We start from the raw sequence: 61627 nt of genomic DNA, 5'->3' as shown, positions 1-61627 counted from the left end.
CTGGGATGGATCTTCCCTGGGCATGAATCTTGCCATAGATATATATAGAGGGATGGATCTTTTCTGGGCATGGATCTCGTCTGAATCATTGATATTCGGGGATGGATCTTCCCCTGAGCTGGATTGGCCTTATACAGTACTGAGTGACTGACTGTCAGTATATGCATATATATATATATATATATATATATATATATATATATATATATATATATATTGTGATGGATCTTTCCTGGGCTGGATTAACCATATACAATATTGAGTGATTGAGTATTTTAGATTGTGAATACACGGAGTTTGCACTAAGGTGCATCACATACAGTATGTACATTAGCATGTAGATACAGAGATGTCATATTCCTCATATTGTTGAGAATTGATCTATTTTATTTATACTGAGAGTAATTATTGAACTTGAAAGCATGCCTACATTTCTGTATTGTTATTTCTATACTGGATTGTACCTGCCGAGCTCGTCACTACTTTCAGCCCAGAGGTTAGTATTGTTACTTATTGAGTTGGTTGTACTTATACTACACTCTACACCTCGTGTGCAGATCCAGGTACTTTCGAACACGGCGACTGTTAGATCTTAGAGTGCTATTAGTTAGGGACTATCAAGGTAGCTGCCTAGAGTCCGCTGACCTTGTCTCTCTTTCTTTCAGTTATTGTACTGTTCTATACTTTCAGACAGTGTTTTATCAGTCAGACTTTGTATTCATATTAGACGCTCATGTACTCAGTGACACCAGGTTTTGGGAGTGATTATATTTGTATTGTGAGATTTCTTTCGTTGAATTTAAATATTATGTTTTCAAATTTAGAAGATATGATGGCTTATTGAGATTGTCGGCTTGCCTAGTATTGAGATAGGCGCCATCAGGATATGTGAGATTTTGGGTCGTGATAGAAGATCTTAAATATTTTTAGACATCGTTTAAACAAAATTTTATATAAAGTCTTAAAAATATATATAAAAATTATATATTTATATATCGGTTTGGTTCAGATTTTTTTACTCAATACCAAACCAAACCTAGTCGGATATTTTTATTGATTTGGTGCGATTTTCCGATTTGGTTTGAATACCCTAACTGGAGCTAGCTACCGGAAAGGAACGTGTTAACACAGATGAATGAATGTATGAACCTTGCACAGTGGGCAAGAAAATTAAACACTGTGAAGAAGGAAATCTTATTGAAGATGCTCTGGATGAAGAAATCAAAGAACCAACTAACTTGAAAGCAATGACTACTGTTTTCAAATTAGGGATGATGTGTACTAGCAATTTAGCTTCCATCAGACCTTCCATGAGGGAAGTATTGAAAGCTCTTCTATTCTTGGCTATTAGTTACTAGTTAATTGCTGAGCCGAGGGTATATCGGAAATAATATTTCTACAAGGTAGAGGTAAGGTCTATATACACACTATTCTCCTCAGACCTCACTTCTGGGATTACACTGAATTTGTTGTTGTTGTTGTTGTTGTTGTTGTTGTTGTTTTTATTGTTTAGTTACTAGTTAATTGCCTTCCTAGGAATGGAGTAAAAGGTTTCATCTCCTTTTGCCTTTACTAGTTTTACATTATGTTGTAACATTTTCATGTTTGGGACAAGAAATTTGATGTAAAGAGAAGTGAGAGTATGCTTATTTCCCCAAAAGTGTAGATCAATCTTGGAATTATTTATGTGGAAAAGTTACATGCTGCATATGATTCAGTTTTACTATTATCTTGATGTGTTATTGCTTCTCTTTTATGACTTCTTCATTACTCCATGTCTTCCTCTATACTGCTGTAATGATGCATGTTAGTTTTGAGCCGGGAATCTATCAGAAATAGCCTCTCTATCTGCACAAAGTAGGGGTAAGGTTGCATCTCACTACCCTTTCCAGATCCCACTTATAGGATTACACCGGGTATGCTGTTGTTTTTAACTTGATGAAAATTTTGACTATGAATTCTCTAGTAATCTTGATATATGTACTTCAAATACAAGCCATGCTAGTCAATATCTAACCAAGTGTACTAATCACAAACAATTCAACACATTACAATAGCCTCTAATTTGATATTCATGTAATTTGCAAATACTAAAATATGATTTACATATCAATGTTCAAGGCTATCTAGGGAAAGAGTTGCAGGACCAGTTTTATAATAATTTTTACTCACGAACCTTTATTTTTTTCCGAAAGGAAATTCAAATCCGAATACAATTTTAACTCGAAATACCCTTTTTCATCTTCAGCTTCAAATATTTAATTATTTCAACTTCAACCAAATATCGTCCAGACGAGTTAGTCCCTTAGTTGGAAGTTTGGTAATTGTTATAGTTTTGCTTTTATGCTTCATTGATATGAAGTACTTTCCTTGACCAAATTTGGTTGGAAGAAGAGGCAGCTAATCGGAAGTTATTCTATTATACACGATTATACTCATTTATACATAGATTATACATAATATTATATATTCTTCGGTTATTTTTAGTTTAAATAGTTGGATGGCGGGCTATATGGTCAATTCTTCTTCAATTCTTCTAACTAAATTCCACATATTTAAATGAGCTGAAAATATCATTGAACGAACAACTCTATTTTTACCTCGAAGAAGTTAAAAACGAGATGGGAATATAGAAATAAAATTAGGAGTAAATACGTAATTATTTATGAAGGAATTGAATGAAGTTGAAATCTCAATTGCTTTTTAAATACGGTTTGGGAGGGCGCAGTGGCGAAGCTAAGAATTTTTCCAATGGTATTCAAATTTGAAAGAAGTGAAAAATAATCCAGACAAAGGGTGTTCATATGTATTATATACCTCTAAAACATAATATTTTACCTATGTACACATCGCAATTTTTCGACGAAGGGTTGACCACCCTTGTGACCATGTGACTTCGCCACTGGGAGGAAGGCGCGTTAATATGCGAGTCAAGAACAAATATTAGGCAAAAATGGAAAAAAAAAAAAAAGTCGAACAAATAATATACTAAAATTTTTAAATCTTATCTACGAAGAGAAATATTCACTCTATTTGAACTTCATACTGATTAGTGTGATTGGATAAGAAATTATAGAAGAAAACGAATATTTTTGTTGTAATCTTAAATATGCTATAACATTCGAGAGAGGATATGACACTTTTGAAATTTGTATTCATCAAAGATGTCTCCTTTCTTCAGGCTCGGGGGAGGGTAAGGACCACTCAACCACTCTATTCGAAGTGTCACAAAAGGTTGTTGCACCCCGGCAACAAAGCGATCAAAGATGTCTTAAGATTTGTGCGTGGCTAATAAAATTAATCATTAAGGGATTGTTTTTCTAAAGATAAGTTATGCATGTATAAATTTTGGTACTCACGAGTCCAGAAAGGTAAGAATAGAGTGGGCATTTTGGTGGATAGGGAACTTAGAGAGTCGGTGGTTGAGGTTAGACGAGTGAATGATAGATTGATGACTATTAAGTTGGTGGTTGGAGAGTGCACCCTAAACATCGTTAGCGCCTATGCGCCGCATGTGGGCCTAGATGAGGAGGTTAAAAGACGCTTCTGGGAAGGGTTAGATGAGATTGTGCGTCAGGTTCCTCCTGCTGAGAAGCTATTCATAGGAGGAGATTTCAATGGGCATATTGGGTCGACCGCAAATGGTTATGGCGAGGTGCATGGAGGCTTTGGTTTTGGGGAGAGGAACGGAGGAGGTACATCATTGTTGGACTTCGCTAAGGCTTTTGGGTTGGTGATTGCGAACTCTAGCTTTCAGAAGAGGGAGGGGCATTTGGTTACTTTTCAAAATGCGGTGGCGAAGACCCAGATTGACTATCTCCTCCTCAGGAAGTGTGACAGAGGGTTGTGCAAGGATTGCAAGGTGATTCCGGGTGAGATACTCGCGACGCAACATAGGCTCTTGGTGATGGACGTTGGTATTATGTTAAAGAGGAGGAAAATGTCTACTCGAGGAAGACCGAGAATCAGGTGGGGAGCCTTAACTAAGGATAAAGCCCAAGCGTTGGAGGGGCGGTTGTCGTCTATGGGAGCTTGGAGGGGCAGTGGTGACGCGAGCACTATGTGGTCAACGACAGCAGACTGTATTAGGGAGGTTGCGAGAGAGGTGTTAGGGGTCTCGACGGGCGTCTCTGGTGGGCACAAAGGAGACTGGTGGTGGAATGAAGTGGTCCAAGGTAAAGTGGAAGCAAAGAAGGCGGCGTACCTGAAGTTAGTGGGGAGCATAGGCGAGGAGGAGAGGCGAGTGTGCATGGATAGGTATAAGGCAGCTAGGAAGGAGGCTAAGCTGGCGGTCACAAAGGCTAAGACTGCGGCTTATGGTCGTATGTACGAGGAATTGGGGGAAAAAGGTGGGGAGAATAAGTTATTCCGGCTGGCCAAATTGAGAGAGAGGAAGGTTCGGGATTTGGACCAAGTGAGATGCATCAAGGATGAAGATGGTAGAGTATTGATGGAAGATGCCCAGATTAAGAGGAGATGGTAGACTTACTTTCGTAAACTTCTGGATGAAGAAGGGGATCGGGATATTGTGCTAGGTGAATTGGAGCATTCTGAGAGTTACCGTGACTTTGGGTACTGTAGGCGTATCGAGGTTGAGGAGGTCATGGGAGCTATGCGTAAGATGAGTAGGGGCAGAGCGACCGGGCCAGATGAGATTCCAGTGGAATTTTGGAAGTGTGTGGGGAGAGCAGGTTTGGAATGGTTGACTAGGTTGTTTAATATTATTTTTAAGGGGAAAAGGATGTCGAATGAGTGAAGATGGAGTACGGTGGTTCCATTGTATAAGAACAAAGGTGATATCCAGAGTTGTAACAATTATAGGGGTATCAAATTACTGAGTCATACCATGAAAGTGTGGGAGAGGGTGGTTGAAGCGAAGGTGAGGATGACGGTGTCTGTATCCGACAACCAGTTCGGATTCATGCCGGGTCGTTCGACTAAAGAAGCTATACACCTTGTTAGAAGGTTGATGGAACTATACAGAGAGAGGAAGAAGGATCTGCACATGGTGTTTATTGACCTAGAGAAAGCATATGACAAAGTTCCTAGAGAAATTCTCTGGAGATGCCTGGAGGCAAAATGTGTGTCGGTTCCCTACATTATGGCGATTAAGGACATGTATGATGGGGCTAAGACTCGGGTTAGGACAGTAGGAGGCGACTCTGAGAATTTTTCTGTTGTAATGGGGCTACACCAAGGTTCTGCGCTCAGCCCGTTCTTATTCGCCCTAGTGATGGACGCGTTAACACACCATATTCAAGGGGATATGCCATGGTGCATGCTATTCGCCGATGACATAGTTCTGATTTATGAGTCGCGAGCCGGTGTTAACGAGAGGCTGGAGGTTTGGAGACAGGCTCTTGAGTCTAAGGGTTTCAAGCTGAGCAGGACGAAGACGGAATACCTGGAGTGCAAGTTCAGCGCTGCGCCAGGGGAAGTGGGCGTGGATGTGAGGCTTGATTCGCAGGTCATCCCGAGTAGAGGCAGCGTCAAGTACCTTAGTTCGGTTATCTAGGGGGGAGGGGAGATCGACGAAGATGTCACACACTGTATTGGGGTAGGATGGATGAAGTGAAGGTTAGCATCTGGAGTCTTGTGTGACAAGAGAGTGCCGCCGATACTCAAAGGTAAGTTTTATAAAGCGGTGGTTAGACCGGCCATGATGTATGGGGCTGAGTGTTGTCCTGTTAAGAACTCGCATATCCAAAAGATAAAAGTAGCAGAGATGAGGATGTTGCGGTGGATGTGCGGGCACACTAAGATAGATAAGATTAGGAATGATGATATTCGGGAGAAGGTGCATGTGGCTCCCATTGATGACAAGATGCGGGAAGCGAGGCTTAGATGGTTCGGACATATTCAGAGGAGAAGCCCAGATGCTCCGGTACAGAGGTGTGAGCAGCTGGTTATAGAGGGCACGAGAAGAGGTAGAGGGCGGCCTAAGAAGTATTGGGGAGAGGTGATCAGACAGGATATGGCGAGGCTCCAGATTTTCGAGGACATGACACTTGATAGGAAGATGTGGAGGTCGAGTATTAGGGTTGTAGGTTAGGAGGTAGTTGAGTCGTGCCTTACTTCGTAACATGGTGGCACTAGCCATGTAGTTTTTTTTTTTTTTAAGATAACTAGTGGGAATGTTGTGGCTTACTATTTCTCTTTTCAGTGCAGGTCCTATTTAGTAGCTATCGCTTTTGCTTTACATCTTTCTTCTAGATTTCATGAGGTTCCTATTTTACTTATGACTGTTGTGGTGATACTAATATTTACTAATATTGTCTCCCTTTACTTTGCATCTTTCTTCTGGATTTCATGGTGTTCCTATTTATCCTATGATTGTTGTTGTGATACTAATATTGTCTCCTTTTTTGTCCCTTTTGTCTCTTTTTTTTAGCCGAGGGTCTTTCGAAAATAGCCTCTCTACTCCTTCGGGGTAGGGGTAAGGTCTGCGTACACATTACCCTCCCCAGACCCCATTAGTGAAATTTTACTGAGTTGTTGTTGTTGTTGTTGTTATGCATGTATTATTAATGTAATGTGAAAGAATTAGTAATGTTGGAATTAATAATGTAAAGATTACAATCCGAGATTTATGTTGAATGTTTAGTTTGATATAATACATGTTACTACAAAATGCCTAATTTAAAATATTTGTTTACTTTTAAATAAAATAATTATTTTTTATTATTGTGAGGGTTAGCTTGGTCATTACTATTTTAATGACCAAGGGTTTTGATGTGAGCCTAGAGAGGATGACGATGCACATGAGCCGTCAGGTTTTTCCTTTTTTTTGTGTGGATAAAATGGATGATACTGTCCATATTTAACTAACAACCTGTTTGGATGGTTGTTACACATCATTTCATAACGTATCATATCGTATTGTATTGTACTGTACTGTATCATTTGATGAATATCATATCGTGTTGTATCGTTTGCTGTTGTTTCATGATATCACACACCAGTAATATGAAGAATAAATTTGTAATATTATAAAGAAAAATTATGATACGGGGTAAGAATTATTATATAAAAAGGTAGGGTAAATGATAAAATAAAATTATTTAATAATAATAAAGGGTGAGATGAGAGAAAAAGACAAGATAACGACGCAACCACACCAAATCTGTCGTTACATAAAGTGACATATTTCGTCGTTACGTAACGACAGATTTAATGATACAATACAATAAAATTTAAGTAACAACCAAAACAAATATCGTATTTAAAGTAACAATACGATACAATACAATATGTAACAACCATCCAAACAAGCCGTAAGTGGAAGGGGTATGTAAGAGAAGTAGAAAATGGGTACAACATTAATCTATTGCCTTCATGGTTAGCAAAATCTATATATTTATATTTATCTATACTACAACACGAAGGTCTTTAGCAAAATTTAATTTGCCTTGTTACCCTTTAAAAATAGATTTCATATTGGACAAAATAATTTTTTAATTCTCTAATGTTTAGGATAATAATCATTTAGTTATTTCTTTAATATTTAGGACTTTAAAGCAACTAAATATTTATATATTTTTTATTTAAACTATGTAGTATACTATATTTGTAAAAGAAAATTAATGACACATCATAATACGTGAAAACTACGTTTTTAGGTTTAAAAGCTTAAGAAAAAACATTGCAAATCATATTAAAAAGATTTCTAAGCCATGTAGGACAAAAGAAAACAAGAATTACAAAGAGGGGAAAAGAAAAGAAGAAGAAAGAAAAGTTCGATTAAAAAAAATGATGTTCATTGCAAACTCCTATGTGGAGTTTCGAAACACTTTGCACTCCTTTCAGATCTAAGAGTAAAATATTAGTAATAGTTTTAATTAGTAAAATATTCACAGATTAACTCTTTGTGAATATAGTTTTAAGATAATAATTCACAATTACATAACACAATTTAGTATTATGTGCTTCCCATAAGCTATTAATAAATTAAAAATAATTCAACACTCTAATCTATTACTTAAAGAACATTAATGAATATAGATATTGAAGTTGTTATTCACTAAACACTAACTATTAAATAAGTTTCATAACCTACAAATATGAAAATATTATTTTCAAACAAAATAAAGTATAGGAAATAATATTTGAAGAAATAATATAAAGAATAGAGAAATGAAGACCTAACAAAAGGTAAAACACGAAGAATATTTTTATTAAAGATTCTATCAAATTCACTTTCATGATTTTTTTTTTTTTCATTTTCATGATGTAATATTAGTGTTTTCAACTTTTATAATGTAATTAATTAAGAGAGCTTTTGACAAGTCAAAATGTTGTTAATAAAATTTTGATGACCTATAAAGCTAATTACATACAATTGCACAAAAATTATGGGATGAGCCTGCATGGCGTTGGGAACATACCAAGCATACGTCCGGACGCTTCAGATGTCAGCTTTGTAAGACAAGAGCGCTCACGTAAGTCCAAGAGCATTTCACGAATGTCTCGCCCCGAGCTAATTCCTATTTTGCCTAACCCCCATTTGGCAAATGGAAGCAAAAGTATTTTGTATAAGTTAAATACAAATAGTCAAAAGTAAAATATTCATTAATTTTTTACCTTTTTTGAGCCAAAAGTCTCCCGAAAATAATATTCTCTGCTTTCTTGAAGGTAAGGGTAAGGTCTGCGTACAATCTACCCACCCCAAACCCTACTTGTGGGATTATATTGGGTTTGTTGTTGCATTAATCTCTTACCTTTTAAATCCTTATTTATTTTAAATATGTTGTAAGTCTAGATATTTAGAATTTTAAAAATAATTAAAATATTATCTTATATAAATAATATTTTTATAAATAATATAACAAGACCATAATTCTTTTTCTCTCATTATAATTCATTCGATATTATATTTGAACTATTTTAATTTTCTACTCAAATGTCATTTATTCTTCATCGACTTTTTTAAAACGACACTCTACAATCAGAAAAAATATATAGAAGAGAAAAAACGATAGATGAGGGAGAGAGAAAGACCGAGACAATGAGATAATTTGGTAATTGGCAGAAACATAATCACAATAAGTCATACTTTTTTTTATTTATCGAACTAGCTAAATAAGATAAATATTCATAATTTCCAGCAACTTATATATTTTTTTTAAAATAATGCAAACACACTATTTGATACTAATATTTATACCATTTTTTAAAAGGGGAAGTTACACGCTATACCCCTTTAAAGAACCCTTAACACACTATGCTTCAATTAAAAAATTACATGTAGTACACATCAATTAGTTATTCCACATACCTATTTAGTTAAAGGACAATAACTAATTAGTTAAAGGACAATAACTACCTAATAAATATGTTCTCTAAATTAAAGGAAGCTATATACACAAAGAAAATTTACTCAAAATCTTATTCCATCCGTTTCAAACTTGGACCAAAATTAAAGAATAAAAAAAGATTATCCATTAAACAATTTTTTTACTATGGGAACCTTTGTCGTTATAGAAGTTTATCTTCCCCTATACAATAAAAAAATACAGTAAACTAATCATTGTATACTATTAAAGAATGTTAATATTCCAGGTAAAATAATATATACTCAATAAATATAAATAAAATAATATTTGATATGAATATTGTATTTCAAATTAGAATATTGTGGTATGTTTGGTTTGAATACTATATTCCAAATTAGACTATTATGGTATATTTGATTTGAAGATTATATTCCCAATTAGAGTATTATATTCTTTATTAGAATATTATAGTATGTTGGTTTGAATACTATATTCTTCATTAATCAATTGTAATTTGGTATGTTTGGTTTGGATAATGTATGGCACACTAAAATATTTTGGTATGTTTGATTTGAATATTATATTCCAAATTAGAATAGTGTAGCATGTTTGATTTGAATATTGTAATTTTAATTAGAATAGTGTGGTGTATTGGTTTGAATAGTATATTCTAATATTTATGTAGTTTAGATATTGTATCCCAAATTAAAATATTTTACCTTATTTTAACTTTACTTTTGATTACATAGATATAAGAGAAAAATAAAAAAGATGAATCACTTCATCCAACAAATAAATGGCAAAGAGGTATTGTTTCGTACAAAACAAATGCTCCATTTTCATATTCTTCTTCCTTCTGCGCCCACTTGCCACAAGAAAAAATAGAGAGGGTTGTTTATTTGGACCAAGAAATCATTGGGGTTCAAATGTTTTGGTGAAAATGTATAATACTAATTCGTTGGGATGATGGAGTGTTATAAGTAATTATCACGTTGGAGCAAGAGATAATCTAATCCCTTAAAAGGTGGAATTTATTTAATAATATATAATGATATTTGTAAAAAGTAAATAAAATTTTATAAAGTAAGTATTGAACGTAAAACAAATATTTTAAATGTATATGGAGTTTTAAACAGGTATACCGAGTGGATTCACATTTTAAAAAGTTTACTCACGGTAAGGAGTAAAGCTGACTATTAAGTCCAAAACGGTCCCTCACTGGTCCAACTCCGGCGGCATTTGCTCTCTCCCTCCCGCCACAACCGCCGCGGCTTCTAATCTCCCGATCCTCCGTTTCACGACGGTGATTTTGTCCTCTCCGCCGCGTCCATTAATGTTTTGCGTTAATTCTTCTGTTGTTTGAGTTTTGGTGTGGTTTGCGACTGATAGTGTGCTGATTAAATTGGATATTTCTATTTTTAAATCTGGCCTATGGCTATGCTAGCTTTGAAAAGAATAGCCAGTTCCAAGCCCAGAATGGATAGGAGACAATAGACATTGTAAAAATAATCAAAAAGTAGGATGAATTCACCCAAAGGTTTGGCACAGTGATCAATAAAGTAGGAGGAGAATCACGATGTTTCATGTTCAAATTTAAGCATTGACAAAAAATACTCCTATTTATCTAACAGTTGGTAGACAGAGTTACCTGGTACCTAAACTGGTAGGAGGTAATAGGTACCTGACAGTGTTGTCAAAGGCGCTTAAAACGCGCTTAAGCCCCGAGGCGAGGCTCAAAACATGTTGAGCAAGGTATACTTTTTCTTGCCAATGAGTGTAATCCTGAAAATGCGACACTAAATAATTAATATTTTACTTTATCGTAATTGTTTTTAATTTCTTTGTCCATATATTTGTTATTCATGCTTATAATTATTGATCTTAGACTATATATAAATATTTTTACTTTATCTCCAGTTGCGCCTCTTTTCATTAAAACCCACGCTTTATTTGCGCTTAAAGCCCCAACGGACCTTAGAGCTTTTTTGTGCTTTTCGTCTTTGATAACATCGGTACCTGGTAGAATAGTCGAGGTGCACGCAAGTTGATTCGGACACCACCGTCCTAACAAATAAAGGCCTTAATAGAGCGGAATGGGTATAGAGAATTCATGTAACCCACACTGAAAATTTGAAATTGAGGCATAGTTGGTTGATTGAGTCGGTTACTTTCCTCTATCCACAAAAGCATGAAAATGCATTGAAACGGATCATGTTTCTTTTTTCTTAAGAGTGTTGTCTGGAAGTTTTCAGTTTCCTTACAGAGAAATTTCCATTTGAAAACCTCGCTCAGTTATGCATTAAAGTGAAAATATGGTTGAAATGATACTTGCAGAAAAGCGTACGCTGTCTTTGTATTTTATGTTGTAGGGTCAATTAATCAATCATGCCTTGATACCAAAGGGATCGGACAAATTAGCTTTGCATAAAACATCACCTGAAGAACTACAATGCGTCAAATTGACGTGATAACCAACTACACCACACCCCAACTAAATATGTTTCGCTTCTACAGCTCGACAAAACAACCTTCTGAGTTTTGTTTTTTTCATAGTGAAGTTTCCATTTGAAAACGTTGCTCACTTTTGCATTGTCGTGAAAATATGATTATGTTAATTGTTGGATAATTTTCTCTTGTAAAGTTTGATGAAAATATTTTTACTACCTCTTTGCTGTCTGAAGCTTTACTTATTTATGTAACTTTTTTTATCTTGCTTTTCTTTTCAGAGAGTCCATCCAGATTGACCTAGATGGACCAGGTAACAGAGTACTCCTCTCTATCTTTGTCACTTCTAATTTACTGTATGTTTCTTTGGATGATAATATTGGGGGTACGTGCAGTATGAAAAAGTTGAAAAGATTGGGGAAGGAACGTACGGTGTAGTGTACAAGGCTCGTGTTCGTGAAACTAATGAAATTATTGCTCTGAAAAAAATACGGATGGAGCAAGAAGATGAGGGAGTGCCAAGCACAGCTATTAGAGAAATTTCTCTTTTGAAGGAGATGCAGCATGCAAACATTGTGAGGTATAACATGGTCTTTATAGTTTATCTAGAACCAATATGAATTATATGATTGTGATTGCAAAGGAAGTGTAACTGCTATTTGTTTATGCTTATAAATCTATTGTATAAGCTACGGTTTGCCGGTTGATTCTTTTAACATGTGACAACACAATGTGCTCCAATCCTCTATTTAATTGTGGTTGAAACGTGAGAGTGAGAAGACTTGCAAGTTTCAGCAGGTGTGCTTCTGTGATGATTGGCAAACAGAAAAACAAAAGTTTAGATATGCTCGGGATAGCATTTTAGTGACATGTGTGTGAGTGAGCCTGGGTGTACTGTTGTAGGTGTGAGCTGTTGTCCACCCTATAAATTGCAGTTTTGTGCAATCACGACTCTAAATGGAAGGAGGATAAGAGAGGGGGGATACTATGAATAATGCTGTGGGTGATTGGGTTATGTTCATTTCTGGAGCAGCATTCTTGCTTTTGCTGACTGAATTAGGAGTTAGAGACTAGAGAGTAGATCCAAATGTGTATATAACAGTAACTTGGGTTGCAATACTGAGTTGTTCTTTCTATATGTGGGAAAAGCTATATTTGAAATTTTTATCCATATCTTCTCTAAGACCGAAAAACTATCTATTATTCGGAAATAGGTTGCAGGATGTGGTTCACAGCGAGAAGCGATTATATCTAGTCTTTGAATATCTTGACTTGGATTTGAAGAAGCACATGGATTCATGTCCTGAATTCTCCAAGGATCTCCGTATTGTAAAGGTGAGTAAGATCTATGTTCTTTTGGAGGTTGCTTTTGTTCTTATATTTAGCTGCTTCATCGATAGCATTACTTCTTTATGATTCTTGTCAAGACATTATTTAGTAGTCTTATTTAAAGAGGAAGGAGATGCACATGCACCCTTAGCACAATAGTTAAAATATATGATTATCTTTATCCGAGTTTTCAATGTGAGAAAGTATCACCACCTAACAGTAAAGTTGTCAGGTTCACAGGCTTCATGTTCATGGCCAATGAAGTAATATCTCCAATTTTGCAGACATTTTTGTATCAGATGCTCCGTGGTATTGCGCATTGTCATTCTTGTAGATTTCTTCACCGAGATCTGAAGCCTCAGAACTTGCTGATAAATCCACGCACCAATGTGTTAAAGCTTGCAGATTTTGGATTGGGTAGAGCATTTGGTATTCCTGTTAGAACTTTCACTCATGAGGTATGCACATGGTTTTCAGCTCTTTGAAACAAAATCCCCAAACCAGGCTTATTGCATGTATTACCATTGTCTCATGTTGTTCCATTTCAAACTTGACCAGAAAGTAGTTATTAGTCTATGAGCAGAAATTGTTATTGCATCTGATGCCTCTCTTTAATATCTGGTCCATCCTTTCTAAATGAGCAACTTTTTCTTCTAAAGTTTTTGTTTAACCACTTATAGCTCAAGTTGTCTGTTTGTTTGGCTGAAAAAGAAAGTGATCGAATTATCACTTCTGTCTCTCAATCATTTAAAAAGCAGATACTCAGTTCATATTTCTGGTCTAACATTTTGAGCTTTTTTTATTTTTATTTTTTTACCTTCAACTGTTGACTTCATTGTTTCAGGTGGTGACATTAGGGTACAGGGCACCAGAAATACTGCTTGGATCAAGAAACTACTCTACTCCTGTTGATGTTTGGTCAGTTGGCTGCATATTTGCTGAGATGGTGAACCAGCGGCCCCTGTTTCCGGGTGACTCCGAGATTGACGAACTTTTCAAGATTTTCAGGTTTTAATATACACAACCAGTCCTTTAATGAATGCCTTTTGTTACTTCTCAAAGTGAACATACACAACTTTATTTTATAGGGAGTATTTTTGTTATCTGCATATTCCCTGCCCTCCTCGTAGATAATTCCAATTCCTTTAGAAAGAAACCGTCATTTTTATTGAATGGTTGTTAGAAAGAAACAGTCGTGGAAGGTTCAAGTGCTCGCTGTTATGGTACAGACCAACATTAGAATGCCGGCAGAAGAAAGAGGCTTAGGAAGGGTTGGATAACCAAAATAGAAGAGCATAAATGTTAAAAAGATTATGGTTCTGAATATTAGGACTCCTAGTCCATGTACTTGTAGGACTTAAGAGTTTGATTTGTATTGTACTACATTACCTACTTCCCTTACCCTTTGTATTCAATATATATATATATATGAACAGCTCTGCAGAGATGCTTTGTGGCCTTGAAATCACTTCTCTGTTCATGGTATCAGACGTCCAGTACAATCCAACTGTCCTACCACTTTCTTTTACCTCTTTCACGCTACTATGGCTTCCCAGTCGCTTACTACCCATTCTTCAGATGTCTCACTTTCTTTTCCTACAACAACTGTTGCAACTACGCAATCAATATCGGATATTTCGTCATCTGTTACAATTCCTCCTTTGCCTCTATTACAACACTCTTTCCCCCTTCACTCTGTTGCTCCTAGTATTCGACCAGGTTCATCTATAGGACAGATTGGTCTGCCTTCTCTCCCACCTTATGCTGGAATAATAGAACCAACAATTCCATCCCCTTTTCATTCTACCGCGGCATTGGCTGCACCAAACGTCACTAACTTGGTGACTATCAAGCTTAATTCCGTTGAAGATTATCTCACTTGGCGTACTCAATTCACCTCCGTGTTGATCTCTCATGAACTCCTTGGCTTTGTAGATGGCTCTACACCTCAACCAACTCAATTTTTATGTGATGTCTCTGGTAACCAGCAAGTTAACCCACTCTATCGTTCATGGGTCAGAATTGATCAAAGTGTGCGATCGTGGCTGTTTGCAACATTGTCTCACGAGGTCCTTGTTGATGTTCACTTGTTACCTACATCACGTGATATTTGGATATCCTTACAAAGACGTTTTATGGATGCTAGTCAAGCTAAATCAATAGAACTTAAGCGACAACTTACTACCATGCGCAAATCAGATTCCATGACTATTGATGAGTATCTCCTAGAAGCCAAGAAAATAGCAGACTCCCTTGTGGCAATTAACTCTCCAGTGTCTACTCAAGATTTTATTGACCATGTTCTTCTTGGGTTAGGAAGAGAGTATGACACACTAGTTGGCATCATTACACACTATCCAGGCCAACTATCTCTTGAAGAACTTCGTACCAAACTCTTGCTTCATGAGCAACGGTTGCAACGCCTCAAAGAACTAGACCCTGTTGTCTCCCATCAAGCCTTTGCTGCCCAGAATGTATCTCCTAACTCCTCTTTTGTCTCTGGTAATCAATCAATATCTCAAGGGGGTCGTGGTAGAGGTCGGTCTTACTCATCTAAAGGAAGGGGTCGTGGAGGAAGAGGTCGAGGCTCCTTTGGTGGTCGCGGTCAATCACAACAAGTTTCTTCACCTAATAATTTTTCACGCAACGGTTTTCATGGACAGTCTTCATCAGGTATTGGTAGTAAGTCCCATGTTTCATATCATTCACAATCTGCTAGTTCAACATCACCATCTGCAGGAGTCTTAGGAGCACATCCTTCTTTTACCATTTGTCAAATTTGTGGGTCTCCCGGTCACTCTACATTACACTGTACCAATCGATTTAATCATGCTTTTGTTGCTAATGATCTTCCTAAGTCTTTTGCTACTATGTCTGTTGGTGAAATAAATGATGCTACTTGGTACTTTGACTTTGCTGCGTCCGCTCATATGACCCCATCTGAAGGTAATTTTCTGCATAAATCACCTTATAATGGCTCTGATCGTGTGTTTGTCGGAAATGGCACTTTGCTTAATATTAAAAACATTGGATATACTCAGTTACCCTCTACATCTCGTCCATTACACTTGTGCTCCATATTTCATGTTCCTCAACTTCGTCATAAATTAATTTCCGTAAAGAAGTTGTGTAAGGATAACAATTGTGCTGTCGATTTTGATTCTTCTTCTATTTTTGTTAAGGACAAAGCCTCGGGTCAAACTCTCCTGCAAGCTTCCAGTAAGGGTGATGTTTATCCGCTAGCATCTTCATCAGTGTCTTCTCATCCTCAAGCATGTATTGCTCTACGTCAGTCTGGAGATATTTGGCATCGTCGTTTCGGTCACAGTGGAGCTTATACTTTAGATCGTCTTAGGAAAAACACTTACATTAATTTGATTAATTCTTATAATAATGATTGTGTCCCTTGTCGATTAGGAAAATCTCAACGTTTACCATTTAGTTTAGTGGATCACTGTAGTTCTTTTCCATTAGATATTGTTCACTCAGATGTTTGGCAATCGCCAATTTGATCAAACTTGGGATTTAAATATTATGTTATTTTTATTGATGATTTCTCTCGTTTTACATGGTTATACCCTATGAAGAGTAAATCAGAAGTTTTTACACATTTTTGTGCTTTTCAAAAACTAGTAGAAAACGTATTTAACTCTAAAATAAAGACTTTTCTTAGGAGGTGGTGTATTTGATAACAAAGCTATGCTCTCACATTTTTCCAACTCGGGTATTCTCTTTCGCAAGTCATGTCCGGACACTCCTCAACAAAATGGGGTTGCTGAACGGAAGCATCGACACATTATTGAAATGGTGCGTACCATTCTTGTAGAGGCTACTTTACCACCTCAATTCTGGGTTGATGCTGCTTATTATGCTGTTTATACAATTAATAGATTGCCAACGCCTAATTTACAAGGACTCCCTCCTTTTGAAAGACTTTTTCATAGACCTCCAGACTATAATTTTCTTAGAGCCTTTGGTTGTGAATGCTTCCCTAACCTTTATGCTCGAGTACCTCACAAGCTCACACCCCCGTTCTGTTCACTGTATCTTTCTTGGTTATGCATCTAACTCTTAAGGATATCGTTGTCAAGATCCTAAATCAGGTCGTGTGTATGCTAGTCGTCATGTTGTATTTCATGAGTCAGTGTTCCCATACGCTACCATGTCTTGTCCTTCACATGTCTCTTCCTCATCCCACTCTTCAGATCCTCTTGTGGTTACATCACCCTTATTACCTACACAACTTTCTGTCCCGCATAACTCTTTTGTGGCTTCCTCTGACCCTCCTTCCTCAAATTCTCCTTCCTCTTCTCCTTGTTCTACCACAATCACTCCGACATCACTTACTGATCCATCCAGTGAGTCACACTCTACTGATCTTTCACCGTCTTTACCTAGCTTGTCTCACACTACTACTTCTTCTGCTTCCACATCTATCATTACATCTCATCCAATGCAAACTCGTTTTAAATCTGGAATTTCTAAACCTAAGAAGGTATTTTCATTGAGTGCTACTCTTCGTGATATTGAGCCCTCTTGTTTCTCTCAGGCTGTGAAAAATCCTAAGTGGCAACAAGCTATGGCAGATGAGTTTAATGCGCTTTTGGAAAATAAAACTTGGGTACTTGTTCCTTTTCAACCTCACATGAACTTGGTCGGTTGTAAGTGGGTTTATCGTATTAAATATAATTCATATGGGTTTATTGAGCGGTACAAAGCTCGTCTTGTAGCACAGGGCTTTCATCAGCAACCTGGTGTTGATTACCATGAGACTTTTAGTCCTGTTGTTCGAGCTACTACTTGCTGTTTCTTTTTCTTGGCCTATTCGCCAATTAGATGTTAAAAATGCCTTTTTACATGGTGTTCTTACTGAGGAAGTATTTATGAAACAACCTCCTGGTTTTATTCATCCTGAATTTCCTCACCATGTTTGCAAATTGACCAAAGCCATTTATGGTTTAAAACAGGCCCCGCGTGCATGGTTTCATCGCTTTAGTACATTTCTTCTTTCTCAAGGTTTTATTTGTAGCAAATCTGATACCTCTATGTTTGTTCGCCGTTCATCATCAGGTATTCTTATCCTACTGCTTTATGTTGATGATATTATTCTAACTGGTAGTTGTTCATGTATCCTTGATCAGTTCATTAGTCTTCTTTCCCTTCAGTTTGCCATGAAAGACTTAGGCGATCTTCATTATTTTCTTGGTGTACAAGTTGTTCGCTCATCTGGTGGTCTTCATTTATCTCAACAGAAATATATTTCAGACATGCTCCTTAAGTTTCACATGCATACTTGTAAGCCAGTTCTCACACCTCTAGCTTCTCGTACTTCTATTTCTCTTATGGATGGTGAGTTACTTTTAGATCCTAGTGAATATAGGAGCATGGTGGGTGCTCTTCAATACTTAACTTTGACTCGTCCTGATATTGCCTATGCTGTGAATGTTGTTTCTCAGTTTATGCATGAATCGCGTACTACTCATTTGCAGTGTGTGAAGCGTATTTTTAGGTACTTACAGGGTACTATTTTGCATGGACTGTTTTTGCGTGCTTCTTCATCCAATTCATTGGTGATTTCTTATTCGGATGCTGATTGGGCTGGATGCCCCGATAGCAGGCGTTCTACTACTGGGTTTGTAATTTTCTTGGGTTCCAATCTCATCTCTTGGCGTGCGAAGAAACAACCGACAGTTTCAAGATCGTCTACAGAGGCAGAGTATAGAGCTATTGCATATACTGTAGCTGAAACTTCTTGGATTCGTCATGTTCTTCGTGAACTTGGCCTTTATCTTCGTGAACCGATTCGAGTATTGTGTGACAATGTCAGCTCAACATACATGTCTCATAACCCCGTATTCCATGATCGTTCTAAACATATTGATTGTTAATCCTCTTCCCGTTATTGTCTTTTGCGTGACAATTTGTCAGTTATTTCAATACGTCCAGATTGAGGGGGCGGATTAGGACTCCTAGTCCATGTACTTGTAGGACTTAAGAGTTTGATTTGTATTGTACTACATTACCTACTTCCCTTACCCTTTGTATTCAATATATATATATATGAACAGCTCTGCAGAGATGCTTTGTGGCCTTGAAATCACTTCTTTGTACACGGAATTCCCAGTAGCATCATGTCCAATACTTGTGTGTAATCTTCATTTCTTTGTGCTGAAAGACATAATAATCAATTAATTATTAAGTTTTATAATCAACTCTCTCTATGGGATTGTTAGATTGAGAGAAGGTTTAAAGATTGAGTTTGTAGTACAGTTTATGACTCTCTCCCTCTCTCCACACACACTGTGTTTTTACATATGCATAGAGATTATATTGCAGTATACCAAAAGAATATTTGTGAGATTTCTTGAAAAATAGATACCCGATATCTTTGTTTCCTTGTGTTTTATGTTATTAAATATTTTCATTTATGTCATGATTCTCTACTATTTCTCTGTATGAAGAGTGGTGGGTACTCCAAATGAGAATACATGGCCTGGAGTGACATCTTTGCCTGAGTTTAAATCTTCCTTTCCCAAATGGACTCCAAAGGTAATCTAGAGTTTCTCAATATTTTTCCTTTTTTTTTTCACCCTAGTACTAGCCTGATTCTCCTGCCAATATTATCACATCTTAAATAAAAGCTTAATTGAAGCTCATTACATTGCAGGATTTGGCAACTGTAGTCCCGAGTCTTGATGCAGCAGGACTTGATCTCTTTGGTGTAAGTTTGCTTTCTAAATGATATATGCAAAAAGGGGCAGCCTGGTGCACAAAGCATCTCGCATTAGTGCAGGGTCCGGGGAAGAGACGCACCCCAGGGTGTAATGTAGACAGCCTACCCTAATGCAAGCATTAGTGGCTGCTTACACAGCTCGAACATGTGAACAATAGATCACACAGAGACTACTTTACCATGGATCCAAGGCTCCCCTTCTTCTAAATGATATATACATCTTGTGAATATGAAGCTTTCTTCTATTCTAAATTAAACTCCAGCCTTTCTGCTTGGTTTTCTTCTGAGAAAATCCAGTGAAATTACTATAGGCATTCACATCTAGAAAAGTTATAAGTAGTCTTTGAGTTTGCAGGTATTCATAGTCGTAAGAGATGAAGTAAATAAATGTCCTTTTGTCGAGGACCTTTGCTTCTCTTTCCTTCATGTCTCTCTTTATCTCTCTCTCTATTTTTCCTTTTTTTTTTTGAATTATATTTGGTGAACACCTATTGGGTTGAGGACCTATGTTGCTCGGACTCTCCAAATATGTCGTTGATGTGTGTCGGATCCTCCAAAAGTAGTCCATTTTTGGAGGACGCGCACGAGGCATTTTTGGTAGCACTAGTTTCCATGCAAATCAACGTTTTTCATGTAGCAGAATACATAAAAGACTTGGTGCTTTTCTCCTTTAGTATGTGGATAATGAGTAGGTGTTATGCACAGACTTCAATCTTTTGCTTGAAAAATCCACGGCCTCATTACTCTTTGTTTATTTATTACTTTCTCAGAAAATGCTCTGTTTAGACCCCAGCAAGAGAATCACTGCCAAGAGTGCCCTTGAGCATGAATATTTCAAGGATAATGCCAGTGTTCCGTGACGCTTTGCATCTTCATCCCGAATGCTATATAATGTTAATTTGGTATGTTAATTACAGGGTTTTGCTCGGAGAAGTTTGTGTGATCTTTAGCGCTTTTATCATTTATCAGTGGCAGCAGAATGGTTAAAAGAAAACAGTTATCCATTAAAAAATTGGTTGGATAATAAACTTTTTAAAAACAAGCCAAATATGAATAAGAATCATATTATTCACAAGAATATGCAGTGTATTGTTGAATTGGTGTGCAGCCTTTAAGTTTTTTGCATAGTTTGGTAGTGGAATTAAAGAACATTCATTATCTGTCTTCAGGTTGATGCAAAATGGTTTCGAAATTGGTGTATTTTCTTCTCAAATTTCCAGAGTTGAATTTGTCATAAGAACTGACGAGTGCAAAATATTGCTCACGACTTCTATCAGTAGAAATAGCGCCCACTGGCCACTCGGCTATGTTTTTGAAAAATAATTACTATTTTGGAGTTTCACTTGTGAATTTGAAACTCCAGGCAGTGGCTATTTATTTCAATTCGAGGGGCTGAAAAGTGGCTATTTTGAATTTGTTCCGATTGTGTCTCGTCTTTTTTTTTTTAATTAAAAATGTTGGAACTAAAACTAGGGATAAGTATTAGCAGTATTCTCTGCCTAGCCTCAGTTTATTTTTGGTTGTAAATAAAGATGGGAAATTGATTAAAATTGTCATTTGGTAGGATTACAAGAGTCAATTAAATTAAACAACAAGAAATTTTCTAGAATTAAGAATTCTAAACCCTTAATTAGGGGATTTGCATCTGTCTAAGTGAAGATGAACGTTTCCTCGTTAAACGCATTAAAACGTAAGTGTCGTGGATTATTCCAAAATAATAAACGTAAAAAGATTTTAAAAAGAAGAATAGAGGAATTAAAATAAAGTATATAACAGTAGATTAACCAGTGAAATATATCTCGAAATGGAATGCATATATACGATATTAATCACATATTTATGTCTCCAATTTCCAATTTAAACTCGAAATCAAGAAATATGTAGATTTTAACCCAGAGAAGCAATGCAAACCAACACTTTGACTTGTAAGTGAGTTTGAGTCTGAAATTCTACACACACACACACACACACACACACACACATATATATATATATATATATATATATATATATATATATATATATATATAGCGAGGTACGGTCACACAGGGGCGGCCCAACCCTAAAGCAAGTGAAACACTTGCTTTAGGCCCCAAATATTTAAGGGCCCCAAAATTACTAGTATTTTTCTATATATAGTAGTATATTATTTATATAATTATCATTTATTATTGATAAATTTATTTCTTTATTGTCATATTAATTTTTAATAACTCGATTTCTTCCTCTAATTAATATAACTAAAATAGTTTTCTGTCAATCTTTTTTTACTTAATTATATTTCTCTATTCATTAGTTGGTCACGTAACTATATCTAATAATCTAACTTATTATTTATTTTCCTTACATAAATTATACTCTTTCCGTCTCAATTTATATGAAAGTGTTTGACTGGACATGTATTTTATGAAATAAAGGAAGGCTTTTGAAACTTGTAATCTTAAATAAATCATAGAAATTTTTGGGCTAGAAATCATCTCATTAATGGTAAAAATATAGAAAGGGACTTACTAAAATAAAGGAGTCACTTATGTTTTCTAGGTTCTCCCATTTCAGTTGTGATGTAATCAACGTTAAATTCATTTAATTTTCTGTACTTTATAAAACTAAGTTCTCATTTTTTTTAATTCCACATCCTCACTTGTCTAATTTTTTTAAAAATGATGTTCATTAAATTATATATATATATATATATATATATATATATATATATATATATATATATATATTAAGGCCTCTTATTAAGATTTTATTTTAGGCCTCCGATGAAGTTGGGCCGCCCCTGGTTTGTGATATGTATTTTGTATTATTCTCGAGCTGTGTTGACCTATTATAAATATATACATATTTTACCTATTGTAGATATACATATATGTTGCTAGAAAAAATGTATTTACATAAACATATAAGAACTCTTGTATTGAAACCACGAGCTTTGCATTAATAAGTACTGACGGATTTTATACTACAGAATGGCTGACATTTTTTCAGTGCCATGGTACATTATTTCATGATAAGAAGATCCTATATATGATCATTTCTTTGGAGCAATATAATATATATGGATTTTGGATATATCAGCTGCTTGAATCTGATGCTGCTTTCGACATCAAACATATAGGGAACCTTCTCTTGCCATCTAGTTTAAAAATGGAAAAAGGAAAAATTAGAAGCTATAAACATGGATGGTAAACGTATATATAGAGAGATCCAAGATTTTAAGACAAATTATCACTAAATTCATTACTCGGTCGTGAAAATATATAAATGCAAATATATAGGAAATGCTATCTCCGGTCTATATTATTTTTCGTTAATAAGAAACATTTATCACCATTTTTTTTTTCAGATTCACCTGACTGTTCTAATACTATTCTAATATTTATCTAAACTACTCTTTATCTCTCTTTAAAGATCTTACTTAATTAACATTCCACTACTTTTCTTGTAGTTACCGCTATTAAACGTCTTTCTTAATTAAGGGTGCGCAAAATATTTAAAGACAAGAGAGATATACCTGAAAGTAAGATTCAAGCTTAGTCTTTAGAGTAGCGTGCTCTTGCTTCACTCCTTGGAATGTGTTCTTGCACCTGCAATTTGGTCCATTAATAATAATACTAGAATATACAGTCAGACCTATCTATGACAGCATAACTATATAACAACACTTAACTATAAAAATCAAGCTTTTTCCGGAACCAATTTTCATGTTATGTTATAATATATGTTCTCTATAACATCCAAAAATATTCGGAACAAACAAGGCTGTTATAGAGAGGTTTGACTGTATGAACAACTTCAACTTGAATGAAAATCGCCGATTTTGAAATATTCATTGTCTTGGTCTATGTTGCTGCTCAGACTTTTCAAAATGTTGTTGCGTGTCGAACCCTCCAAAAAAATAGTGTATTTTTGGAGGATCTGACACAGACACAATAACAATATTGGAGAGTTCCAACGACATAAATCTTAATGAAAAAACTAGAAGTAGAAGGAGGAGGAGGCAAAGAAATTTTACCCTTCTATATTTTTGGCAATACAGTATTCCTGAAACTGACAACATTGTCTTTTTACTCTTTTGGCACCAATGCTGCAACAAAAGTTCTAATGTTATATATTATACTTCATTTGGAAAAAAGAAATACACATATACTAATTAAAGGTATTGTTAGTTTTATAGATCGAGATGTTTAAGCTTAGGAGAATGAACAAATGGGGTTCTATTTTCGGAGATTACACGCAATAAGCAATACTGTTTATCTGTTGTAACTATGTTTTTTTGAGTCGAGGACATGTCAAAAACAACATTTTAATAACAATTTTGAGAAAGTGAAATTTCTCAATGATAAAATATGTAGTAGATATGCATGAAAATGAAGCATACATAATCTTAGAAAAAGTCGTGATACGAACTCCCAATTGATTAGATTCTCCACTTATACAATTATATATTTTGTCTAGGAATCGAGGAAAAGAATTAGTACTTTTGTTTTGTTGCTTAAGATAAGGATATTCTAAATGATTCAAAGTGGAAAAGCAACTATATATTCTGCGAAAAAAGAAAGAAGAATAGTCAGCTCAGTTGCCTTTTTGGTAAAGTTAAGTTACTATTTTTGTTATAAAACACTTAGCAGGCGTTTGAACATAAAAATTGTAATTTTTGAAAAAAAGAAGAAGTAATATTTGGAGTTAAGTTGAAAAATGGTATTTGAAATTTGAAATTATGTTTGGACATATATTTCACTTGAAAAATGCTATAGTTTTGTGAGTGGGGAAATGTTTTTTGAAAATTTTGAAAAAGTGATTTTTGAAAAATTCATTTTCGAATTTTTTTAAAAAACTTGTAAAATTTCATGGACAAACACATTTTGAATTTTTTTTTTTTTTGATTTTTTATATGAACAAACGGGTCCTTAAAATGTTGGGGAAATGAAGCTTATAAATTTGAGGTGAAGAAAAAAAGGAGAAGAAAAATGAGATTTGAGAAACATGCAATATGATAAGAAAGTCTAAATGGAATATGAGAAATAGAAATTGGATCTTCAACTAATGGAAGCAGAATTTTTAACAAGAGGATTCAAAAAATAAAAAAAATGTAAATATACAAAAAATTTAAGGGAATTCAATACCTAATATATATACATAAAAAAAAAAATTAACCTTATATATATAATATAATTTTTAACCAAAGAAATCGTCTCATTCCGCCCACCTAGCTCTACTCCCGCTTCAACCCTACCCAATAAATGTTTGATCATTATTCACACACTTTTGTAGTTTGACTATTTTCAAATAGAGGTCCAAATGTGGACCCAAATAGATTCATTAAACTTTTCTATCTTTTTGTTATATTCTGCAAAAAGAAAAGTAAGCTCAAAGTCTAAAATCACGTAAGTGCAAAAATAATTATTATTTTAATTTATATTATTTAGTTTGCATCGACACGAAGTTTTGAAAAAAATAATTTTTTGAAAACTTGTGATCTTAAACATATCATAATACTATAGGAAGTGTAACATCATTTTTTTCGGATTTAGAAAATATATTAGTGTTTTTGAAACAGACTAAAAAATAAAAATAGCACGGGCTAACCGGTTTTTAAACCGGTAATAAAAAATAGCCAATATTTGCAAAATTATAGAAAAATAGCCGTTATTTTAGCTGAAACACGGAAAGTTACAGCAAAATATGCTGGATTTTGGAGCTCCTGAATATAAACTTCTAGCATATTATCTTTAACATGTAAAAGTGACTAAATTTCGATTACTTTAAAAATAATAATAATTTTTTAATTACCAGTTATAAATCTGGCTATTTCTGAAATTTTTCCATGAAAAGGTGTCACGTAAAGTGAAATAGAAATACTGTATGTGTTCTTGTGAGCTTGAACACATACCTTGAGCTACTACCCTTGAATTGGTACATCATATTATCCAGTCTTGTAAAATCATAAGGTCCATTTTCCCTGCTTGGAACAAATGAAAGAACTAAATATTAATTTGGCCAATGACTAATTATAGTATTATACATGTACATTTGTACATATTTTCCAACATGAAATATTGTTAATCATTTAAAAAAACTCGTTTTCTAGGTTACTAATATCTATGTTGTTCGGACTTTCTGAAAATGTCGTCGAGTGCATGCCGGATCCTTCAAAAATAATGTATTTTTGAAAGATCCGCATGAGTACGACATTATTTTGAAGAGTTCGCGCAATATAAACCGACATTCCTATACCTATATGCCAACTCTATACATATGGAGGCCTATGCGTGATTTTCAGGACCTGATTTAGCATTTATCTACGTATTTTAATTTTTGTGATATATAAAAAGAATGCTGCATTTCAAAGTAGAATTTCATTATTTTATGATAATCATATATAAAATTATATTTTGAAACTTCTTACAGTGCAAGTTCAATATTGCGAATCAATCTGGCTGAATCGGTGTAAAATAGATTGACAACTTCTTCAACAAAGTTAGGGTTTGCATCATCTTGCAATTCCTCAAGATGAATAAATTGGTCATCAACGTATCCCTGCATAAGTTGTACGAGTTAATCAAAGTTATACACCTTTATAATAAATAAAATAATTTTAAGTTTTATTCACTAACAATGTAAAATATCTTTAATTATACATTCAATACAATTAGTTGGTTGACTACAAATAGTTTTTTAGCCGCTATTCTTGGCGTGTGTATTGGGTAATTTGCTCACTGTGCAATAGCTCACAAACTACAGAGAAAATATAAACCATACTAGACAAGTCCGGTGCGACGAGCTATGACTGAGAAGACTGCTGGTAAGAGAAACCACTCACCCACCCTACTCAGCCAATCCCTCCGAGCGTATATAGTTTTTGATTTGTACGTGATAAAACGCAAACTCACTGAACATTTTTTGTGCACCCATGCACAATAGATAATTATTTATTACCATGTCGTTGGGATTTCGGGGAAGAATCATTGCATATTCTTTCGATATAGTCCGTTAGAATAAAAGTTAAAGCGGGTATTTATGCTTGTCGTGTTCTTTATATGGACATCCAAGATGAGAGGTCCATTCCTTTAACTCGTACTAATGAGAGTTTGACTCCACAAGAAATTGATCAAAAGGCTACTGAATGAGCCTATTTCTTGTGTGTACCCAATTAAGGTATTATTGAGAATCAAATAGTCCATTCAATTAAATAAAACATATATGAAAGAACCATAAAATTCATGTTAAGTTACTTACGACAGCATGACATTATTTTTAGTATGTCTAATAAGATAACTCAAAGAAGTAGAGTAAATTAATAACTTAATGTAACGGGGTTAAATACATTGTTAATGTATATAAGTTAAATTATTCTGAGAAATTTAAGCAACCAAATAAATAATAATATGACCTGATCGAAGAGGCTTCTCCTCAAGTAAGCAGCTTGGCGTTGCTTTTGGTTCTCCATTTTTTGGTTTACGAGAAAAGGAATGGGAACTGAATGTAAAGACTATATATCTCTTTGTAGAATACAAAGGGGCTATACCATACTCAATCTAAAGGCTGCCGTTGTATGTATATATAGGGAAAGAAAGCAAGAAAATTCAAAGAGGAAAAAGATTGATATAAAGTGGTCCATATTTTAATAATTCGACATAATCATATAGTGTCCTAACCAAATGCGATAAAAGGTGGTCAGTTGAATATCACCCGTCCGAAAGTTTGCCTAAGGGACAATATATCACATCCTTGAGGAGCGGTACTTTCTCAAATTCTACGTGATCGCAAAATACTTAATTTGTAGATCGAGTTGTTCTTTAAGCAATATAATGAGAGGAAATTTTTCTTTCTTTAAGATCACTAGTAACTTCAGACATGTCACAAGTCACAACTATCAATTATCATCTTTAACCATTTTGAAATCAAACTAACAGTTTCGAGTTTTCAAGAAAATTAAAGTCTGAATACTTCTAATATTTAATCAGTATTACATATGTGGTTATTAAGGTAGTTCAATTTCTTTATTTGCTTCTATTGTCTGTTGTTTACTTTATGGTTGCTATTGTTTCTCTATCGTGTCTTTTTTTTTTTTAATGTTCTTGAGCTGAGCGTCTTTCGGAAACAACCTCTCTACCTTCATAAGTAGGGAGGGGTAAGGTCTGTGTACAAACTACTCTCCCCAGACCCCACACTGGATTGTCATGTTATTGTAATAATTTTAACATCAAAAGTAATTAGTCGTATCACCAAAAAGAAAAAAGACAAAAGGAAAAAGAAATAAAAAAACTATAACAATTTTAATGTCTTTTGAACATTTGAACAACATTTTGGCTATATTTTTAGAACTTTCATAGAACCATTTCTAATAAACTCCCCATGGGTCGTTTGGTTGGTAAACAAATTATCCCAAAGTTAATTATTCTGAGATTATAATCTCACCCTGTTATAGGGATTACAATAGCTACAATCCCGGGATAACTAATCCGAAGTTTAATTATACCTCAATTTTATCCCAACTAAATATGAAATAAACTCATTTCAAATTTAATTACGGATTAATTATCCCTTATTTCTCGGACCAAATGAGTATTTAGGCCGTCATTAAACTAGCTAGTCATGGTCCATGATTTACCCTACAATTATCCATTAATTACCTGATGTCTTCAACATTTAGATCTTGCAGTTCAATCCCTAAAAGAACCACACCCGAGTTTTGCACCAACCCAATAAGTATATGACACATGTTTTCGTATACAACAACAACAACCCCAACCCAGTATAATCTCATTAGTGGGGTATGTGGAGGATAGTGTGTACGCAGACCTTACCCCTACCCTGGGGTAGAGAGGCTGTTTTCGTATACAACCTTATCACTAAATCATGGTTAATGAATATACATTTTCATCTTAATGTTTGACTTAATCATGGTCAATTAGTATAATTTGGCGTACATATCGATTGCAGTTTAGTTTATATACCAGTTTATTTATAATTTAAAAAATAGAATTCAAAAATTGAATTGTAATATTTCACTATCCAACCTCTTAAACACATTGTATTTAAAAAATAGGAATTAGAAACAGACAAATTCTGCAGCTAATTAACAACAAATTCCGCCACTAATCTTATTTAGTGACGAATCAACTATAAATTATTAAAAAATTCTATTAGCTAGGAGCAATTTAATGATAGATTAGCGACAAAATTCATAGCAAATTTCAGCTTTTTTTTTAGTAGTGTTCATGATTGTATGGGGTAAAATTGGTTTATAACAAATGGTCGAATGGTAATATGATACGTGGAACCGAAGATAGGCAAAAGGCAAGTCAGGTAACAACCAATACCAAATACAACGAATGTAATCAGCATCGGATAAATCCCGAAGGGAGCGTAGCCAACGGGAGAAGATCAAGGGATCAACATCAGATATCATTCAATGAGGGAATATTCATTAACATTAAATGAGCGACCATTGCAAAGAATATTTACATTCATGGCCTGCCATTACATGTTCATTAATGACTCTTTTACTATCATTTAAGAGGAGCTTGATCCTATGATCTTGTTTCTCTATATAAAGATATAAATAGAAGGCTCTGCAGCCATTGCAGAGGGACGAGACTTTATGCATAGAAAAGCTTTATTTTGTTACTTTTTCTCTCAATTTAACAACTTTATTTGTACTTTACTGTTACTTTCACTTTTGCTCTTGGAGACACTTTGTTCGGAGCCAGACTTGTCATCTTTTTCAAGTTCAATTGCTAATCTTAATATTAATCTTATCTCTTTTTTATTTTTTGGATCAAATTGATTCTCTTGTCTATTAACCACGTAACAAATTTACTATACCATTTTACGGTAAACAGTTTGACGCTCACCATGGGACATAGACAATTGCGTAATTGCTTTGATTAATTCGTTTATTACTAACTTGTTTTGATTCTTTCCTTAGTAAAAACTAGATATGGAAGCTAATGATGTCAACATCACGCACAACGTTGAGGAACACGAAGATTTTCCCCAACATGATGACTCAATCAGTGATACCCGTAATGAAAGTGACTAAACAACCCCGGTTCGTGAAGGACAGTACCCTCGGCATGTACGAGAACTAACTTTTGATGATGTGGAGGAGGAACATGTCGTGGAAATGGTAAAAATTTTAAGAGAACAGCAGAAGGCAATCATGAGTCACTTCTCAAGGCAAGATCGGGTAATGATGGAGTTAAAATAAGCATTGTCATACGCCTCCAATAATGCAAACGGGAGGGGTCCGATTCCTCCCAGTGTTCCTACAAATCAAACGGCTCATAAAGTCGATAATAACACCCCCAAGGGGTGAAGTCGGTTTCGATGGTGCCGGAGGGACGGGTAGCAAATCTAGGAATAACAACGGGAATGATCCCTTCAATACTGAGCACTTGAGGCCTAAGAGGGAAATGAGCGCACGAATGAATCAAAATGTGAATGAGTTTCACGCTCGAATAGATCAGATTCCAGGCGCACCACCAGTTCTGAAAGACCCAGATACGAAAAAATACATGCAGTTGCCGTTTAAGCCGAGCGCAGTACCATAGTTAATTCTGAAGAGTTTCAAGATGCTGAACATACCAAAATATGATGGGACTTCGGATCCGCAGAAGCACATGACAATCTACACCATAACTGTGAAAGGGAATGATTTGGCTCAACATGATATCAAGTCGATCTTACTAAAGATGTTTGGTAAAACCCTCACAAAAGGGGCCCTAACATGGTGTTCTCTTCTACCCAAGCATTCAATTGACTCTTTTGAGATGCTCGCATGCTTATTCATTAAGGCCCATGCCGGAGCAAGGAAGGTTCAAGCAAAAAATGAGGACATATTCAGAATTGCGCAGGGCGAGTCTGAACTACTGCGAGAATGCGTGATCCGATTCTAGAAAGAGAGGATGTTGCTACTGCGGTACCAGATGAGTGGGTAGCAGAGGCATTCACAAAGGGTCTTAACCCATGGAGCTCCGACGCCTCTCGAAAGCTGAAGGAAAGCCTGCTTGAGTTTCAAGCAACCACATATGCATATGTCCATAATCGTTACGAGACAAAATAAGGATAGACGATGATCAACTCAGGTTTCCGATAACAACCAAGGGACGGGATCAAGACAAAAACCAAGACAAGTTTAAATGTGACTTTGATGTAGATCGGCGGTCCTCTAGAGGTCATTTTATGTCGTATGAAAGAGCCGAAGATCGTAGCGGCAAAGGGTTTGGGTCATCAGATAAGTTTTCTCCCGATAGAAGAGTTGATCGTGGCCAGAGCAGCAGGTCATTACAGGAGAAGAAGATGCCAGGGCCCGAAACTCCAAATACCCCAGGTTATCAGATTACAACTTTAACATCATCTTAGTAGAGTTGGTATCGCCAATGATGAATATCAAAGTAGCACGATTCCTTAAGCCAATTCGATCAAATATTAGCTAGAGGGATCCCAGTTTATGGTGTGCATATCATAAGACTCACAGCCATAGAACTGGGGACTACCGACGTCTTTGTGAAGAGGTGGCGATATTGTTGAAAAATGGCCATCTTAGGGAATATTTAAGTGATAGAGCCAAGAACAACTACGGCCGAAGCAGGAAAATGCATAGACTTCGATGGTAGCAGAAGTCTCCCTTCGATTGACTATCAACATGATTTTCGGAGGAAGTGAAGTCAACGGTGTAACCTTCCCAGCGACCAAGAAAATAAAGATATCAATGACTCACAACAAGAGACTCTGGGAAGTCGCAGAAGGTGATACCACCTTTGCGTAGGAAGACACTGACAGACTTATCCTACCACACAATGACGCTTTGGTTATCTCTCTCAATGTTTTAAATTTAAAAATTAAACGTGTTTTGGTCGACCCAAGAAGCTCAGCCAACGTCATCCTATAGAGAGTGATGTAGCAAGCAAAGCTGACTGGAAGCATCATTCCGACGACAAAACTCTTGGCTAGATTCAACTTGACAAGTGTGACAACCTGATGAGAGATTTTTTTTCCCGCAAACACCGAAGGATTGATCAAAACCACTATATTCGAAGTGGTAGATGGTGATATGGTTTACAATGTAATCCTCGGAAGGACGTGGATACATGAGTAGAAGGTTGTACCCTCAATGTATCACTAGTTGTTGAAATTCTCAGCCCCGAGAGGAATCAAGCAGATAAGAGGAGACCAACCAACGACAAGAGAGATGAACACAATAACAATTTCTATCAATAAGGGGAATGCGCCTAGAAAAATAGCAACTACAGGAACTGATGCCTTCTCCTTCCCGAATGAAGATGATAAAGGCGAGGAGTTGTTGGAATCTCTCCAGATGCAAAGATATTTTCAGGTACCTGAGGAGACTGATGCGACCAATTCGATTGCGAAAGAACTCGAGCAAGTGGACCTATTCGAAGAATTTTGGAAAGGAAGTTTGACTTGGGAACAAGACTCAATCCCAAACTCAGGTTGAAATTTATAAATTTTCTTAAAGCTAACGCAAATTGCTTTGCGTGATCGCACTCGGATATGACAGGTATCCCATTAGAGGTGGTCATTCACAAACTGAGTCTAGACCCAAACGTCCCACCGGTATGGCAGAAGAAATGTCTGATAGTCGAGGTTAGGAACATGTTTGTCAAAGAATAGGTAACCCGACAACTTAATATCGGTTCCATCCGAGAGGTAAAATATCCAAAATGGTTAGCCAATGTAGTTTTAGTTTCAAAAAAGAATAACAAGTTTAGAATGTACGTAGATTATAAGGATTTAAATAAGGCGTGCCTTAAAGACTCGTTCCCATTGCAAAACATCCATCAAATGATTGATGTTATAATAGGACACGAGTTAATGAGTGTACTTGATTCTTACTCCATGTACAATCAAATTAAGATGAACTCGGAGGATCAGGAAAAAACTTCTTTCATGACGAACTTTGGCACATATTGCTACAACATGTTTCCATTTGGACTTAAGAACAACGGAGCCACTTATCAGAGGCTCACTCACAAAATGTTTGAAAATCAGATAGGCAAATCAATGGAGGTATACATTGATGACATGTTATTCAAGTCTTTGAATGCAAGATATCATTTGAAACATCTCCAAGAGACTTTCGACATCATGAGGAAGCATAACATGAAACTCAACCCGAAAAAATATGCGTTCAGGGTAGGCTTCGGTAATTTCTTGGGGTTCCTGGTCTCGCAAAGAGGGATCGAGGTAAATCTTGATAAAATCAAAGCTATCGAAGACATTCCAGACCAACTAACGAGTGTGAACGAAGTACAGAGGCTAACCGGGAGGTTGGCGGCTTTAAGCAGGTTCCTCACAAGATCTTCAGAAAATTTCCACCACTTCTTTTCACTTTTGAAAAAGAAAAACAATTTTGCACGGAATTCGAAATGACAACATGCACTTAAAGACCTAAAAAGATACATGTTCATTCCCATGTTACTATCAAAATTGGGGGAGGGGAAATAAGTGTTGATATATCTATTGGTCTATGAGGTAGCGGTAAGTGCCGTTTTGGTTCGAGAGGAAGAAAATATGCGATTTCCTGTTTATTATGTTAGTAAGATATTGTCGGGAGCGGAATCCCGTTACCTACACCTCAAAAAGTTGGCCTTAGCTCTCGTAGTTGCCTCTTGAAAGCTTAGGCCTTATTTTCAGTGCCACCCAATAGCCATTGTGATGACTTTTCCGCTAAGAAATGTCCTTCACAAGTCTGAATTGTCAAGTCGTTTGGCTAAATGGGCGGTCAAAATTAGTGAATTTGACATTGAGAATAAACCCATGACTGCGATCAAGTTTCAAGTTTTGGACTTTGTGGCCGATTTTAGTCTAGGATTAATGCCCTTGGTTGCTAAGGAACCGGTACTGGTGTCGTAAATGACATCAGAAGTTTGGAACTTATTTACGGATGGAGCTTCCAATGTTAAAGGGTCCAGTATCAGGGTAGTCCTAGTCACACCCTCAGGGGAAACCTTGAGATAGTCCATTAAAACTGTTCTGCTAACTAACAATGAAGCCGAGTATGAGGCTTTGGTTGCAGGACTTGAACTAGCCCGGGGACTAGGATCCGAGGTCATTGAGATAAAGTGTGATTCCCAGTTGGTAAACCAAGTATATGGGATTTTCGACAGAAAGGAAGAGCACAACAACAACAATAACAAGCCTAGTAATTTTCCATAAGTGGGGTCTGGAGATGGTAAGATGTACGCAGCCTTAGCTCTACCCTAGAACAAAGGAAGAGCGCATGCTACAATATTATAACAAGGTTCGGGCATTGCTTGCATGATTTAGGGAATGATAAATCCTACACATTCCAAGGGAAGAAAATATGGAAGCAGGTGCATTGGCTAATTTGGGATCATCCACTGAGATAGAAGGATCAGACTTTGGTACTGTCGTTCAACTCCTACATTCGGTACTGGATGTGGACAGTTACTGTGAAGTCAATTCAACCAGCTTAGTTTAGGACTGGAGGAATGAGTATGTCGAGTACCTTAGGCATGGTAAATTACCCGAAGACCCGAAGGTGTCCCGGGCACTACGAAACAAAAGCAGGTCGTTACTGCCTCGTAGATGGGTAGTCATACAGAAGATCATACCAAGGACCACTGTCCTGATGTATAGAGGCCCCGGAGGCGGACTACGTGATGAGGGAAGTCCATGAAGAAGTTTGCGGAAACCATTTAGGTGCAGATTCATTAGTTTTAAAGTTGATCGGGGTTGGTTACTATTGGTCTCAGATGGAACATGACGCAAAGACGTTCGTTCAGAAGTGTGACAAATGTCAATCCTATGCGCGGTTCGTGCACTAACTAACAGAACTCTTACATTTGGTGTTGTCCCCATGGCCATTCATGAAATAGGGGATGGGCATAGTTGGTCCTATACCACCGGGTCCTGGAAATGTAAGATTTCTTTTAGTTTTAATTAACTACTTCACTAAATGGGTATAGCAGGTCCTTACCAAAAGATCGGTGAACTCGAAGAGATGGACTTCATATGGGATCACATAATTTGCCGATTTGGGATATCGAAGAAAATTGCTTGTGACAACGCGCTGCAATTCATAGGCTCAAAAGTCACCAAAATTTTGGAAGGATTGAAAATAAATAGAATTACATCTTTATCGTATCATCAAAGTGCTAACGGACATGCGAAATCAACCAACAAGGTAATCGTTCAAAACCTGAAAAAGAAGTTAGAAGATGCTACGGGGTAAATTGGCCCGATGAGCTATAAGGAGTACTATCGGCATACCGGACAATAGTGAAGTCGAGCACGGGAGAAACACTATTCTATATCATATATAATGTGGAAGCTCTGATACCCGTAGAAGTGAGGGAGCTGACTTTACGATTTTTTCAAACAAATGAAGAAGCAAACAATGAAACATTTCTGGTGAGGATGGACTTGCTCGAAGAACATAGGGACTTGGCATACATGACGATGGTGGATCAGAAATAAAGGATGGAATTATATTATAATCACAGGGCCAATCTCCACTACTTCAAGGTAGGAGACTTGGTTTAGACAAAAATGACTCAGAGCACTTAGAAAGTCAATGTTGGGAAGCTGGGACCAACATGGGAAGGTCCTTACCGGGTTTTGGCTATCACCGGTAAATGGTCATACGAGTTGAAAAATCAAGATGGAGTCAAGTTGCCCAGTAATTAGAATGTGACTCACCTCAAAAGATATTATTGATGATGGATCCTACCAATACTGAAAGTATGTGCTGCACTATTTTCCTCTAAATCCAGTTTTTGTCCCAATTCGATTTTTCTGGAAAGGATTTTTACGAGGCATCAACGAAAAAAATACTACAAAGGGAGCGTCATCGGAAAAGGAAAAACTTTTAGATATCAAGGCATTAAGACTCTCACATTGATGGGAAACAACTATATGGATAGTTAAGAATTATTTGGTACGATGGCAAGTTTTGCTTTCCGTCACTGAAAAAAGATTACTTAACCATTCACAAGTTATTTCCATCGATAAAGTAAGACTTCCAGTGTTTGAATCTGAATGCTTCACATTCGAACACTGCGGGGGATGTCTGATATGACACCAAGAGTGCCACAAAAATCGGGGACAATTAGAACTAGGATCAATGTTTCATCAGGACTAAGGATTGCACGATCATCCTCGTAGAAATAAGTTGTACAAGTTAGCCAGATGTATTGGAAGTTTATTTACTTTATAAAGTGAAGATTATGTACTTTATAAAATATGGAAGAAATAATATAATCTCCTTTTATTTTTATTTTATTTCTTGTCCAAATGATGAGTTAATTTTATCGTTTGAAAGTTAACTAAAACTTTAAATGCTTGTGATAGAATGAACAAGAGACGTCCTCTTCAAGAGAACTGTAAATATAAGGGCCCTCACTTATGAAACCCTCATAGTAAAGGGTAGATTCCGGAAGAGTTTATGCCTGAAATCAAAAGCTATCGGATGAAAATATACCTGAAGCTTTAATCAGCTAAACACAAAAGGAATATTTTTGCACAACACTTTAGCAAGAAATTCTTTACTTATTTATCAAGTGCCAAACTCGGAGAACGATTTGGCACAATTACAAAAAAAAAAAAGTTATACTTCATTGCCTCTAGAACTCGAAGGGATATATGGATCCACATTTCCCTCGGTAGAGGAAGGCGGGTTCACTACCGGTTCAGGACCTTCATCTTCTCCAGTCTCCCCTCTATTCCCCAAGTACTCGGAACAAGTACTCGAAGAGTCAGCCACAGCGGGCCGAACATGAAGATTTTGACGAGCAGATAACTCTAGTTCCTGGGCCTGGGCAATACAATCGTCTATGTTGGTGATTCCCACTTTGGCCTCCTACAAGGTCTTCCTCTTTATATGGTATATGGAAAATGTCTTTTCAAAGACAAGTGAATCCTCTTGGTCTTGGTGTTTTGCTTGAAGTTGATCGATTTTGGCCTAGAGCTCTTCTCTTTCAGCTTTTATAGCACGAAGGTGTGCGTCGAGCTCAACATTCGTAGTTGAGTGAAGTCGGTTCTGGTCCATGGACCGCTTAAGCCTCTCTTCCATTCGGGCCCTCCTCTTTTCGGCAGCATTGGCCACCTCAGTTTTAGAGCTTAAGTCCGCCTTCAAATTATTGATCTGCTCTTCGAAGGTAGACTCGTGCTTGGCAGCAGCAAGCACAGCGTTATTGAGTTCATCCCATTTAGCTTTATCCTCTTGAAGATTTTCATGTAATTGGGTAGCTTCTTGGTTATGGGCTACAACCAAGACTCAAGCTCTCCCATATTAGCAGCCTTTGCCTCCAACACCGAGAGGCGCACAATATGTTGGTTCCTTTCGGCCAAACGTTAATCCCTCTCAAAAGCAAGTCCTTGCTTATTGAGGATAAACCTTTGCAAGATTTCAAAATCAAGAAAGTTAGCTTGTAAAAAAAAGAATATTGAAGTTAGGATTTTCATTGCAGCATGTAAGTTGAAAACAAAATACGAGGAAACTAGTACGGTACCTGCATCGCGCTATGGATGGCATTGTTTATCAAGCACTCTCCAGAAAGAGAGCGCATTTTCTTTCGATCTTTCTTCAAAGCCAACGGCTTCAGATAATTCGTAAGCTCCATAACTTTAGACAAAAGATGGCACTCTATCGAAATCGAAAGAGTGGCACTACTCCTCCCTCAAGGATCTGAGAAAGGGGTTGAATTATGATGCCCCAAATTCCCGTGGTCGGAAGACCGAGGAGGAGAAGCACCGCCTTTTTGTTCAGATGGTTCCGGTGGAGAAAATGTAGTTGTTGTTGGTGGCGAAGGAGCAGCAGGTATCGATGGGCGTGAACCCATCGGTTGGAAGGTGAAGAAACAGTGGTGGCAGAAGAAGTGTTGATTATTATTGGCTTAGTGGTCGGAGGTAGAAGAGGCCCAAGGTCTGAACTCCTTGGATCAGAGGCAACAAGGGGGGCCAGGAAACGAGAATCAGTGTTCTCAATCAGGCCCATCTCACCCCAAAGGGCCATCATCCGACGTCGGGTTTTGAAGCTCTCCTGGCTGAGCATCTAGTTGAGTGGATGAAGGTATTTTTCTACTTTGAAGGGAAGCCCATTCATCACCGGCTTCTCCTTCATCAGCGAGGACTACTGTGACCGGCTCAGATGGCATTTTCTTTACTTTCTTCTCTTGAGTCCCAGCTGAGGAGGGGCATTTTTCTCTTTTAATTTCTTGCCCTTGACCTGGGGATTCTGAGAAGAGGCACCCTCACCGGAATCATATCCGCGAGCTCTGTTTCGAGTAAGGGCACTTTGCAGCACCCTCTTGGCCTCCTCGGGGTTAGCTAAGGCGTCGACCTTGGGGTAAGTGACAGAGCCTCTTGGAAGTCCTGTATCAGGCCAAAACATAGAGGTAGCAAGTTGTTCATGAAGGTTTATTATGCTCGAGAAAGGATATAAGAAGGGGTATTTTGACTTACCATGGTGCTTGGCCTTCCACCCGGGCCATTTTCTTCCATCGGCGGAATTCTGGTGTCGTGATTTCTAGAATTTTCTGAACCCATTGGTCCAGGACTTGAACCCGTGGTGGTTATCATCAGGTAGCTGAAATAAAATAAACAAAAAAATTAGTAATAAACGGAAAACAATATTTTCACATAGGAAGGAAATGAATGATCAAAAACTTACGAACGCAATTCCACGACTCGAGAAAAGATGTAGTTATGACCGGGATGATGTCCCTGGTAGCAATGACGAGAAAAGATACACTGGTGAGGAGAGCGTGGTAACCATGCTTGCTTAAGTTTATTACTCCCCCACGGAAACTTTTGGGAGAGTAAAGGTTCATTATGTGTACAAGGGTTAGGGTTTCCCCGATCTTCAAGCACAGTTGATGAAAGCAGGCCACCGTCCGCCATATAGAAGGTCCTACTTGTGCTAATGAGACCTGATACTGGTGGCAAAACTCCAAAATTATTGGGTCGAGCCCTTCACTCAACCCCAAGATAAATGGACCCAAGGTAAAGAGATATATATAGACATACTGTAACGACTCGACCGGTCGTTTTGAGTATTATAGCCTTGTTTCTCAATTTACTACTCAATTTATGCCTTACAATTGATTTATGACTTAACGGGTTAGTTGGTTCGGGTCTGGAAGGATTTCAGAGTGAAATGAGACATTTAGTCTCATAATTAAAAATCTAAGTTAGAAAAGTTGACCGGATGTGGACTTGTGTGTAAACGACGTCGAATTTGAATTTTGATGATCCCGATAGCTCCGTATGGTGATTTTGGACTTAGGAGCGTGTGCGGAAATTTTTTGGAGGTCCGTAGTGGAATTAGGCTTAAAATGGCAAAAGCTCGGAACCACTCTATTTTTATACTGCCCAGGGGTTTCCGCTTCTACAGGAATTTGTGTGCATCTGCGGACACGCTTCTGCGAGGAGCTGTCCGCTTCTGCGAGCTGCCTCACCAAGCGCCCTTGCGCTTCTGCGATCAAATGCCCGTAGGTGCAGGGCCGCTTCTGCAATCGAAGCCCCAGCCACACCTGGATGCATCTGCGATGGAAGGCTCGCTTCTATGATGGAAATTCCGCATGTGTGATTATATCAGATGGCAGAAACCTTTAGATTTTCTTCTAAGTCCAAATTCGATCTGTTAACCCTCCGAAACTCACCAGAGGCCCATGGGACCTCAACTAAATATACCATCAAGTCCTAAAACACCATACGAACTTAGTCGAACCCTAAAATTACCTCAAACAACGCTAAAACCACGAATCATACCCCAATTCAAGCCTAATGAACTTTGAAATTTCAAGTTTCCACAAACAACACCAAAACTTATCAAATCACGTCTGATTGACCTCAGATTTTGTACACAAGTCACAAATGATATAACAAACCTATTAAAATTTTCAGACTCGGATTTCGACCCCGATATCAAAAAGTCAACCCCGGTCAAATTTCCCATAAATTCGACTTTCCCCATTTTAAGCCTAATTCCACTACGGACCTCCAAAAAAATTTTCGCACACGCTTCTAAGTCCAAAATCACCATATGGAGCTATCGGGGCCATCAAAATTCAAATCCGAGGTCATTTACACACAAGTCCACATCCGATCAACTTTTCTAACTTAAATTTTTAATTATGAGACTAAATGTCTCATTTCACTCTGAAATTCTTCCAGACTCAAACGAACTAACCTGTTAAGTCATAAATCAATTGTAAGGCATAAATTGAGCAGTAAATTAGGAACGGAGTTGTAATACTCAAAATGATCGGTCGGGTCATTACATTCTCCCCCACTTAAACATACGTCCGTTCTCAAACGTGCTAAGAATTGTTTCCAAGTCATCAAATCACTATTCCATCCTACCACGCACGTACCAGGGGCGACCTCACGTCACCCTATTCTATATAGGCCTGGCCACACAACATAACTAAAAGTCATTAATTTAACCTTAGCCCAAAAACTTTGGAGCCAAATTTCTAACATCCAGAATTCCTTTCAAGACCCAAATCTCACATCTACACACTGTATAAGCCTGAACAAATTGTATCCAGCCATAACCATAATCCCAGATATAATCGCATAATATACTGCACAACTCGCACACTCGTAACACCATTTCTGATCACAGTAACTACTCAAACCAACTAAATACTAGTATAAAACCCCCCATTCAACAGAACCTCATTCCAAAACCTTCGTACACTTCCAAAGATGAAAGAAACAATCAAAAACTCATAACCACTCATCAGATAAACTAGCCATGGAGCTCTCTCGCCCCAACTAGAACCACAATCCTCTCCTAAGCTGACTTTCAATATTATCCTCCCGAATATACCATAATTAAGCCTGATAGTACCCATTCTAGGTCCAAATAACCTTATTTTATTAAACACAACTATCCCACAGACACGCCACATCAATATAACTCAAGCCACAACTGCGCAGCCCGTGTACCCAAATATGGGAGATGTCTCAAGGAAGAGAACCGTATTGCAAGTTCAACAAGCACCACCACAACCACAATGTTACAACCAACTCAAATTTCGTGAAGAGGATAACCGTTGTAGAGGAATGAAATTAATAGATCAGATAAATTATTATAGAAATAGAATTCCCACACACGGCACGGACAACTCACGTGCCAATAATATAAATCGCCTGGCATGGTCACATGCCTCCAGTCCCACCATATCATACATGAGCAATTAAACAAGTACACGTGCATATGATAATGAAATAAGATTCTCATGCTCCTGGACTGGTATAAATAACACGCCATAGTGTAAGCATGTGCAAAGTCTGCTATCCCACTTCAAATCGGCAATTTAATGCGGAAGTAGTAACTACCCCGTTTATTCAGGGAATTAGCCTCTTAACCTTACGTGTAGCCCATATAGTTCTCAACAAAGGTAAGAATACAAGAAACGTTATAACTTTACGCTTAACAGTCAACTCTAGGCATATCATAGCCTAAGCATTCTTTCGAGTATAAATACCTGCCATAATACCCGCACATTGGCTCAAACCTCACATATATGCATACTTATAGCGCATAGCTATCACAAATAATTAACGCGACTAGTGCCTCCACTGAGTTAAATAAAATACTCACCTCGAATAGTCCGCAAATCGAAACAATATACTATTGAGAACTCCGAGTCTCCAAATCCATAGAACACACGAATCACCATATCTGATCCCAACTCCACTGCCGAATGTCTAACACATCTCTCATACACGATCATCCCACGAGGAATACTTCTATAATTCTCCCGTGCCATATAGTAAAATTTGAATATCAGCAGTCGATCAACCAGGAGAGTGCCGTAATACCAATGAAGTATCCATGAATCAAGACACATTGCCCCTTCTGAAATGTATACTCTCATCAGGCCATACCGATTAGTAATATCATTTACCTAGTCATTTGAAACCGTCCATGTTGCCTACAAATTTATGTCCTTCCCTTCAAAACTGAACTGTGACCTTGCACATGCAAATCTCAATCCCACACAATACATCGCGTCTACCATGGCATCATGTGAAGAGTACCAGAATCTCATAATCACTCTGAGTCACAAGTAGAATACATACTCGATCAATTAGAAACCTTCCATTTGATCTCCTCCAGGAGAAAATCACAATACGCAACATATCCCTCATGCTGGAAGGAAATATACTCCTCGAACCGTGGTAAAAACATTAAGAACTCTTCGAAACCCATTTGCACACAACCAAGCTATTAAAACTTAATCCCTCTAACTCAACCCAGCCACGCAGGTCGCCAAATCCAAGAGTATTTCCACAAAGCACCTGGAGAAAACCCCCACATCATAAGCACCCAAAAGAACCGATCATATCTATTACCATACTGATCCAACCTACTACCAAGTTGTCTTATTTCTTCGAGTCCCTTCCGAATTTGTTTTCAGATTGATACTTCTCCTTGCTAAATCGCCACGATCTATAGCCACAACTCACCCCACAAACCTTAGCATAGATCCACAACACCCTACGACCCTTAAGCAGTTGTATTCTTCTTAAGCACCTCCATATATACCACAATTGTAACACTCACTCTCAAAATACCTTATGTGAATTTAAAATTGTTCCTCTTACCTTCCTTATACTAAAATGTAGAATCCATAGTCATACAGAATTTTAGTAAGTCGAGGCACCATCAAATGCAAATCTCAAATTTTATCTATACACAAGTCTGGAGAAATTCTCAATTGCTATATATAAATCTTGAACCCATTAGAACCTTCTAGAGAGTCATCCACTCTGCTCAAATCTAAATTGCACTGCCTGAACGAGCCGAAAAACACGTGCTCCCTTAGCTTTACCACACTTAAAGAAGTAACCGTGCCTTAACGTCACCAATCAAATTCATACTTCATGCGTGCTACATCCAAGAATAACAACTCGATCATCCCATGATTTTCATATACTCATAAAGTGTAGTATAACCTATATTCAGGAATTTCTTTACTCGAGTCATCCTCGATCTCAACCTCTGCAAGTCATAACTAATCCACAAGTATGCCTCGTACCAAAACTAAAATTTAACACATAACCATGAAATCAAATTGTCAATAGCACGCTCCCCCACTTAGCTTTAAGCTGCAATTATATAAATTAGAACCCGCAAGGATTTCTCCTTCTCAATTACCAAGATCTCGCACTGTTAACCTGCCAGACTTCTCGAAGTCTTTTGTTAAACTTTTCATGAACATTCCGAATCACCAGCCACAGTCACACACTCGACCTCTTACCGGGTAGCAAGTAATATTCCTCGCAAAATCTTTATCAACATTACGCCACTGCTAACTACTCATGGGAGATAACCCACATGTGGAATTCCTTACCGACATCTTCCAACGACGCTGCACTGGGTGCAACGACTACTTAATCAGTAAATTCTCCTGAGCTCATACTCGCCCACCATTTGTATAAGTTTGCACTTTCCCTATTGACACCAGCTGAAAGTTCAATAATACCTTCCGAACTCCAATCATATTGCTCCTGAAACGATAATCAGATATTTACATCCCTCTTCATTTTAAACAAACTCCTTTCTACCATATTCAATCTTTCTTCGTACAGTAACCATCACTCCAAATAAAGTCTGCAGGCCTAATCACATTTTATCACGATTCCAAACAGTTCTACACTTTCTCAAGGCTCACGACTACCCTACCATTGAATTCATATGCTAATCTGCCACTCTTACTTCGGTTAAATAATCTCCTTTAAGAAACTTCTCAACCTCTACTTCTCCTACTTGACCTGCTAGTACTTCAACCACCGCGAAACACTTCCCGTCATGTCTTCCCTCATACTTTTCTGCCCAACTGTTGCATCAAATCGAAATGCATCTCTATCGCCTGAACCAATAAAATGTTACCGACTCTAAGTCTCTTCGAAGATCATCTTTCTCGAGCCATCAACATCAGAAATACCCATTTACAACCACAATTACTACATAATCACTTACTCTTTTTGAGTCCAAACTCATTGACAAATGAGAATTTAATTTGTCCCAAAATTTAATAACGTGAAAGATCCTTCAAAATATTCACACTCGAGACCGTACGTCACATCAAAAGAAAATCAAACACCCAATGGCCTTCCTTTACATTTCAAGGAAACACTTCTCGTCATATTCAAATCGTCTTAACATACCCCTCAGTTACGTCATACACATCACAAAGCCATTCCACCGCTCATCGAGCCACAAATTCCACTTGTAGAGACATTACCGGACATATGAGTCCAAATGTATAGGTTACGACTGAAGCTACTGAGCCTAAGCTACGGTCTAAACCTGGCCTCAAGTCCTCCAGACTGGCCCATCACGAAAACACAGAATACACATCTTGAACCTCGTTCATAGATTCACAAGTCGGAGATACACAACTGATACCGAGCGCTCATATGCGTATACAAAATGCGTGGAAGGAATTCAAAGAGTTATGTTTCAAGCTGAATCATTTCTGCATGATAGAATACAAGAAAGTGAAATTTTCCTAAGGGGCGGCAGCCTCTCAAAGATAAGTACAGACGTCTCCGTACCGATCTGCAAGACTCTACTAAACCTGCTCATGACTCGTGAGACCTATGCTACCTAGAGCTCTGATACCAACTTGCCACGACCCAAACTCTCACCTGTCGCGATGGCGCCTATCTCAATACTGGGCAAGCCCACAATCTCAATAAACTCCCATATATTTTAAGTTTGAAAACATAATATTTTCAAGCTCGGGTTGGGCGATTTTGAAAGGGGGTTTCACGGGAAATCTTGAGGTAAGTCACTTGTGATCATTTCTACTTCATAATATTGAATTATCATCAAATAATCCAACTAGATTACATGTTTTTGAGGTGTAAATCGGGGATTTGAACTTAGGGATTTGACAATAAGATTGGAAAATTTGGAGGTCGAGTTGAGGTCGGATTTTGGTATGGTTAGACTCGTGGTCGAATGGTCTTTTATATTTTGTATCTTTCGCCGGATTCTGAGACGTGGGCCCCACGGGCGATTTTTGAACTAATTTTTGGATTTTTATGGAAAATTAGTATTTTCTTATGGAATTAATTCTAATAAATTTTATTGACTGGATCGAATTATTTGTGACTAGATACGAGGCGTTTGGAGGCCAATTCACGAGGCAAAGGCTTAGCGGAATAAAAATTTCATGGTTTGAGGTAAGTAACAGTTTTTAAATCTGGTCCTGAGGGTTTTGAAACCCTGAATTTTGTGTCATGTGATTATTTTGGAGGTGACACACATGCTAGATGACGGGCGTGTGGGCATGCACCGAGGGAATTGCGACTTGGTCCATCCCGTAAAACTGTAAAGTTGAATAACTTGTTGTTAGCTATATGCTCTCTATGTGTTGTGGAAATTTGACTGTAAGTCATGTTATAAACCATGTTTAGGATATATGTTGGTATTGTTGGGACCCACAAAGGTTGTGTACATGTTGAATTAGCTGCTAAATTGTTGCTTTGTACTCAGTCACAGTTTACTTGTTTATTTTATCTCAGTCTCTATTGTTCATTATTGATGCATCATATTATTGTTATTTGGGCTGAGTATCATGACTATTGAGAGCCCGAGAGACTGGAGAGATTTATGACTTAGTGAGGCCGAGGGCCTGATTGTGAGATATTATTATAGCACGTGAGTTGTCTGTGCAGCACGTGAGTTGTCCGTGCAGATCCAGATATTATTATACTATAGCACGTAAATTGTCCGTGCAATACGTAAGTTGTCCGTGCGGATCCAGATATTATTATACTATTACACGTGAGTTGTCCGTGCGGATTCAGATATTGATACTATAGCATGTGAGTTGTCCGTACAACACGTGAGTTGTCCGTGCGAATTATAGCACTTGGGCTGTAGGAGCCCCTCTAGAGTCTGTACACCCCTAGTGAGCGTGGGTACCCATTGAGTGTGAGTGTTGAGGGCAGAGAGCCGAGTGGTTGAGCTGTTGTGACGAGTTGAGTGACTGTTGCCCTGAAAGGCTGTACTTGTTTTTCATTTTTTGTTGCACTTAGTTGCTATCTATCAATGTTGTGAAATTTTTTGAGAGATTTTATATCCGCATTACATGAACTTGAACTGTATAAAATTAATTTGACTTAAACTGCTGGATTTGAAAGCATGTCTATTCTTTGCTGGAATTACTGAAAGTGAACTATAACTGTGTAGCTCGTCACTATCTTCAGTTCTTTATTTATTATTGTTACTTACTGAGTTGGTTGTACTCATACTACACCCTGCACTTCATGTGCAGATTCAGGTGTTCCCGGTTGTAGCGGGTGCTGATTTCTTTCGCATAGTTGATTTTTCGGAGATTCAGAGGTAGCTGCCGTGTTTCGTAGACCTTGCCTCTCCTTCCCTATCTCCTTATTTACTGTATTTGGTCTTAAGCTATTATAGACCATATTTTCTAGACTTGTATTCATATTAGATGCTCAAGTACTCAGTGACATCGGGTTTTGGGAGTGTTTATATATGTATTTATGAGTTTTTCTTCCGCTAAATTTAGATATTATATTTTCAAACTTAAAATATATGGGAGTTTATTGAGATTGTCGGCTTGTCTAGTATTGATATAGGCGCCATCGCGACGGGTGAGAGTTTGGGTCGTGACACATACGTTAACCCGTCCTTGGAGAAGGTAGCTCACTCTATCATATCCGGGGAAAGGGTTTCAAGATTAGGGAAGTTGCACTCCTCCTTCACAACGAGGATACTAGAAGGGCAAATGGAGGAGGGATACCTACTAACTGGCCAAGTCCGTGAAGACGCAAAAGGAGGCTTCTCTTGAAAACCATTTGCAATACTAAGATGATGTGGTATGGTGGTGATAACAGTGGGAGGATCAGAATCAACTTCAACCTCCTTGTCCTTATTTTTCTTTGGGCCTCCATCAGAAAGAAGACCGATGTTTCCAAAGAAAGTAGTGGAAGAAGCTATGGTAACAAAAGGTTAGTGAAACTTTCGTTGAGAAAGTTGAAGAAGATGGAAAGATTTCTAAGAAAATGCAGGGAAGAAGGAAGACTTATGAAAATTTTGGAAGTAAAGAAGTAAAAATAATGAGTTTAAGGGAAGTTATAGACCACAAAAATTGTGGTAATGATTATCTCAAAAACTGGCAAAATATTTGCTGAATTATGAGACAACACGTGTTCGGGGTATTAAATGCGAAAAGACATGCGTCCTTTCAAGCGTCAAAGACTGTTCAGGAACTTTTCCGCCAAGAAAAGAGTCTTCACCAACTTTCCGGTGACACTAAGATATGTCACCGGAAAGTAGGAAAACTATCTGTATGGGGTAAAATTTATTTATAACAGATGGTCGAATGGTAACATGACACGTGGAACCAAAGATAGGTAAACGAAAAGTCATGTAACAACCAATACCAAATACAACGAATGTAATCAACACCGAATAAATTCCGAAGGGAGCGTTGCCAATAGGAGAAGATCAAGGTTTGGCATCGGATATCATTCAATGAGGGAATATTCATTAACATTAAATGAGCGACCGTTGCAAAGAATATTTGCACTCATGGCCTGCTGTTACATGTTCATCAATGACTCTTTTATTATCATTTAAGAGGAGCTTGATCCTAGAATCTTGTTTCCCTAGGAAAAGATATAAATAATAGGCTCTATAGCCATTATAAAGGGACGAGACTTTATGCGTACAAAAGCTTTATTTTGATACTTTTGCTGTCAATTTAACAACTTTATTTGTACTTTATCGTTACTTTCACTTTTGTTTTCGGAGACACTGCGTTTGAAGCCAGGCTTGTTATCTTTTTCAACTTCAATTGCTAATCTTAATATTAATCTTATCTCTTTATCATTTTTTTAGATCAAATCAATTCTTTTGTCTATTAATCATGTAACAAATTTCATTATACTATTTTACGGGTAAACAATTATAATATTCTAATTTGTTTGGTTCTAATTTCTTCGAAAATGGAAAGCAAGTGTCCTGAGTAGAGTCTCAAGTATTATTATGAAGTTAAATCATTTCCATAATCGTGAAACTACATAGATCTGTTAGGTCGTTAGAGATCGATCAACATTATTAGTTACAACTTTCGTCCAAGCTATATATTTGCGTTGAAATTAAAAATTCACTTAACATGTATAAATAATTTATCACCGAATCCAATAAGCTAATCCTGTACTAGAATCTAAAATCTGTAATCTTAAAATCCTAAATCTGCTTATGTAGATTGTGCTTAATATATATATCCGCATGGTGTTTAATAAATAAAAAAAATAGAATTACATGTGTTTGCGCTTTGCATAGACTTCTATTACTTAACTATGATAAATTGATATGTTTTGATGTAAATACCGAACGTGGATTAAATATTTACCATTGAAAGCTTAGTTCTCTTATTTTTCAAATTTTCATTTTTCAGTACATTAATTAGCTCCTTTATATACAATAGAAGTAAGTTGACGAATCTTTTGCCAGTAAAAGTGTTATATATTCTAGTCCTGAATTCTTTATATTCGAAGTCCTTTGTTTGCTCTGAACTAAGGGCCAACCTCTCATTTTGACTTTAGTATATCCCAAGAATAAAGTTCCTATAGTAGGCTTTCATTATAGTGGTATACCTATACAAACTTAGCGACAGTCATATATAATTGTGGCAAAATGAATTAAAATACAATTATTGTTTCATATTAACAGCTACAAATGGGTTAGATAATTAACATTTTAAAATGTGTCAAATATGGATAAGATTCATATTATCCACTTAAAAATAGATAACCAATGGGTTTAATTTTTACATTTGCTAAGACTCAAATTGGGTATTTTTTAAAGTTGGAAGACTAGTAATTCTCCCAAAAGTGATTATATTCAAGAATTCATAGATAATATGGATATCCATATTATCTCCCGGTTAACACAATATTTTCTATCTGTATTAAATATGGGCCGGATCAAATATTTTATCTATTTTTCACCCACCCATATCTGGCTCGACTCGCCCGCTTGCCACCCCTAGTCCTATATATATGTCTCATTATCTGTTTCAAAGAATGTCAACTATAGCGGCAGAGCTACAGTATATATAGCTATGGATTCGGGCTAATTCAGTAACTTATGCTTAGATTTTATATTTGTATAAAGAAATTTATTTAAAAAGTATAAACAATTAATTGTGGCCCAGTAATTAAAATGAACTATGGGTCCAATAACAAATTCAGACCCCCATAAACTTTAAATACAAACTACGTCTTTTATAACTTAATGTCCAAAGTAAGAAGAAAAATAAACAAGAAATACCCTTTATCTCTTCCACTAAATTCAAGGAGAGGGTAAAAAAGCGTTCTAGAATAACCAATTGACCTCTAACTATCCCCTTCTATGACAATTATTAAAGGTACGTGGTCACAATATTTACCTTTATGAAAGTGGGTGGATGTATTAATTAAAAGGTATCAGAATATGATGGGAGGCTCATTTTCTCTTTCATTGGCAATTGGCGAAAATGGTCTTCTTTCCAATCACTATCTTGTATATGCTGATAAGGAATACACCTCGGGGATATGATCATCTTATACGAATATCTTCAACTATGGAAGGTCCACCTTTCTTAGTTTTTTTGACCACCATGTGTCCCATATATGCTTTGGGGGTCGACTAATCCGGCACCTCTTTTAGATATTTTTTGCCACATGGCGTCCCATATTTTCTTTGGTGGTCGACCTATCTGGATTAACACAATAAAAATTATATTTTTGAGGTTAAAGTGCTTCCTACCAAAGACGACTCCATGAATATAATCATCTTATGCATATAACTTTAACTATGAAAAGTCCACCTTTCTTTTGCCACTTGGCGTCTCGTATTTGCTTCGAGGTTGACTAATCCGGATTAGGGCAGAAAATTATATTTTAGGGGTTAAAGTGCTCCCTACCAAAGACAGCTCCAAAGTATGGTCATCTTATTCGAATATTTTCAACTATAAAAAGTCTACCTCTCTCAGTTACTTTTTACCACCGGTCGGCGTCCCATATTCGCTTGGGGGGTCGACCAATCCGGATTAGCGTCGAAGAATTCTACTTTGGGGTTAAAATGCTCCCTACCAAAGTCGACTTCATTTTCAGGGCACAAACTCGAGACATCTAATTAAGAATGAATAGGTACTTAATTAAAACTCCACCACAATTTTTGGTGATACCACCTCTCTTAGTGTTACTCAGCCATTAATATCTTTCTTTTTTTAAAATATAAACAATTCCACATCAACAAAAAGTATATATCTTAAAGCCTCGTTATTCATATAATGAATTTTTAGGTTAAATTGGCATAAGTTTTAGGTACTACTAGTGTATATATGAACAAATTATGGCACGAGCTGGGTTTTCCATACCAATTGGGTTGATGAATCCTTGTAAACAAATAGTCCAAATGAAAGGAGACTTGTGCATTGTTAGTCTTTTCTATTGGACTCGATGGATTGTTATATGGGTCATTCTATCCTTGAATATGTGAGTAGTGTGTCTGTTGTAAAGTCTAAAATCGTTTTTCAAAATGATTTCTTAAAACTCAGAAATTTTAAAATTGTTTTCTTGTCCTCAATTAACGTTGGTATCCAAGCGGGAGAATGTTGGAATTTGGATTTACGTTAATTGGTTATAGCCTGAAAGGATAATGACGAGGCCTAAGTGGTGGATAAATAAAAGGTTTAATATTAAATATTATGTGTGTGAATAAGTGAGATCCAATAACAATTGGTCTCTGATGGGTAAGCATTTTTTATAAATAGAGGCCACCCCCTTTCCCTAGCTATTAGAAAACCCTAGCGTATTCTGCCTCTTGAATACGTGATAACGGTAAACGTCCCAACAGTCAAGTTCTCCGGGCGGTGAGAGCGCGTACACTACTAGAAATTCGGTAAAAACCGACCAAAGTCGACCGACCAACTTTGGTCGGTAAAAAAACCGACCAAAAAATTTCAAAAAAAAAAAAATTAATTTTTTTTTACGAAACCGACCAACTTTGGTCGGTTTCTTTGGCGCAAAAATGCGGGAAACTATTTTTGAGTCCCGCGAATTTTATGTTTCAAGAAACCGACCAACTTTGGTCGGTTTTTCAATTAATATAAATAAAAATTAATATTAAAAAAACCGACCAAAATTGATCGGTTAATTCGGCGGGTCATTTAAAAAAATCGATCAACTTTGGTAGGGAATTTTACTTTTTAATAAAACCGACCAACTTTGGTCGGTTATTTTCGTGCGAAAATACAATTAAAGAGTATAAATCAAATAAAAGACAGTCTTAAAACAAAATGTACCAATGATCTAGTGGTAGAATAGTATCCTGTCACAGTACAGACCCCAGTTCGATTCCCAGATGGTGAATCTTTTTTTTACATAATTAAAATACCGACCAACTTTGGTCGGGTTTTTTTGCAATATTTTTTTTTTTGAATTTAATTAACCGACCAAAGTTGGTCGGTAATTTCCGATCACACGTAAATGGTCGCGTTTTGGTAGGTTTTTGGCCATTACCGACTAACGTTGGTCGTTTTTTTTGGTCGATTTTTACCGAATTTCTAGTAGTGGTAGTTAATGGATCGTGAAAATTGGTTTGAGGTTTAATCGTTGTTTGCTGTCACTGCTGAATCTATGGAGTTTAATGGTACGCTTTCTTAGACTCTAACTTTAGTTGCATAATTGTGTCTTAATCTCTTCTATGGTTGTGAATTAATTATCTTACATATATAGGATCGAGTTACAAGAATTTCTTTCGTTGGAAATATTTATATATGCCCTGATTTTCCTCAGAGTTACTAGGAACTTGGAGGTTGCTGGTAGACTTGTAGACGCGGATCTTGAGATTGATGAGTGGCTTCCAGATAAGGATTTTGAAATTGATGAGTGACTTTGTATAAACTCAATATTGTCTATGGTGGCGGTTATGGTAATGATGGTGGTGAAGAGAGCAATGGTGGTAAAGAGGAAGAAAATTTTGTGGCGAAAAAATAATAGAGGGGAGGAATAAAATGGGTTAGGGGCACTGAAGTGATATGATACGTGGCATTCACCTCATCAAATGTCAGTGTTACATAGAATTGGATGTCTACCTGAACCAAATTTAACGATAGAAGGGTATATTTAGGAAAATAGAGTGGGGTTGGGGATTTGGGGGGGGGGGGAGGAAGGGAGAGAGAGAGGGAGAATAAATATGGGGTTTTCCCTAATAACATATTTGATCTTAATTGATTTTCCCACCTAATTAGCTCCCTTTTATAGTTGAAATGGGCTTAGTTAGGAATTAGGTGAAGATATAATCAACACCGTTAATCTCCTCCTTTCATGATGCAATCTCCACCGCTCAATCATTGGCACGTGACTAACTTGAAACTTTCACGTGAGCTCTTCTACTAGCCACAAATTTATTGATGTAATTGAATTATGTACCTAATTATTAATTTTTTGCCACGAGTTGAAATTTACTATACCTATAATAACTTTTTAGCCACAATAAAATATTTGAAATAAAATAAGGTAGATAAATGAATATTTTTGTTTCAAGTTATAAAAAGTTGTGGCAGTATAGGTTAAATTAGCCACAAATTTCTTGCTATAATAGAATTTCGTAGCTAATCATTAATTTTTGCCACGAGTTGAAACTTCATATAGCAACAGTAACCTTTTAGTCAAAATAAATTTTTTAAATCAAAATGTTGCTAAATAAATAATTTTGCTTTAAGTTCTAAAAAGTCATGACAATAGTTGGCTTAACAGCTACAATTATTTGTCATGCTAAAATGATACCACAAAATTGATAAGATAAAATTTTATAACTGATCATTAGTTTTTTATTCCACAAGGTAAATCTTGCCACATTAAATATTTGAATAACATTTTGTAGTCAAATAAATATTTATCTTCTAAAATAAAAATAGTAAGATAAAAGTTAAAACTATTTGTTATGACAAAATTAATAGCCACAAATTTAAAATGACGATAAACTTACGAGTTAATTATAACTTTGGTCGTATAGTTAGGATTGTCACTGCAATAATAGTATTTTAATCATAATAAGTTATACGTACAAAATTTCATAGGTGAATATTTTTATTTCAATGACAAAAATAAGAGTTGCTCAAACAATATCAAGTTATGAAAATTCAATTTTAACTATAAAAGTTAGACTTTCTCATAATATTTGAAAATGTAGTAATTATATATAAATTGAAGTATTAATAAACTTTAAAATAACAAAAACTAAATTGCAAAAGTTAATCTTCAATAATAGATTATTTAATTTGTATCATTTGTATGTCTATTTATGGCCTCAAAACTCATCAATTTACTTTTTTATTTATCAAACTCATATTTTATTTTTATTGCAACATGTTACATTTGGACGTTAATTATATATATTTGGTGTAAAATTCAAAATATATTAACATATGTAGAGAATTTATGTCTACTTAACTATTTTTAATGTAAGTACTTTCAGAACTAATGCTCTGATTTCTTCTTTAAATACTTACTATCTTCTTCTAACTTCTACCATTAACCACTATGAGAACTTCCAAAATGAAAATCTAAAACGAATTGAGATAATTCGAATATCGAAGCTTGGATGAAATTAAGTGGAGGTTAACTAAGAGAGGTGGACTTTTCATGGTTGAACATATCCGCATAAGATGATCATATCCTTGAAGTTGTCTTTGGTAGAGAGGCAGAGAGTACTTCAACCATCAAAGTAAAATTTTTCGACGATAATCCGGATTAGTCAAGCCCTGAAGCAAATACGGGATGCCAGGTGGCAAAAAATATTTAAGAGAGGTGGACTTTTCACAGTTGAAGGTATTCACATAAGATGATCATATCTCTCGAATCATGGGCGGAGGGAGAGTGTAACCTACGGGTTCGGCCGAACTCAGTAGTTTTCGTTCAAACAATGTATTTGTCTTAAGAAATTCATTGAACATGTGAAAATTATTAATTTAGAACTCAATCACTTAAAATATTTATAATTCTGAACCCATAAGTTTTAAATTCTAGCTCCGTCTCTGTCTGGAATTACCTTTGGTAGGGAGTATTTTAATCCTAAACTAGAATTTTTTTATGCTAATCCCGATTAATTGACCCACAAAGCAAATACCAGATGCCAAGTGGCAAAAAGCTAAGAGAGGTTAACTTTTCATAGTTGAAGATATCCGCATATGTTCCTTATCAGCATATACAAGATAATGATAGGAAAGACGGCCATTTTTGTCAATGAAAAAGAAAATGAGTCTCCAATCATATTACGACACGTACCTTTTAATTAATCCATCCACCCACTTTCATAAATATGTGACCACGTACGTATCTTTAATAATTTGCCATGCAAGGGGATAGTGAGACGTCAATGGGTTCTTCTACAACGCTTTTTTACGCTTTATATTTTGTGTTCCCTAACTATCCCGTTCCGCCCCATTGCCAACGCTCTATAGGATCACTCACTACAATATTATGCATCTATAACTATAAAATTTTAACTATGAATTTATAATTATAGCTAATACCTAATAATAGCCACAAAATTTAAAATTCTGTGACTATTTATAAAATTATAAAATTTCTTTGCCATAAAAATTAAGTTGGTAAAGCTAATTCCTCTTATTAGCTATACTTGCTAACAATCATGGCAATAGCTATAAATTTATTGCTACAAATAAAATTTCATAGCTAATCATAAGTTTTTGCCACACATCAATAGTTACTATAACAATAGTAATCTTTTAGCTACAATAAATTATTTGAAACAAAATATTGTAACTAAATGAATACTTTTGCTTCATGTGAGGATACGATGACACTTATTTAGTGACATTTGAAATAAATGTCGGGAAAAAATAAATTTCTTGACATATATGAACAAATGCCATAAAAACAATGACATTGGATACAAAATATCGTAAAATAAGTGACATTTGATACAAATTATCGTAAAAATAATGACATTTGATATAAAAAGTTGTAAAAACAACGACATTTGATACAGAATGTTGAAAAAATTATGAATTATATTTTAAATGTCATATTAGTAATTGGTAACTAATAATATTTACATCTAATGTTGGAAAGTTTACTATATTTTTTAATTGTTAAATTGTACTTTGTACAAGAAAAAAAGTCATTTTTTATATTTCATTAGTGATAGTAAATGTCGATAAAAAGCTTGTTTAAAATATTTACATAACAATAACGATAGAATAGTGTAAAAAACGATAACAAAAATAATAATTTTGATTTTGATCTTAAATCATAATAAAGTAAAATTTAGTGACATTTAGAACTAAAAATGAAAAATTTATCGCATTTGTAACTTAAATTTGATAGATGGATATTAAGAAAATTTTAATACTATTACTGAAAAACAAATTAGGAACTCTTAATAAAGGCCTTACTCTAATTCTTTTCTCTCATAACCCTAACCGCCTCTCACATTTCCTCAACCCTTTCTCACGATTGATTTGGGATTCCTTGGAAACATCCAGATTTCCATTTGCAAAGGCCAAGAAAATATGAAATTGGGGAAGGACATCAACAAGGTATTCTGAATTTTAGGGTTATTATCAACTCGTTAGCTATCTTTTTTCTCAAGAGGGGAGTATTATTTATCTTTTTGTTTGTTTATGTTTTAACGAGTTACAAGTTCAACAAGTTTGGATTTATAGATCAGTGACCTAGGTTGTAGTACTGGATACACAACTTGGGTGACGATCTGTTTCAAGGAAGGCTCTAGCTAGCCGATCAATCAAGAACCCCTTTCGATGTTGTTCCAGTGTCATGACGGAAAGACGGTTATTATGGAAGATTTGATTTTGAGTAATATTCTCCAACACGGCATGTGCAAGATAAAAAATGCTTGAAACTAAGTTTAGAGAAAGATTTGGTCCCTATTGCTGATTATTATTTTTCTAGACTACAGACGATCTTAACTTATTTTAGAGATGTATAAAGAAAATTTACATTTGTTTGAGAACAGTTATCTATTATTATGTTGCTTACAATATTTTGATAATTACAGTTTGTAGTTCTTTACAAAAAGAGTATGCATAAGTGGCTATTTGTTTCGTTTTTGTGGTATATGGTGTTCTGAAATATCAAATGATTATTTCATCATGAAGAATTTTAAAATTCATTATATTATTTTAATATAAAAATCAAAAACAGAAAAACTATTGACGAGACATATTTTCCAGATATTTCTATTTTATGTCGCAAGCAAGATGAGTCGAGAGTACATCTTATTGACATTTGACAACATGTCGTAAAATAATGTCACTATTTATTTTACGACACTAATTTAAATGTCGGAAAATTCCCCACATTTGTTTTGTGCGTAAAATAAATGTCGGTTAAGCATTTTGTGATATTTATGTGATCTATAGCGACATTTTTAAAATGGCGTCATAGCCTTATTTTCTTGTAGTGTCTCTTAGTTGTTACTCGGCCGTTAATTTTTTTTATAGTTTTTCTTAAAAAAAGATTAATAACTCCACAACAACAAAAAGTATATATCTTAAAGCTCCCTTATCCATATAAGGAAATTTTAGGCAAAATGTCATAAGTTTTAGGTACTACTAGTGTATATATGAACAAATTATAGCCAATTGGGTTGCAGAATCCTTGTAAACAAATACTCCAAATGAAAGGAGACTTGTGGAGAATGGCGCGCAAAACTACTCTTTGCATACGCGAACACACGCATATACAAAAGCACACACGGGCGCACTCACTTATATCTCTCGGTAAAATATAGAGCGTTTATACCAAATTAAACCGATAAATATAAGATATTTGTCTTATATATATATACCTTGTTAACACTTAATCACAGTTAAGATATTTGTCTTACATATATACCTTTTTGACATTTAACCATGCAACAACAATAACAATATATCCAGTATTATCTCATATCAATGGTCTGAGAGGGTAGTGTATACGCATGTCTTATCCCTACCTTATGAGGATAGAAAGACTATTTCTAATAGACTTAATATTTAATCATGGTTAAGTAATATGTATTTTCAGTTTGATTTTTATATCTTAAGGTTATTAGAGTAGTTAGGTGTAAATAACGGTGCAAATAAATTACCTATATTGTGTGTGAGAGAGAGGGACAAATCAAACTTTCCACACTTATTACGTTAGTTGCCAGAATTCCTTTATGTGCACAGAAAACAACATTTAGGCAGACACCATTGTAAATTTGTACTTCCTGTAACTTTTAGCTAAAAAGTATACAGAAAAGCAAGTAACCGTATAAAATTTGATTTCAAAACACTAAAAATTACGACTTTGGCCGAATTCAGTAAATTTAGAACATTCATACTTTATATTTATTTTAATTTTTTTATTTAATATATAAAACTTATTAATTTGAAACCCACTAACTTAAAAAGATTAAAATCTTGAACATATAAGCTAGCTTCAAATTTCGGTTTTACCTCTAGTAAAGGCCATAAAATGTCATACAATAATAGTGATGCATGGCTTGTGTTGTATAAATTACTTCATGTCCAACTTATATGACATTATTACCGCTTAAAAAATTGAATTGATTTTTTATTTCATTACGATTTTGAATTGATTTTTTATTTCATTACGATTTTTTCAAACGTTAGTTTTCAAATATGATATAGTTCGTTGATGATATAGTTCTGATCGATGAAACGTGCGACGGTGTTTACGAGATGTTGGAGGTTTGGAGACAGACCCTTGAGTCTAAAGGTTTCAAGTTGAATAGGACGTCACTACCAGATATTGGACCTATGGCAATAGTTTTTTTGCAACGTTGCAATAGCCTGAATAATCATTGCACTAAATAATATCGCAACTTTTTTGAATCGTTGCACTTGACTAGCTAACCGGTGCAATAGGTAGGCAAATAGCAACACTTTCTGAACCGTTGCAATAGATATGCTTATGTAACAGTCTTACAACCGTTGCAATAGACCTATCGGCACGCGACTTGATGTAACGCACACAGATCCGTTGCCATATGTCTGTTGCAACGGTTTTGCTACCTATGACAACGGTAGTCAACCCGTTGCGATAGGCCTATTTTCCAGTGGACAAAGATAGAATACGTGGAGTGAGCTGGAAGAAAGGGATGAACGGAGGGAAATAAAAGTTCTTACTACCAAACAAGAAATACCCTTTATTCCTCTTCCACCAAATTCAAGGAGAGGGCAAAAAAGCGTTGTAGAACAACCCATTGACCTCTCACTATCCCCTTATATGACAAATTATTAAAGATACGTACGTGGTCACATATTTAGCTTTATAAAAGTGAGTGGATGGATTAATTAAAAGGTACGTGATTGGAGGCTTTTACCTTTATGATTGGAGGCTCATTTTCAGTTTCATTGGCAAAAATGGTCGTCTTTCCTATCACTATCTTGTATATGCTGATAAGGAACACAACTCCGGGATATGATCATTCTTATGCGGCTATCTTCAACTATGAAACGTCCACCTCTCTTAGTTTTTTGCCACCTGGCATCTCGTATTTTCTTTGGGAGTCAGACTAATCCGAATTAACATCGAAAGTTCAACTTTGAAGGTTAAGTGTTTCAAAAGGCGGATATATTATCAAGGCTCGAACCCGAAACTTCTAATTAAGGGTGGAACGGTTACTTACCATCTTATGCAGATATCTTCAACTTTGAAAAGTCCACCTCTCTAGTTTTTTGCCACCTGCCATCCCGTATTTGCTTCGGGGGTTGACTAATTTGGATTAGCACCGAAAAATTCTACCTTAGGGTTAAAGTGCTCCTTACCAAAAGCGATTCGAGAGATATGATCATCTTATGTGAATACCTTCAACTATGAAAAGTCCACCTCTCTTGGGTTTTTTCATCCACCTTGGCATCTCGTATTGCTTCGGGGGTAGCTAATCTGGATTATCGTCGAAAATTTTTACTGTGGGAGTTGAAGTGCTCTCTGCCAAAGGCAACTCCAAAGATATGATCATCATATCTTCAAGTATGAACAATCCACCTTTGTTAGTTATTTTTTTCCACCTGGCATCCCGTATTTGGTTTGGGGTCGATTAATTCGGATTAACACCGAAAAATTCTACTTTGGGGGTTAAAATGCTCCCTATGAAAGGCAACTCTATTTTCAAGGTTTGAACCTGAGACCTCTAATTAAGAATTGAAGGTTTCCACCACAAAATTTTAAATATAAATAATTTCACAACAACAAAAAGTATATATCTTAAAGCACTCTTATCCATGTAGGGAATTTTTAGGTAAAAATGGCATAAGTTTTAGGTACTATTAGTGTATGTATGAATAAATTATGGCACGAGCTTAGTTTTCCATGCCAATGGGGTTGAAGAATCCTTGTAAACAAATAGCCCAATTGAAAAGAGAATTGTGAAGAATGGCACGCAAAACTACGCGGACACACGCGTGCACAAAAGGCACACACGCCCACTCACATATATTTTGCCGTAAAAATTTATCTGGATATTTATACAACCCAATAAATATAAAATACTTATCTTACATAATACTTTTTTAACACTTAATCATGATTAAGTAGAATGCACTTTTAGTTTATTTTTTTTATTCTTAAGATTATTAGTTTAATTAAGTATAAACAATCGATGCAAGTAAGTTTTACCTATAATTGTATGTGTGTGAGTAGAAGAGGGACAAATTATAAGAAAAATTATGTGACATATCAAATATATATACTGTATTTACTATTCGTAGATTTAAATTTTAGCTTTACCTCTTGATAACAAGATTGAATATAATGCACTTATGTAGAAAGGCAGTAAAATGTCATACAATAATAGTGATGCATGGCTTGTGTTGTAATAAATTACTTCATGTCCAACTTATATGACATTATTACTACTTACAAAATTGAATATTTTTTTATTTCATTACGATTTTTTCAAAAGTTAGTTTTTAAATATGAAAATCATTGTTTGAATTCACAACAAAATTCTTTATATTTCGATGCTATTACTCTGAACCACTTTATCATGAATTCGAAAGCTATATATATATATATATATATATATATATATATATATATATATATATATATATATATCGTCCATCAATTATTTTTATTTTAAGCGGTTAGTTGTGAGCGATTATTCAAGTTAATTCTTCATGAACACGGGAAAAAGCTACAAATGAAGATCAATTGGGAAATACGAATCGTACATAAGTTATATCTAAAGGTTGATATATACATTATATCATTGACATTTGCTTTTTGGTTTTTGATCATCCTCATCTACTAGAGAATCCCATTGCTTGGTGGATAAATACAGAGCGGATCTAGCATGTAGTATATGAGGTCATGTGAATTTAATAGCGTTTATACAGACGCGGCATATATATTAGAAATCTATTAAATATTTATAAATATTCAAATGTAAACTCATTTGCTATTATATATATTAACTTGAGTCGCTATAGAAATTCATAAACTTTAAATCATGTATCCGACTCTAATTTAAACATTATTTCCACGTAGTATATACATACATGTAAAGCAGAACACCCCAAAAACTGAAGCAAAAGACTTATATAAGCTTTGACTTTCAGTCATCATGCAAATCATAAAACTCACTATTTTGATGGTCTTTCATTTGGAATTTTTTTTTGTTTGGGGGTGGAGGGGATGAGGTGCGACTAGGCCCATGCAATAATGCATCGTCAGGTCGGTCGATGCGCAAAGATCCCTAGTTATCGTTAGAGACGGATCAAGAATTTAACTCTAATTAATGCCATAGAGTGCCAAATATGTGGGCTAAGCCATTTTTATACCGATTAAAACGTATTTGAATCAATAAAAGAGTCATGATGGTAATTTATTTTTATCTGTTCATGGTAATTAATCATGTTCATGGTAAACATGATTATTTGGTATATGTATTGGCCGGAGACAGTCTCGTGAAATTAATCAAGATACGCGCAAACTGATCCCCAACACCACAATAATCAAAAAAGAGAGAAGGAGGGGAGGGGAGGGGGGGGGGGGACCGGAGGACAAGGAGAAGAAAAGGATGAGCGGAGGAGGGAAATAACATATTTGAACTGATTTTCCCACCTAATCAACTCCCTTTTATAGTGGAAATGGAGTTAGTTAGGAATTAGGTAAAGATATAATCAACACCGTTAATCTCCTCCTTTCGTGATGCAATCTCCACCGCTCAATCTTTGGCACGTAACTAACTTGAAACTTTCACGTGACCTTTCTTCTTTATTTACTTTCCCCGCAATTAATTTCAATTCAAAAGATATTCGAATTATCTCAATTCGTTACAGATTTTTATTTTGGAAGTTCTCATAATGGTCATTGATAGAAGTTAGAACAATATAGTTAGTATTTAAAGAAGAAATCAGAGCATTATCGGGCAAAGCATTATATATATATATATATATATATTATTGTTTTTTAAAATAATGTATAGTTCTTAGCGGAGCATGTCAAATTTATTTTTTAAAAAGGACGGGGTAAGGGAACTAAGACAAAATCAGATTCATATCCCTAAAAAATAATAATTAAAAAAAAATACAAGGGGAAACAAAGGAGACTCAGATTATGAAATCCGTAAATCTACTATAGATAAATTGGGGTTCAAATAAAGCCAGATTAAGGTTAAGAAAACAATATAACAAAATCAGAGAAAATAATGGAAGAACGATTTTTCTTTTTAAAAACCAAACATGGGAAAACTTTTACCATTGAAAATGGTTGAGGGAGCTGCAGAAAATGGTTGTGGAGTAAGGTAAATATTGCTCAAAAG

General features: G+C 36.0%; 2 protein-coding genes across 3 annotated transcripts; one reads left to right on the top strand and one right to left on the bottom strand.

Moving 5' to 3' along the window:
* The first annotated feature begins 10415 nt into the window (after positions 1–10415).
* Positions 10416–20876, top strand: LOC107821076 (cell division control protein 2 homolog). The gene is made up of 9 exons (XM_016647476.2): positions 10416–10575; positions 11999–12030; positions 12113–12297; positions 12932–13052; positions 13331–13504; positions 13891–14054; positions 19508–19595; positions 19714–19767; positions 20550–20876. The coding sequence occupies exons 2-9, from the start codon at positions 12022–12024 to the stop codon at positions 20637–20639; spliced, it is 885 nt and encodes a 294-aa protein (XP_016502962.2). The 5' UTR covers positions 10416–10575; positions 11999–12021; the 3' UTR covers positions 20640–20876.
* Positions 20877–22694: 1818 nt separating this feature from the next.
* Positions 22695–27334, bottom strand: LOC107821077 (histidine-containing phosphotransfer protein 4). 2 transcript variants are annotated; one of them, XM_016647479.2, is made up of 6 exons: positions 27176–27334; positions 26192–26322; positions 25676–25744; positions 23798–23869; positions 23297–23369; positions 22695–22918 (listed from the first exon to the last, which is right to left on the bottom strand). In XM_016647479.2, the coding sequence occupies exons 1-6, from the start codon at positions 27230–27232 to the stop codon at positions 22889–22891; spliced, it is 432 nt and encodes a 143-aa protein (XP_016502965.1). In that variant the 5' UTR covers positions 27233–27334; the 3' UTR covers positions 22695–22888. The 2 variants fall into 2 exon arrangements, with proteins under 2 accessions (XP_016502965.1, XP_016502966.1); XM_016647480.2 differs by lacking the exon at positions 25676–25744.
* Between the last annotated feature and the right edge of the window lie 34293 nt (positions 27335–61627).

Source organism: Nicotiana tabacum, chromosome 19 (assembly GCF_000715075.1).
Source record: "Nicotiana tabacum cultivar K326 chromosome 19, ASM71507v2, whole genome shotgun sequence".
Lineage (NCBI taxonomy): Eukaryota > Viridiplantae > Streptophyta > Magnoliopsida > Solanales > Solanaceae > Nicotiana > Nicotiana tabacum.
This window is presented reverse-complemented; position numbering and strand designations above follow the sequence as displayed.

Bases quoted from the DNA above. Each gene is read 5' to 3' on its own strand.
- LOC107821076 (XM_016647476.2), top strand. The intron at 13,505-13,890 runs GTATGCACATGG...TCATTGTTTCAG, and splicing joins TTAGAACTTTCACTCATGAG to GTGGTGACATTAGGGTACAG. The intron at 19,596-19,713 runs GTAATCTAGAGT...ATTACATTGCAG, and splicing joins TTCCCAAATGGACTCCAAAG to GATTTGGCAACTGTAGTCCC.
- LOC107821077 (XM_016647479.2), bottom strand. From the start codon at position 27,232: ATGGAGAACCAAAAGCAACGCCAAGCTGCTTACTTGAGGAGAAGCCTC. The intron at 25,745-26,191 runs GTAAGAAGTTTC...TGTTCCAAGCAG, and splicing joins CGCAATATTGAACTTGCACT to GGAAAATGGACCTTATGATT. The intron at 22,919-23,296 runs GTATATCTCTCT...TTTTTAAACTAG, and splicing joins AGCTTGAATCTTACTTTCAG to ATGGCAAGAGAAGGTTCCCT.